This window comes from Xenopus laevis, chromosome 1L, assembly GCF_017654675.1.
Source record: "Xenopus laevis strain J_2021 chromosome 1L, Xenopus_laevis_v10.1, whole genome shotgun sequence".
Classification (NCBI taxonomy): domain Eukaryota; kingdom Metazoa; phylum Chordata; class Amphibia; order Anura; family Pipidae; genus Xenopus; species Xenopus laevis.
Window position 1 is genome coordinate 78,996,895 of NC_054371.1, and position 72,089 is coordinate 79,068,983.

The 72,089-nt window shown below is 39.0% G+C and overlaps 2 protein-coding genes across 2 annotated transcripts; one reads left to right on the forward strand and one right to left on the reverse strand.

Moving 5' to 3' along the window:
* Positions 1–256: 256 nt before the first annotated feature.
* Positions 257–38,152, forward strand: mttp.1.L (microsomal triglyceride transfer protein, gene 1 L homeolog). Its single transcript, XM_018251998.2, has 18 exons — positions 257–431; positions 10,119–10,306; positions 11,285–11,428; positions 14,898–15,005; positions 16,467–16,583; positions 18,122–18,261; positions 19,762–19,912; positions 20,574–20,731; positions 21,175–21,343; positions 23,056–23,163; positions 24,312–24,524; positions 25,738–25,949; positions 26,921–27,018; positions 30,638–30,759; positions 32,388–32,615; positions 33,065–33,189; positions 34,602–34,772; positions 36,852–38,152. The coding sequence occupies exons 1-18, from the start codon at positions 368–370 to the stop codon at positions 37,018–37,020; spliced, it is 2,685 nt and encodes an 894-aa protein (XP_018107487.1). The 5' UTR covers positions 257–367; the 3' UTR covers positions 37,021–38,152.
* Positions 38,153–58,110: 19,958 nt separating this feature from the next.
* On the reverse strand, positions 58,111–67,455 carry LOC108710833 (uncharacterized protein C4orf54). Its single transcript, XM_018252009.2, has 2 exons — positions 62,424–67,455; positions 58,111–60,289 (listed from the first exon to the last, which is right to left on the reverse strand). The coding sequence occupies exon 1, from the start codon at positions 66,986–66,988 to the stop codon at positions 62,432–62,434; it is 4,557 nt and encodes a 1,518-aa protein (XP_018107498.1). The 5' UTR covers positions 66,989–67,455; the 3' UTR covers positions 58,111–60,289; positions 62,424–62,431.
* Between the last annotated feature and the right edge of the window lie 4,634 nt (positions 67,456–72,089).

The following is a 72,089-nucleotide window of genomic DNA, read 5'->3' on the forward strand; positions in this document are numbered from 1 at the left end:
TCTAAAAGCTGCCTAAAAGTTGATCCCTGGCAGGATTGAATTTCACCACTTACATGTGTGAAGGCCAGAATGTTTTTTCTTAAGAGACAATACACAAAAATAAATAATGGGGGTTTCTGTCTTAAGAAAAAAAAAAGTTGATTTTTAGCCTAATCATTAACTAAAAGAACTTTAGTCAAGCTAACCTGGGCATGGAGTTTGGAATCTGACCTTTACTACATCTAGATAAACATTATTTCTGTACCTGAAGCTCCCTTCACGTTTGTGCCTCAATCTGAACAGGTCACTCATTCATTTAGCTTTGAATTAGTTATAATATTTTCTGCTGGCTGAAACAAACCGCACCATTAGCTGAGGAACCAGAATAATGATACCGCTGACCTTGTTATTTTTTGTTTGTATATTTTCCACATTTTCTGCTTCGATTCAAGGTAAGAATGGAATAGCTCCTTTTATACTGGGGAAAATGTTTAGTGAAATGGTAGTAGAGATATGTAGATAGGTATCACTGTCGTATTTCGAATCATTATTATGTATAGTCCGTGCAGAATATGAGAGTAGAAATCAAGTTGCCTTGAATCATATAACATATCATATTCTATATTTACATGGGCTATAGATAACTGGCAGAAGCTAGTGTGCTATTTCATTTCAGCCTCAGGACAGCCTCCTGTTGTTCTTCCTGTAACTCACATATGTTCTGCAGTTTATTTAATATTAAATCTGAATACTATTACCAGAGGATGCCAGATTTGCAGTATTAGATGGGAACACTATAGAAAGGGTGCTGTAATGTTGTGAAATTATCTACAAAACATTCAGATTTTCTGGTTTCCGGAGTCGGCTGAAACCTTTAGAGCAAACAAACAATATGATGATTCCGAAAGCAGAGACTAAACAGACACAATCACTTCCTTAAGTGCCGAAGTTTTTATCCCTTGTTTAATATAAATATATATAAACAATTAAAAATCGAAAGTATCTAAATATAATAAATTGTATTCATTGTGGAAGGCAGCCTGACAGACTTTAAACACAGTAGTTAGGTTTATTTTATCTGTATTTGCCCTCTTTACCTCCTTTATTTATCAGTATTTATACATAATTTGTATGTTTCATGGCTATACCCTTCTATTGCACAGTGGTGTGGAATATATTAGTGCTTTGGAATATGTAATCATGATAATAAACACTTCAGCTATAATTCAGACCTTAAGAAATCTATTCAGGCAATCTGAAACAAGTTATTGTAGTTTATTGTGAGAGAAGAGATGTTTACCAAGAGGACCATGTCATTTATTTTGGAGCCTGTACAGCAATGCCATTTTCCAAGTATATTTATGAAGTAAGAGAAAAGAAAATGAAAACTTTCATTGTGGTGCAAGGGTTAGCAATTGTCTGTGTGGGTTTCCTTCGAATACTCTGGTTTCTTCCTAAAACATACATGCGGGCAGGACTAGATGGGCAAGCTGTGGGTTCTGGCAAATGCCAGAGGGGCTGCTGTAAGATGCCATAGACAGTCACTATTTAGTGGGCTGGTGGGAGGCTGTTTACGCCTCTGTGTACTTGAAATTCCAGGGTCTATTTTGAATCCAAGTTCAGGCCTGCATGCAGGTTATTTGGTTCCTATTTTTGTAGGATTGTAGCTGGCCATATACTTTGCTCATTTGGCAAGATTGCTAAATGAATGGATATTTCCCCAATATGCCAACCTTAAGGTGATTAATATCAGGCTAATTGAATTGCTTAGCCTGACAAATTATCATAACAATGATAAATGCAAGTGCCAACAAGCTGCCAGAAGGACCAACTCAACTCCTTTTATCACCCCGTGTATGGTCACCATTAGACTGTAAGCTCTATTAGAACAGTGAATGATGTATAATCTCTTTAAAGTGCTGCAGAATATGTTGGCATTTTATAAAAAGATAATTATATTTTAAACAATATTTGCATAAAACGTTAAAAGCAGCTGTATGCAGGCCAACCAAGCTCAGGGGCCAACTAGGTGGATACTGTATAAAGGAACCATACACAGCATGGTCACCTAAACATTGTTCTACATTGGAAACAAATCGTCTTCACTTTCTTCTTTGCCTATGCAACATAAACATATGTTTTCTTATATGGTACAGATGAGATTCATCAGAGTTCATCAAGTAACCATACATGCACCAACAATTGTGCAATCTGCAAGTGTATGGACAGCTTCAGATTAGCATACAAACAAAGCTTTTGTGCAGGCTTCACTATTTCACCAAGTTTTACAATTATAGATGCATGTCTCGCAACAGTGGACAGAACAAAAAACAAAACTTCCTGGGCGCTTCAGAAATAGTTATTAAGGGTTGTATTTAAGAACCACTGATCAGAGTCATTTCAAATCTGTTTTTTAAAAAGCTAAGTGTCTGCAATTTCTTGTCACCCGGTCTCAATGACCTTTGAGACTTTCCTTTTCTTAGCCTTCTTGATTATCAATAAGCAGTGCAGATTACTTTCTATCTTACTTTGGTATTCTAATAACTTGCAGTACATCCACCTTTGGCTCACTAAATCAGCTGCACGTTTCATTCAAATAATTAAAAAAAACAGAAGAAATAAAAATTGTATATTTAGTATCCAGTCTAGTCTAAAACTGAGCTGCGGTTCTGAGATTTATATAGATTTAATGATGAGTAACTTCTACTAACCATTGTTCTCCCGGGGCTAATCTGGATATTTTTGAGCATTGATTTATTATAGAATTCTATAACATAAACATTATTGATGTTTATGTGCCATAAAGAGTTTAAACATTTGTTAGATATTTAAAGCAGAGTATGTCCATAACTGCACAATAAAAAAGTGCTGCTCTGATTTTTGGTCAAAAAACACATTTTCAGGTTAAAAAAAACTTGAATCAATTTAGTTTTTTTTAAAAAATATATATACATATATACATATACATATATATTCTAGATTTTTGTATACCCGACCCTGGAAATAGCTTGAATCCGAAAATACACCACCTAAAGCCTGTGGAGGTTCTGAAGAAGTCATTGAAGGTGTTCCATTGAACCATTTGAAGAGGTTAACAACCTGCTTGAGTTTTTTCCAGAAGGTTTTGTCAGAAAACTCAAACGATTTGAGCAATTCCAGTTTTTTTTTTGTTGAAAACTCAATCAATTCGAGTTTTCGGGTTGCAGGACTCAAACTCGATCTTTGGTTTTTCACATCTGAGTTTTTTTCAAGTAAGATGCCAGTGGGGTTTCGAGTTAAAAAAACTCGAACACTCGACCTTTGATAAATAACCCCCATGGTATCAGTCTCAGCTACATTTCAACTGTTGAAGCCAAAGCATGTTTAGAACAGGCATAACTATGCTATGGCACTTGTTGAACTACTTTGGTTCAGAGTTCATAGAATCTCATTGCTTTGCCTAATCTGAATTAGGTCATAGAAGTCACTCATTTGTAGACTGGCATGATGAAGTCTCTGGCATAGCCATCAAGTTGTTGCTCAATGCGCATATGCATGGTAATTTTCATTTAAAGGAGGACTTGCCCTTTAAACCAATAACCCTACAGACATTGCCAAATAAGATGTTACCAATAAAACTGCTGATTTCAACATTATGAAATCAAATTTCGTATTAACTTAGTTACAGAGGTCGATTTTTTTTTCAGTTGCCACATTTTTGAAAAGATATGCTAGGATGTCCCAATCAGGAGAATGTCCAAATTATGCATTATCAGCTGTTTCGTAGTTCTGCTTTATTACTTTGCTACTTCTGACATAATACATTATTGTGTTAGCCAATAACATTCTAGTTCTAAGCAGCTGCAGTCCATTTACTGAATTCAGGGCCGGAACTAGGGGTAGGTAACTCTTCTCTCGCCTACCCCTGGTCCGGACCCTTGTTCAAGGCCAGCGTGCCTCTGTGCACACTCTGTGTGTGCTCTACTCTCACCCCCCCTCCACAAATTGTTGTATCGGGCATCCATGCGCAAACTCACAGGCGCGTATGTGCATACTCGCAGATGTGTGCGCGCTCGCGGACACACGCGCATGCGCACTCAATGTCGTGCTGACCAGGGGGCGAAGTAGCCGGCCGGGTTGCCTTGGGTGACAGGCTGGCCTGGCCCGGCCCTGACTGAATTAAATTAGAGAGTTTAGTAACTGATACATAGTCAAGCTCCATGTAGTAACTTTTTACAAAAATTTCTGAAGGAGGGAAATTTGTTCTTTGTAGACTGTTGCACATATGTTCTCCTGGTGCTTGCATGGGTTTCCTCCAGGTACAGTGGTTTGCTCCCACACTCCAAAAGAATAAAAGTTCAAGTAGCTGTTTATTGCCATTTGTACTAAAAGTACATAGGAATTTCTTGTGCAACATAGGGCAGTAAGATACATCTGTATTTTTATACAGAATTTGTATATAGAATTACATTGCAGCAAGTGCAATGTAATACAGAAATGAGAAGTATAATAGTAATGCAGTGAGTACAAATATACTGTATGTTGGACCAGTGAGTTCATGAGGTTAGATAAGTCCTAGTTGTTGTTTCTCTTCTATTCATTGGTCCTGGAAAGAAGCTGTTAAATAGTCTTTTACTCCTGGTTTATATGCTTTCAGGCCTTCTGTGCCTAAGTGTATAATTGGGCTTGTGCCGGATGAATACTCCTTGTCCCGGATGACTTGGGTCACTTGTAATGGCTTTGATTTTGTTCTTACATCTGGCCATGTCTCAATCAGACAGTGACCAAAGTTTAGTGGTGATGAAACGTTCAGCAGTTTTTACCACTCTCTGGAGAGAGATTGTTTGCTGCTGTGTGATGCTGCCATACCACACTACGGTATGCTATGTTGCCAGTTAGAATGCTTTCAATTGTGGCTCTATAAAAGGTGATTTGCAAAGGCCTGTTGACTCCACACTGCTTCAATCTCCTAAGGAAATGAAGACGTTAATGAGCTTTTTGGATTATGGCCTTGGTGTTTTCAGTCCAATTTTAAAGAATTTGCAACATGCAGAACTAGAAATTTGATGCTTTCAACCTGCAGTATTTTGACATTTTCAATGAAATATATGATCATCTTTTTTATTTTGCAGTGTTAAGAACCAGGTCATGTTCTGTGCAGGTTAATTGGCTCATTAAAAAACTGACCATAGTTTGTAAATGTGATAAGGACCTCAGTTATATTGTAATCTGGCCTGTTTTTTCACTGAACCTTTTTACTATTCTTATATCTTGTGGATACCCAACTTTGGACTTTGCTATGTAACTGCATGTCCTGACCTCTGGCCTGTTAAATAGCTGTGTGACCTTTAATTGTGACATTAGTTGTCATTTTTTCTATCTTGCCATCCAGTGACAGTGTGTAACTTCTCTGTCCCACCTACTATCCTGTGCCACTGACAAGATTCCCTGTACAAGATATTATCATGCTATTAATGTAAGTATACAAGAGGAACTGTAACCCCCATCAATGCTAAAGGCACCCAAGTAAAACATTCCCTTGTATAGCTGAGGCTTTTCTTTCCCTGGTAACTCAAAACACGTAGTTACAAATTCTGCTCTCCCACCACAAACAACATGTTGAGTCTTGAGAGGAGCATCACATTATGTGTCTTTTACTTCTGTTATATGTTCATTTATTCTGATTCTCTCTTCATTTTTATAGACTTCTTGAGCAAATAATATCAATCATTGTCTTCCTTTCGGAACCTCCATCTAATTAACATATGTTCCATTACTATTTGTGATATTGTCCTAATGGTAATTGGTATTCATCTGATATTTACATAGTTACATACTTAAATTGGTTTGTAAAAAGACAAAGTCTATCAAGTTCAACCCCTCCAAATGAAAACATACATACATACATACACCCCTTCATACTTTCACATAAATGATATATACCCATATCTATACTAATCATGTCCCCTCGCAAGCGCCTTTTTTCCAGTGAAAACAACCCCAAACTGGACAGTCTAACCTCATAATTTAAGTCTTCCATCCCTCTAATCAGTTTAGTTGCACGTCTCTGCACTCTCTCCAGCTCATTCATATCCTTCTTAAGGACTGGAGTCCAAAACTGCACTGCATACTCCAGATGAGGCCTTACCAGGGACCTATAAAGAGGCATAATTATGTTTTCATCCCTTGAGTTAATGCCCTTTTTTATGCAAGACAGAACTTTATTTGCTTTAGTCGCCACAGAATGACACTTCCCAGAATTAGACAACTTGTTATCTTTAAGGAAACTCCCAACACACTAGCATTTAGTGTATAACTGACTGTATTTGATGGCAAATTACATTTCCTAAGATTACTATATTTAAGGGGTTGTTCCCACTGGTCATATGCAAAATATTTTCCATTTGTACCTACTTTCAACTCACCATGAAATTCTGCAAGGGGATTCTTATAATACTTGAGTAGATGAATATTTGTACCCTTTTGCTTATACTTAAAAGCTTCCATAAAATAAAGCTCACAACTCTAAATTGTCTCTGCTCTTCTGTTGACCACGTCCCAAATCACTTGGAATTCTGTTAGAAACCTGTGTATCTTTTAAGAAATGCCTGTATTATTTATACATAATACAAAGCCTGTTAGCAAATGTATATTGCAATATAAATTGCACAACTGACATTATAACAACCTATGTATTTTTTCCAAATACAATAGAATCCCCATTTTACGTTTTTCAGGGGACCAGAAAAAAATGGTGTAAATCCAGGAAAATGTAAAATCAGGGTAATGTATTATGTATAATGTAAAGGTGGGACCACAAAACAACAATGTAAAATGAGGGAAGACTTTAAATCAGGGGATGTAAAATTGAGGTTTAACTGTGTACTGTTAAAAAAGCCTGAAGAATTAATTGGTTGATATAGGAAAAAATACATTTTCTTTATTTTATGCTAATAAAATTACATTTATTAAATGAAAGAATCTGTCATTAAAATATCTATGTCCTTCCAAAGTGCTGAAGCTCAATTCACAGCCTCCTTCAGTTTCCATACCCACTATTGCAGCTGTTGTAATCCTGTGACAGGCTCTCCTGTATGGACAGGCAGCAGCCTCATGGAGCAGTTGGTGTTTATTGTGGGAGGCAGGTCAATGCCAACGTCAAAGTGAATTGCCATACTTGTTCAGTCTTTGCAGCTTTAATTTGAATGACATCTTATATAAAATAAGTCTATTATTACAGATTCATCACAGGAAGGTCTTCATGACTCCAACCCACTTAAACTCCTAATGTGTTACTGTACTTGGTTTGATATGACTGGTTTCTCTTAATTTAAGTCTGACTTAATTTTCTCTATATAAGAAAGTCTCAATCATGACCGGAGCAGCTGATTTTTCCTGGTGTTACTGCAATTGCTTTTGTCTCAAACTGACATATAGCCATTTGTAACTTACAATAACAATATATTTGTATCTGTTTTACATTATATGTTACCACATAAATGTATTGTTTGATTTGGAATACATTATAGCTAGAGATGTTTCTTAAATATATAGAAGATGCCATGCCTTCCTTACTACAAAATAATCATTTTTATTAGGCTTCTCTTTCTTTTCTATGGTTGGTGATTGTAGAGCTTAATGGTTTGGTATTATATATAAACCAATCAGGGCCAGATTTACATAGCGGGCGCCCCTAGGCCCACCGTCGTTCATCGCCCCCATCCCCTCCTTTTTATTTGCTCAAATTTTCATTATTGGGACCGGAGCATTGGGGATTGGTGCACTGGAAATTTAAAAAACGATGGCATCTCCTGTGCATCCCAAGAGTTTCTGAATTAATGTGGGTGTGGTTGAGCTTCATGCCACCCCCTAAAATCCTGTCGCCCTAGGCCCGGGCCTTGGTGGCCTCTCCACAAATCCGGGCCTGGAACCAATTAAAGACAAGCAAAAAGGTTTTTTTTATTAATAGAACAGAAACCAAAGTGTTGAGAGAAATCTATTGTGATGAAGAAGGGACAATATGACACACCTTATTGTTGGATGACACTTTATTTGTTTAATATTAACATATCTGTTAATGAAATGTATCTATACTTAATTGTCCCCATATGCTGATTTATATACAACTATTAATATAGTACTAATATAGACTAATAGATTAGCAAACCTAGGGCTTGTGTCTGCCCACATTTGTTGCTGTCTGGCATTTTTTCTGAGCAGAAAATGTTGCATGTACATGGTATGTAGTATTGCTTGGACTAACCCACCACTCTGCTCACAACGTTTCTAAAAAATGTGCAAATGGAGAAAATAGTCAGTAACACCCATATACCAGCCTAAGATACAGTATGATTCTGACAAATTCTAACACTCATGTACAAAAGGCATAAAGGTGAAAAAAGGCAAAAAAAAATCTGCCTATGTAATATTATTGAGCATCCCTCTTTGAATATTTGTATTCCAATAATAGAAAGGAAAAAGAAAAGGGGCTAATGTGCTTAGAAAAATGTTTCAACTGCAATGGAATCTCTATAGACTTTACATTTTTGGCAATCAAGCATGGAGCCTGTTGTTTGAATGATGCTCAAGCTAGTGGACGATCCAAAGAAAACACTGTTTACTGTGATTATTAACGTGTTTCACAGTCACAAACCCTTTAGGCTGATATTATATAATAGAAGCAGGGGATGCTGTGCAACATTTGGGGACTCTTATTTATTTAGCATTGGGAAGTTGCCCATTTCTTTGGAAATAAATATCTGTCTGGTCTTTTCTATACTCACCACAGCTCATCAGTTGCCAGTTAAAACAATGTAGCACAAACCAAAGCCAAGACTCAAAGGCTAATGTCACCTGGCATTTTTACATGGAGAATCAGCTCTTAGGGTTGCCAGGGAATAACAAACCCTAATTTGTAAATTCAAATGTCAGATACATTTAAAAGAAATGGGAAGGTGTATTGTATTGCTTTTAAAGGAGGGTAAGGCACAGGTCAATGCTATATACCCTGCAGATGTGTCAGAAATGAAAAGAATGCTACAATCACAAACATTACTTTCTTTTGCCTGGCATAGCCATACATATTAACACTTCACCAACCTAAGATTGATGATCTATTACAATAAAAAGTATACCTGCTATGCATTGGGTTTCTGATGATCTCTGTAGGAGACAACAAAGAATGAGAGAAACACACATGATTTATTATATCTCAAATCTTCACTGTCAACAAACCAAGGGAAGTATTTTTAATATAGAAAAGAAGAATGTGGGAGGCAGGTGCCAGAAATGCATGTCTTGCATATCAGCCACACACACTGACATCTGCTTATGTATGCCCCGCAAAGTACACCAGTATACAGTGACAAGATTTAATTATAGACTGGACATGCTTTTGTGATTGGTGGACAGTAAACATTTCTTCTAAAACTCTTCAGCATGTGTAAAGGACTGCTTCACATTTCTAGTATAAGTTTTTGCAGAAATACCAACATATACACAGTCAAAAGTCTATGCTCATATGGGGAAATACTTTAATGTAGGTTCAAAATTCTGTGCCTCAAATGTTTCTATATGTGCTGCTTTTCAATAAGTTGTCCTTCTAAATTCATAATGACATAGCTGAAACTGTCATTTCTAAAGGAAACCAGTGTTTTTCTGTTCACTCGCTGAAATAACTACTTGCTACATCCAATTAAAATACTTACAACACTGCATCCCCTAACCTTTCATTGCTCTTTAATGTGCAAAGCATCTAAATATTCTTGCCATGAAGCCTATACATAACTTAAAATATACTGCAACTGCCCGCATCCCTATTGCATATATAGCAGAGGTGCTAGATGAGCTGACCTTGAGATCATAAATGGAACATTCTCAGATTCTCAAATTATTTTGAGATTCAACCACTGATTTATTTCACGCAACCTAGCAGACTGGGTATGCAGTCTGCCAGTTTTAGTCTAGACAGCACCAAATATCAGCACCTTATATGAACTGTAGAGACATAAAAATGTAAATCTATAGCCAATCTTGCACAAATTGCAAGGGATTAAGTCAGATATGAGTTTTCAGTTCTCCATATTGTTGGAAAAAAATATTTTTTACTCTTTGTTTTTATTATTATATTGTTTTAATCACATTTTCCCTTTAAAATATAGTGCAGACGACAGGGCCAATACTTAACAATGACAAGACCTACAAGTATTTCTATACAACAGAAGTTCTAATTGACCGACCTAGAGGATCAGCCCAGGAAAGTGTAGGCTACAAGATTTCTTCTGATGTAGATGTCAGCCTGGTATGGCGAAATCCAAATAACAAAGATGACCAGCTTGTCAGAATTGAGGTATGTTTAATGTCATGTAATGACACACTGTGAAGGATGACTTTGGAATTATTTGTGAGTGATACTTTGCATTTCTATTCATGAAATGTAGATGAAATTCAACAGCCAGCATCCATCTCTTCCAATATTTCTCTTCCATTTCTCCATATGTAAGAATGAAACAACTTTTACAATAATAAATAAAAGAGTTAAAATATTAGTTTAAACTGGTATATTTGGCAAAGTCACAAAAAACAGCCAATGTTTAGAAGTGGGCAAAATCAGGATGAATGTGATTGTTTGACCCCATCCCAACAATGACGTTCATGTAAACCCTTAAGAAAAGCCACCAAATAACTATCAGTTATTTAACATTAGGTCATTTTTATAAACCAAGATTGATAGTGGGCCTTCCTAATTGTTAAAGCTTACTGGCAAAAGCAAACTCAACCACAGATTTAAGAGTCAGTAGCCTGGCTACCCAGGGGGAAATGGGCCAAGGCAGAAGAAATTATCATCATCATTGCACGTGGCTGCTGAAGAAGAGAATTAGATGAATCATTACTGTTTAATGACATTACTGTTTTGCAAATTCCCTTTTAGATAGGGGGTTTTAAATAATTATTTGTGCCATCCTGACCATGTTTGGTCAGATTTTCCTTCAACTGGCAAATGGACTCTCATGAATGATTCTCATGCTTGTACCCTCTGTACTTTGGGAAGACTGTCTAAGAGTATATTTATTTGGCCCATTTAGGGAAACCTACTGCCCCCATCTCCACATCCCTAACTGTGTGTAAGCTTGGGGTAGAGTGATGGAGAGCAATTAAACTAAACATATTTATTTCCGATTTTATAGCTCTTCATTTATAAGGCAGCCTGTTCAACTATATGGTACTGGGAAACATATTATACTGGTGATACAAATGTGTTTGAGTAACATACATGCATTATTATCTTTGTATAATCACTAAAGTATTTTTTACTTTATGTTCTTAGATGAAAAATATTAAAGTTGAAAGTGTAACTGAGCGTCCACAGGACAAGAATATTTTTACTGGCACTAGCGCTGCTAAGATACTTGGTGACAATTATATGAAGAGTCTTCAGAGGCCATATCTAGTACAGTGGAGCTTTGGGAAGGTAAGTAGGATCCATGCAGACCAAATATTAGTAAAATAGGTATGGTATATTCCCTGGTTGCATGGCCAATAATTCATCTGCTGCATCCTACTAATAATCAAATATATTATCACAGTGAAAGAGCTGTCACTAAGGGTGACACAAATGTCAATTAGCCGAGGACCTTTTGGTGTGACCTCTGCCTTCCTAAATACAGAATATATTTATCATCCATATAGACCAGTTTCATTCAATGTGCTTGATTAAAAGTGTTTTGCATTATATGACATTGTTTCAAACTGGATACTTTTCAGTTGATATGGTAATATCCCCAAACATGCACACTACCTGGCCCCATGTTTTACTAGTAATTAATTCAAGTGCATACAAACACAAACCTCCATATGTAATAAAAAGCACCAGGCACAATAACCTATAGCAAAGATGTTTGCTTTTAAACAGGTGACCAATAGATTCTACCTGCTGATTGGTTGCTATGGGTTACTGCTCCTGGGCAAACTTAGTGCCTTGTATTACATATAGGGGAGAAGCTTTCAGTTTGCTAGTTTAGCAATAGTGATTAAATGTTATTTGTTGTTTAGCAGACATGTTAAGATTCCTGCTGAATGTAAAAAAATGGAAATCAATTAATGCACAAGTGGCGAATAAATCTATAGAACATAAGGAATTGAAATGTTATTAGTGCTGCTGACTTCTGCGAAATGACTGAATTTTATGCCACAGAAAGTGCCCAGGCTCCTGGAAGCCAATTGTGCATAGCAGTTTAGGATTACATTTCCTAATTTCACTACTGTATATAGAAGACACTAGGGCTCATGTATGTCCACAGATGCAGTGGGCAAGTTGTGCTTTTCAGTATATATTTCGCACTCAGCACAGACCAGTTCTTTCTGCCTTCCGCTCCTATTGACAGCGCTGTGTGCAGTGGCGAAACAACCGAGGGTGGGGGGGGGGTGATCTCACCAAGGTCCGTACCCCCTAGGGGCCCATCAGATGCTTGTTGCGGCAATGGGAATCCAGAGCCAAAATTTCATTCATGGGGGGGCCTGATGCTCTAGTTACGTTACTGGCTGTGTGGACCCTGGAACTCGGTGCTCTGAATCAATAGAAGCAGCACACTTTCACCCAATGATCGGGCACAGCTGTAATTTGCACAGCAAACACTGGAATTGATGTCAGGCAGACTGAGAAAATATTTGGCACTATTGCACCTGATTTGCTACAGAACTCATGCACAGTTGAGCTCATTTTGACGATTCAGACCCAATGTCCTGGACACAACATGAAATGCACTTGTGTCAGATGCCCACATTGCACCCACAATTTTCTGGGGAAAATGGTGTATTTTGGAAAAAAAACACGGCAATAGCCTCTGGCACTTTGCTCTGTGCTTCAAGGTTAGCGAATGAGTCTTATTATGTGGGCCCATCTGCTGAAGTGACATATTTACAACATTTTATTAAAATAATATAGAAAAAAGCATACCTGGTTACATTGATGCATTTAGTGCAGTATGATTTTTAATATACCCTTATTTGAGAAACAAAACAAGTACTCAACAAAGTGCTGTCTTATCAGCAATTCTGTCATTAAATGGTTGACATTTAGTCAAACATCATATGCGTGCTTGCTATTGTCCAACAACAGCCTTGTGTATTTTGACCTTTGGCACATTTGTGTACCTTACACTTGCGAATAACACTTTGGGGATATGAACAATTTGTTGGTGTGTGCAAAACGGGCAGTGATTGTCTTCTTATGTTAACTGCTCCATATTACAAGGTCTCAGTCCTTAAGAGGTTTTTTATCATATGCATATTAGTGCACATAATGCTATAATGTGTATTTGTGTAAAACCCTGAGTGTGCTCTATATATAAAGCTTCTGCCTGCCTAACACATGCAATGTTTTGCAGTACATACCTTTGTACATACTGTATAGATTGTACCTCTGATTTTGACTAGTTCATTTTACTCTTGAAGTACAAGTACAATGAAGTCCAAGTATTCACATTCTACCAGTGATTTCACCAAGATTATTTTTACCATGCTGCCCCTAAATGGATTCTTATTATAGAGTAGATTATCTATTAGATTAAAGTGTTAAAATTGTTTTCCTTGCTTTGTCATGAGGTTATAGCACTCAAGAGCATCGTTACAGAGTAAAACTGATCAATATTTGTCATATTCAGCAACCCATCAATAATTGTAAAATGAATAAGATACAGCCTTTATCAGCAGGATTCGGATTCGGCCTGAATCCAAGTGCCTGGCCAAATATGAATCAAAAAAAATGATGTAATTTTTTGTCACACAAACAAGGAAGTAAAAAATTTTTTTTACCCACACTCTGTGCACGCAGTTATCTTTCCCTTTTTTTCTGAAATTTACATATGCAAATTAGGGTTCAGATTTGGTTCAGTATGCGGCCCAATCTTTCACAAAGGATTCAGGATTTGCCCGAATCCTAAAATAGTGGATTTGGTGCATCCCTATTAGAAGCTAATCTTGTTTCTAACTGCAAATGGTTGGATGCAGGTCTCAAACTGTGATACTGGGCCCCTTTGCATATACATATGTTAGGACAGTGCTTCCCACATTCTGGGGTTGGGCTGGTCCCCTAGAGGGCTTGTAGATTGTTTGTTTGGGGGAGTACTCTTTATGAAGGCCATTTAGGTTGACAATTGGGAATAATGGCCTTTGCTCTCCTAAAAACACCATTAGGGTGAGCCTTAGCTTGGACCCTCAGCTAAGCTTGAACTGTTTTTTTGGAACATTACAATGATCTATCTCTTTCAATTTCAGATGCTAAATGTTTTTTTGTTTTTTGTTCTCTTTTTTCCAACAAATCACATGTTCAGATAGAAATGCAACATACTGAAAGTCAGCAGGAACAAAGTCCCATATCTGGGAGAATCCCATGATATCAGATACTGAACTGTTTAAAGGCACACCATTCACATACTTTTTCTTTTTAAAAAATTTTAAAACCCTTTTAAGTGCACCTATCATGTTGGGCACTGTGCCCTGCTCGCACCATACGTCATTCTATAATTATATATCAAAATGACAGTCCTAGATTTTCTTTACTTAGAGCCTATACAGTTATCTTCCTTTTCTAGCAAATAGGGCTTTTAAAGGACTGCGAGGGTCTATGAAAAGTACACATTGCAAGTCAGCCTGCCCAGATGCTTAATACATTTTTTTGCACAAAAGCTGACTATACATAAGCTATAATACATGAAAAGACTCTCACATTGCCTTCAATTGTTCTGTGCAATTGGGTATCATGCACATATGAAGCCCTGTACATTCTGTCTGGTCAAAGCAGGTGTTTTCTGTGCAAGTATACATCATGGCACAATTTACACATATTTTAGTTTGTAAGTCTGTTCCACAGTATAATAAATGAGCCTTGTTGTGTTTATTGTTAACATTTTCTTACTTTAGTTGTTGGTGTGTTTTCACAGGTGAAAAGCTTTTTCTCATACCAAGATGAACCCACTGTCCTTCTAAATTTGAAGCGAGGTCTGGCCAGCCTGTTCCAGATACAGCTTAACCCTGGCTCTGTCAGTGAGGTAATGCCATCTGTAATATAAGGTGTAGGCAGTAAGCTCAAGTGGTAGCTTGTTTGCACAGCATGAAATTGGTTGAGTAATCAATGACTTCTGTGAAATGGAAGGGCTGTGGGTGTCTCACAAATACAAAAAAAGGAAGAGGATTATGTTATGTTTTGGGTGGTGGGCAGCAAATAAATTGTGAGGATTGGAAATATGTAAATGTTGAGCTGCATCTGTTCTGTCAATAATCTTCTTGCCTTGTCCAAAACAACATATTTCCAAAGTAATACATAAATGGGTTATTTTTTTTAAATATATGCCATATCTGCTCATGGCCAAGGTGTGGTACAATGTAGGCTGTATGGCATGTCAACCATTAAATGAGTACAGGTATAGGATCTGTTATCCAGAAACCCTTTATCCAGAAAGCTACGAATTATGAAAAGGCCATTTCTCATAGACTCCATTTTATCCAAATAATCCAGATTTTAAAAAATGATTTCAATTTTCTGTGTAATAATAAAACAGTACCTTGTACTTGATCCCAGCTAAGATATAATTAATCCCTATTGGAAGCAAAACAGCCTATTGGGTTTATTTAATGTTTACATGATTTATAGTAGACTTAAGATATAAAGATCCAAATTACGAAAAGATCCATTATCCGGAAAGCCCCAGGTCCCGAGTATTCTGGATAACAGGTCCCATACCTGTACAATATTTTGTATTCAGACAGCTATAAGAGAGGGTATAGCAAGTACAAGTGAACTGACAGTTACGGGGCTTTGACAAATTCCAGAAACTACAACTACAACGAAACGTAATTGATATTAAAGGGTAAGTAAACCTTTGTAAAATGTAACATTCTCAGGGTGCTTTTCTAAGCACTTTTCCAATTTATATTCATTATTTATTCAAGTAAACTGCATTAGTGTAACTGTATAGTCAAAGAGAATAAAGACAAAGAATTGTTCTGATGCTCAGGAAAGAGATCAGACGCCTAAAATGCCCTTTCTCATTTCTTTTCTGAGCAGAGCAACATTAGAACACTTCTATGTTTTCCGTCTCTTTGAATATATAGCTACCAGAACTGACCAACAGGTCTAGCTGTTGTTATAAAATTCATTATACTGGTAGTTAATAAAAACTTCAATAGCTCTGAAACTGAAATAAATGTAAATTGCAAAATTACTTAGAAAAGCACCCTGAGCAATTTTACATTTTTTAAAGGTTTACATATCCTATTAGCTATGTTTGTAGTGGAATGCAGTCAGGACCTCAGATATTAAAATATTTTCCAGGACCATAACTAATATCAATAAAATCACTAGGCCTTACTCAACAGTGCAAGTGTTTAAAAAGTGGTCCAGAAACAAGACTCTATTTGTATGAAAATATATTTTCTGTTTTATTGATACTTCACATACATCATATGAGTACTGTGAACTGATATTTCCTATTGTGCTATATTAATATCAGGTTGATGTTTCTGGGAACTGCAAGGTTAATTATCAAACACGGCAGAACCAGGTGACTAAAGTAAAAGATATTGCAAGCTGCAAGATATCAAAAACAGGCTTCTCGACCTCCAACAAGGTAACAAATAGACAAATCTTATAAATATTATTAGGTAATTGTGTGCTGTTATTATGCTTATTTGTGGCATTAATAGGGGAATGATGAGTAAAATGTAAAGGTATAAATGTATCTACCCAGAGCCTCATGTATGTAGGCATATACAGTCAGCTATATATGTTTTTATATAGTTGTATAATGTCGCTCTATTGTGGTTAAATGAATTGCAAATGATTGCAAGCATCAAGATACAGATGCTAACAGTATTCCTTTATCTCACAAAACAGTTTCTCTTCTGCCGGAAGATTATTCTCTTATCATAGCCAAAGTGGCTAGGCTCATCAATCCTGTTATTAAAGGTTCAATAGAAAAAGGAAACTTCAGATTCAAATTTCAAATATTTCTGAACAGATTTCAGACATGATAAGCAATTTGATGAGATTACAACTACAGTTCTCTCAAATGTATAATGAAACAAATGAATCTCATACCAGGACAGAGCTTTTAAAGAAACAGGCCCAAGATTTAAGAACGAAACTTGATGGTCTGGAGAATAGATCTGTAAGGAACAATCTCAGATTTATATGGCAACTTTGCCAGCGTTTGGCACCCTGGACGCAACTTTGCATGTTATTGAATTAGCGTTGTCTGAGTGAATTTTGCCTGGCGAAGTCTTGTGCTGCCTGTGAAGTCGTCGCTGGTGAATTTTCGCCACTTAGTAAATTTGCCCCCTGATCTGGTTCATATGGGTGTATGGACTCTTGGCTATTTTTTTTTTATTTTACATTACCCCCAGTTTCTTCTTTCCCCTTTTTGCCCTGTTATTAATTTTTCATATACTGCTGACCTTCACATGAGGGTAACTTCACAAAAGTTGAGAACAGACAGGACGCTGAAGCAGAATTACTGCTGATATGCTCTTTTATTTTCCACACAACATGTTTCGGACAGCATATGTCCTTTTTCAAGTGAGGGTCATGAGGGTCTAATAGCAAAGGTTGTAGCCCTTCATAAAACTGTCCCACTGTGCCCCCAAATTCTCTTATGGTTAATTACCGATACCTGCACCTGTTACCTGCTCATCTTGTTGTAATTTTACTTGTGAAGCTTAATGTTATTATGACTATGACATTGCATTGTATTCAAAGATCAGAAGGCAACACATACTGCTGTTTAGTTGTTCTGTGTTTGGGCACAATATTGTGCAATTTTGCTTTAAGCATGCAACCCCAATGTTGCAGGACTACAGCTCCTAGCATGCTAAATCATTGGTTGGTTTTTGGTGAAGTCTGTAGCAAAACAAAATTAAGGTAAAGTTTGATTGAGCAAATACATCTTCTTTAACAAAGCCTTATAATGTGTGTGGTGGAGATATTAAGGGTAGGACACATCTCTGTAGAAGTTATGGCTGTTGAGTAATTTATCAACAATACATTGGATCAAACTGTTGCAAAATTTTATTTTATTTGTTGCAAAAATGTGTACCATGCCAGATTTTTCAGACTTTTAACTCTAGTCTCTATTACCCACAGTTGCATATTTACATTTATGTTTTTCAGGTGATTGGCATTTCTAATAAAGGAACATCCAGTACAATTTATATATTTGATGATAATCTCATTAAATCGGCGTTAGCTGAAGAGAATCATGTGTTGACTCTTAACGCATATAATGCAGTAGCAGCAAAGATTGTGTGCAAGTAAGTGTAATCCAACAAACCCCTGCAGTGTGCAGTAGTGTCATGTACACTTGACTATATCTAAATATATCTACCTCTAATTAGTTTTCCTCAGTGGTGCCCATAAAAAAGTATAACACTATATATTAAACTGAAAAAAGAAAACTGTCACATACATAGGGACTATGGAAGTAATACCTCCTATACCCTGTACTTTGCACGCATAGAGGGTTGTGTGCCAAGTAACTTTGTGTATATCATATAGATGCATGCTATTTTGCACACATTTTTGTTCTTTTTTTCCATAATTGAACCCTTATAAATGTTACTGGTATATGGCTGCCACTAAACTGTGAACAGGGCAACAAACTCCCAGAAGGTGGGTGCTGTAGCCTGGTGCTAATGTAGAATAGTGTGATCACAGTAGGTAACTATACAAGTCCTTCAGCTTTCTGACCTCAAGTATCTTACATTCAGATTCTTTTCATAGATACGTTACATTAGGTTGGTCATCAACTTATATTTGCAGATTTAGCATTTGTTTGTACTGATATATAAATAAACTATAGCTTTAGACTTTACGAGGCATAAAGAAGCTTTTCAAGTATCACTTACATATGAAGAATATAGTACAGGTATGGGATCTGTTATCCAAATTGCTCGGGACCTGGGGTTTTCCGGATAACGGATCTTTCTGTAATTTGGGTCTTCGTGCCTTTAGTCTACTAGAAATTTATTTAAACATGAAATAAACCCAATAGGCTGTTTTGCTTCCAATAAGGATTAATTATATCTTAGTTTGGATCAAGTACAAGCTACGGGTTTATTATTACCGAGAAAAAATTTGGATTATTTGGATAAAATGGAGTCTATGGGAGACAGCCATTCCGTAATTCGGAGCTTTCTGGATATCGGGTTTCCGGATAAGGTATCCTATACCTGTACCAGCATTATTAACTATACCATTTACATACCCTTTCATTTGTTATAGAAAGAAAAAAAAAACATGTAGCACTGAACCCGATGGCTTATGCTTTTATTATTTTCCTGTTATTTATTTTTTTAAAGGAGAAGGAAAGCTACGGAGGCATTTTATTGCCAATAGATTAGCTGCAATAGTGCAAGCTAGAATGCTATATTTATTCTGTAGAATGTTTTACCATACCTGAGTAAAAAGCTCTAGAAGCTCTCTGTTTGTTTAGGATAGGAGCTGCAGTATTAACATGGTGTGACATCACTTCCTGCCTGAGTCTCTCCCTGTTCTGGGCTCATATTACAGTAGAGAAGGGAGGGGGGTGGGGAAGAGGAGCAAACTGAGCATGCTCTTGCCCAGGGCAATGAGGTTTAAGCTGAAGTCAGGAAGTCTGATACAGAAGCCCATGTGTACACAATAGAAGGAAAGAAATGCAGTGTTTCTTTTGACAGGGGACTATTTACTGGTATATTTAGATGGTATATTTAGATGGACCTTTCTGATAAGGCTTACTTAGTTTTAACCTTTCCTTCTCCTTTAACATACAGGCAAAAACTGGAACTAAAGTCTACACAAGCTGGACCCAAGGAAACCCCAGGCAAGCAGATTAGCACTGTGATTAAGGCAGAAGATGCAAAATATGTACAGCTCCCATTGGCGGCTGATCAGATGAAATCAAACTGCAAGGGTTGTCTTTCTGTAAGTTAACAAGCTCTATTCTACTTTAGTTTTCACAAATATACATTTTTTGCATGTAGAATATAGAACAAGAATCATCATAAATAAGCCATAACTAGTGATGGTCGAATTTGCGAAACGGCACTGGCGTCTCGTTTTTGACGCCGGTGTCCGTTTTTTCAACGCCGGCGTCCGTTTGTGGGACGCTGGCGTCCGTTTTTTGGATGCCGGTGCACATTCGCCAGCGAATTTTCACGGCCATTTTGTGAATTCACCCATCATTAGCCGTAACGATAACAGGAAACAACAATCGTCGGCTTTATCTTGTTTACAATACGTCAGAAATGTATATGAAATTTATATGAAATGTATACATCCTTAATGTTTTTCTTCAGAAAAACCACATCTGAAAGTCCAGCAACACCAAATAAATAAACACATACATACATTAAATAAAAAAAGCTTAAATTTATTGCCAAATTGTTTGGAATATTGAGCTATTAGATATGCCCAGATTTCTTATCTTGCCTATGGGATGCTGGCTCTGGTGGTTGGATTTCTCATGTTCATATAGCAGTTGGGGGCAAGATCAAGATCTTCACCCCCTGGAAGTTGGGTTGGGGTTGAGAAAGGCAATGTAATAAACCTTCTTTTAGCATTCATGTTAATGTTTATTTTGTAGCTTGCACAGCACTGGCAGGCCACTCGTGAGCATTTTGAGCCTCAGAATCTTTCAAAAGCCAATGCAGCCCGCAACTTCCTCTCTCTAATTCAAAGTCTCCGCAGAGCAAAAACATCTGACATTTTGAAGCTCCTTAAGTCAGAAAAGGAAGATGTTCTGTAAGTATTATTAATTGCACTGTATGTTAAATGGCTAAGAACAATCACGAAGATTGTTTCAGTACAATGCATTGGGGGCAAAGTCTTCTACTAAATGTAAAAACAAAACACATACATATCTAGACTGTCTATATTTTTAACTTGTGATAAAATTCAGTCTGTGAAATGCAATAAAAAAAATAATAAAAAAAGCATTTATAAATTTGTTTTTTAAATTCCATATAAATGCCGAAGCTCAACATTTCAGGGGGGTAACCTACCCTGCATCACCGAGAAATGTTGAGCTTCATCACAAGTCAATAAAATTGGCCAAATGCTTTTAATACAGGTGAGTGCTGCTCCAGATGTTCAAGATAATGTAAAACTGAGCACACTCAAGCACAGATGTGCATGCTTGGGGATATTAAAGAATAATGAATAACGTGTCCATATCATCCCAATAGTCCACAGCTGGTTGATGCTGTAACGTTTGCTCAGACGTCGGAATCCTTGGAGGCCATGCTAGAGTTTCTTGACTTCACCAATGGGAGCAGACCATTGCTGCAAGAGAGATTCTTGTACGCTTGCGGATTAGCCTCACATCCAGATGAGCAAATGCTTAAAGCTCTTATCGTAAGTTTCCTGTATTACTGTATTACTCTTTCGATTTTTAATATTCATATAATCTTTTTTTTAGAATATTTGCTGATTATAGCCAGGGGGAATTGTCTTGGTCTCCTAGTACCATTTTATGTTCTCAAACAGGCAACCTGCCAATAACCATCGTGGAAAGAGCAGATTTGTAAATATGGCCCTCTTGCTCATGTTTCACTAAGTCAGAGGTCCTCAGTGTGACCTTATGACTCCTCTTCCCCCATAAGAGTTAGTTATAATGATATCCTTACATAAGCAAACACGGATCAGTCAGTGGCTAAGTCATGTGAACTCTCCACCTGTGCTCATTTAAGGCATTCATTTATACCTTCCCTTTCCGAAAAAAATGCAAAACTGAAAATGAAAATCCCTCCATTAGAAACTCAGATATGTATCCTAAAAATATATGTCTTGGGAAAGAACCGTATTCACCATTTGTGATTTGCCTTATCACTACAGTGTAAAAATAAGAGAAATCTTTGGGATCTGTTATCCTGTTATCCTGTTATCCAGAAACCCATCATCAAGAAAGATCCGAATTATAAGAAGGCCTTCTCTCATGGGGCAGATTCACTAAATGGCGAAGTGGCTAACGATAGCAAATTTTCGCCAGAAATCCAATCTGCAGGGACATCATCAATTCACTAACAGGCGCAGACGACAATTTGCTAGCGAATGGGACCATCGCTAGCTTTCATTTGCACTCTATCACCAGGCGACTTTTCGCTCAGACGAATGGTGTTAATCCGCAAATTTACTAAAGTGCTGAATGTTAACTGTTTTGCCAGAGTTGACTTCACCACCTCAGACCAGGCAAACTGCTAAAATTAAGCTAGATCTTCCTCAATCTTATGTCAATTACACTATATCCTGTCTGCCGAAAATGCATTAAAGTTTAAAAAACACTGGTGACTTTTCCTTTTTTTAAGCGGGATTGCCTGCAAAAGTCCTCACTTAAACTTTTTTTGGCTTAACATTTTCCCCCTGACATTTGAGAACATATGAAACAAATGGAGCATTCGTTTTCCAGTGGGCTCATGTGTAGGGCATTACAGTTTTTCTTTATTAAAGTTCCTTGGACATTTGTAATAAAAAGTGGCCACTTCAAGCATTTGCACCAAAATCTCTAATAAAGACGTCCATACAACTTTAATGTACCCTCAAATTGACCTAAGCGTAAGATCACTAGCAAATTTTTACTAGGCACAAACGAACGGTATCGCATCTTTGCTATGAAATGCTCGCACTGCCAAAGTAGCTGTCACTTGCGACAAATTCGCCCTTTAGTGGATCTGCTCCATAGACTCCATTTTGATCAAATAATTAAAAAAAAAAATCTCTGTAATAATAAAACAGTACCTTGTACTTCATCCTAACTAAGATATAATTAACCCTAATAGAAGGCAAAGATATCGGGTTAATATCACTTCAATGATTTTTTTGCAGACTTAAGGTACAGAGATCCAAATTATGATTAGACCCCTTGTCTAGAAATCCTTTATGGATAACAGGTCCCATACCTGTTTTATCTCCTTCTATGGATGAGTGTAGAATCAGTGCCATAATACTGACAGCTTAGGGCTTGGATATAAATCTTGTACTGTTTCAAACATCCTAGTGAATCACAAAGAAACTGAAATGTGGCCTTACATATTTATGGTACACTAACTTGTTTCTTTTAATCCTACCAGGCCAAGTCCAAGGGGACAATTGCAAACCAGGAGATCAGGGAAACTGTCGTTATAATTATTGGTGCGCTGATCAAGAGGCTTTGCCAGAGTGGAATGTGTGATTTTCCGGTAAATATTACACGGTTTTGTATCATGGCATAATTCTATTTAGTACTTGTCCTAGGATTTTTAACCCCTTTATTCATTCACAAGAATACTTTAATGAATTTAGGTGAACGCGGCATCAATAGAAAATGGCATCAGCTGCTAAAGTAGGGAGATGCATCTGGCACCCTCCCATTGTGGCGAAAAATATAAAGAAAGTAAAAAAGTAAAAAAGTATAAAAAGGGAACAATTTGTTTGAATAGTAAAACACTGCCATTCTCTATATGTATTGCCTTGATATCTGAAGCGGTATATTTCCCAAAGTCCCATAGAAAGAGTCGATGTAGAGCAATAGTAAGCAGAACCCACATACACATATTTATTTAGATAAAATGTGGAATTGTATTATTTAATTTGCTGTATTTATAAATATGTTGGCAGTAAGTATACTGACATGACTTTCTCTGTCTCATGTTGCCAATCTGCCATGTGGTTTAGCATAAAGAAACTGCTTATTAAATACGTAACTTGACATTGATAGCAGGCCAAACTCAGTTAATTATCCATTAGTCGTTAAGATTTTAGAAGCTGCCATGCTGCATTCTAACACCCTTCCAAAGTATTAAACTGCAATGGAAAATTGCAAGGAGTTGAATAATGAACCTGATAACGTTCCCAAGCTAGAATGAGTGCTCTGAAAGCTTTGTGACACTAGGTGAAAAATTATGATTCTTAGGGTGTAAATATAGAGTGGTAAATATACTAAATTGTTCTGGAAGAAAATTAACAATGCTTTTAAACAATCATGTCTTAATTCTTAATCCTCCCCAGCATTTACGTTGGGAATTAACAATTCAAAGGGTTGTTAGCATTCAGTGCTGCTGATAAGATATTACACCCCACAGAACAGAATGGTGTCCAACTGCTCAAACACATTCTGATGAACTGACACATTAGTCTGCTATGATAAATGTGTTACTTCCATAAATCACTTTCCTGACTGCAATAATAAATATGAAAACATATGAACTGTTGTAAATCCTTTAGGACATCTCAACTTTGCTTCTATATATTGGGCCCATGTTGTTCTTAATAATTCCAAAAACTGAAATTAAAAGCATTATGTTGTTGTAATCTTAAATTTAATGACGGTTGCTTATTTTCATTACAGTCAATTTTGCAAGCAAAAAAGTTGATCTTAGAAGGTTTGGAAAAGGCAGAAAAGCCTGCGGATATCAAGACTCATCTGTTGGCTCTAAAAAATGCTATCTTACCGGAAGGAGTTCCTTTGCTGCTAAAATACGCAGAATCTGGGGAGGGACCTGTCAGTAGTATTGCAATCAGTGCTCTTCAGAAATACGATACAAGTTTAATCACTGACGAGGTAACTAACAATTTCCTGGCAATTGAGTGCACAGGCACCCAGTAACACAACGCAAGAATGGGACCTGTTATCCAGAATCCTCAGGACCCAGGGTTTCTTTCTGTAATTTGGATCTTCATCCCTTAAGCCTACTAAAAAATAAGTTAAACATTAATCAAACCCAATAGGATTTATGTACTTCCTAATTATAACTTAGTTTAGATCAAGTACAAGGTACTGTTTTATTATTACAGGAGAAAAAGGAAATCATTTAAAAAAAATAGAATTATTTGCTTATAATGGAGTCTATGGAAGACAGACTTCCTGTAATTTGAAAACAGGTTTTCCGGATAACGGATCCCATACCTGTACGAAACACCATTGTTAAAGATTACTTGTTGAAAAGTGTCCTGGATTGATAATAAAATAACACCTTTTGGTCAATAAATTCTGAAAGTGATCTAAAATGGTCAATATTAACAGACACTTATAGAATATATAGGGTAACTGAAGTCAATAAGCGACAACTAGTGATGGGTGAATTTATTCGCCAGGCGCGAATTTGCGCGTTTCGCCGCCAGCGAATAAATTCGCGAAACGCCCGCAAAAATTCGCCGGCGGCAAAAAAAATTTTCGAAAAAAACCGGACGCTGGCATCAAAAACGGACAGCGGCGTAAAAAAAGGGGGCCAGCGTCAAAAACGGGCGCCGGCATCAAAAACGAGACGCCATTTTGCGAATTTCGCGCGAAATTCGCGAATTTTTCGGCGAAGAGAAACGGCGCAAATTCGCCCATCACTAGCGACAACATTTTTTTTGACGTGCGTCAATATTTTACACACGCAACTTTTATTCTCCCTCCAAATGCATTAAAGCCAATGGGCATTTTTCGTTCTGTGACTTTTTTTGACTTGGTGACTTTTTGTCCAAATGCATTAACTTCAATGGGCGTTTTTTTCTCAAGTTATTTCTCACTCAAAATGCATTAAGATCAATGGGTGTTTTTAATTGTAGTGGCTTTTTTTTTCACATCAAATTTTTGACGCATCTTTGTGAAAAAAATTTGCATATGGGGAAATTTCTATGCAGATCCATGCCTGCCAAAAATATTTGCTCATCCCTAGTCACAGTCTATCTTTATTCTTCTTTATTCTAGCTGCAAATAATGAATTCAACATAATAAAGGAAATGTCTCTGTCTCCTCACTGCCAACATGCTGTTTTTCTTTTAACTAGGTAAAAAAAGCAATGAACCGGATCTATCATCAAAATTATAAAATCCATGAAAAAACAGTACGAACGGCTGCTGCTGATATAATACTAAACAATAATCCTTCCTTCATGGATGTAAAAAACCTGCTGCTTTCTATTGGGGAACTACCGCTGGAAATGAACAAATACATGCTCTCTGTGTTCCAGGACATCCTGCAGTTTGAGATGCCAGCCAGGTACAGTATATCTAGTTCTAATATGGGTAAAGAATGCTCAGGTCCTGAATTAGTGGCCTGAATATAATGCAGTGTTATAAAGCCTTTAAAGAATTATTCATTGGCTTTTGGGCAGGAACCAAAATTATTTTTGCTATACTCTTTGCCTAATGGCAAAGAGTTAGAAATTAAAAGTTGGAAATTAAAACCCAGACAGCTCTATACGGTCTCATTTATTACGCCCACTTCTCTATCCTGCAGGTGCAGAACACCAGATTATTAGTAGCATCCTTTTATTTATATAGTGTAACACATTCTTTAGAGTTTTACAGAGATTATGCAGATTATACATCTTTCATATCAGGCCCTGCCCCAGTAAAGTTTACAGTCTAAGTCCCTATGATGCAAACACACACCATGGTTAGTTTTATCAGGAACATATCTTTCGTTCCTCCCTGTAGGTTTTTGGCATATTGGAGGAAACTGAAGTACGAGGTAAACCATGTAGACACATATAAATGTATAACATATAATTAAACGTAGGATGCCAGTGTAAAGACAGTAGTACTTGCCATTGTGTCATCACACTTATGTGTGATATTATACACAAGGTTTTTCACCAAATGGACACAAAAACAATGCACCAAAGGTTGTATACTGTGATCACACTTACTGCGAATTATATAGATATAGAAAGTGGTACACTTGAAGAATAAGGTCTGTTTGGAAAAACTGTGAAAATGCATCTAGTAGGCAGGAAAGGATATTATTTTTAATATGGCAGGTGTCTTTTGTTAATACAAATAGTGATACACATTCATTAATAATCCTTAATTTACTGTATATTATAATTCAAAACAATGAAGCCTCCACAGAGAGGTTACTAGTTTTGTTTGTATGCAAATAAATGCATTTTTAGAAAACTTTTGTGCAAATTCATCATTTTCTTTTGCTAATAAAAATTGATTGCATTATTTTATTATGTTTTACAGTAAGGTCATACGTCAAGTTCTAAAAGATATGAGTGTTCACAACTATGACCGCTTTGCAAAGACTGGATCCTCTTCGGCTTTCTCTGGCTACGTGAATCGTATGTATTGTTAATGATGAAATCAGCATTTCAGCTTTTCAATGTAGCATAACAAACATAACAAATGCAACTTGCAAACAAGTAACACTGACGGATGGAAAGGAGAATGGGAGTAATGATATCGTAAGTTTCCCGTCAGTCTGTCAGGGGCAATGATAGAGAAGAACTCTGGACCAGAGAGGAAGCACTCCTCCAGTCACACTCCAGTCCAATTCACGGTAGTCACAGGACAGAGAATAAGCATGGTAAATGAGTAATAGAGTGGCGAGCTCCTTCCAGAAGATGTTGCCACTCCTTGAGAGCAAGTTTAAATGCCAAAAGTTCACTATTCCCAATGTCCTAATTTTGCTCGGCAGGGGAGAACTTTTTTGAAAGATGCGCATGGGTGTAATTTCCCATCTGCAATTTGAATCTGAGAGAGAATGGCTCCGGCCGCAATATCAGAAGCATCAACTTCAATGAAGAAGGGTTGCCGGGGATCAGGATACCTGAAGATCGAAGTATATGCATAGCAATCTTTTAAGGATTGAAAGGCTTCCTGGGCATGAGGGGGGCCAAGACTTAGGTTTTCCTCCCTTATGAATGAGAGCCAGGATAGGAGTGATATGGGAGGAGAAGACCTTGATGAATTGGCAGAGTAGAGAATCCAACAAACCTTTGTATGGCTTTGGTACATGTGGGGAAAGGCCAGTTCTAAATTGACGTGACTTTAGAGGGGTTCATCTCGAATCTCTCTTGAGAGATTGGGGATTTTGGACACCTCGAACACACACTTCTCCAATATGGCAAAAAGGAAGTTTTCTCTCAGACGAGAGAATACCTTTTTCACCTTGGGTTCACCTTTCCAAGTCTTTTTTGGAGAAGATTAAGATGTTGTCTAAGTACACGACTACAGATTGCCCCAGACAATCTCTGAAGATGTCGTTCACAAATTCTTGGAAGACGGCAGGGGCATTGCAGAGGCCGAAGAGCATTACCAGGTATTCATAATGCCCATCTCTGGTGTTGAATGCCGTCTTCCACTCATCACTCTCACGTATGTGGATTAAATTGTATGCCCCACGAAGATCCAGCTTAGTAAAGATCTTTGCCCCTCTGAGTTGGACGAAGAGCTCTGAGATAAGAGGCAGAAGGAATCGGTTCTTAACCATGATCTTGTTGAGGCCCCTGTAATCGATACAAGGACATAATCTCTCTTGCTCAGAGAGATGTACCTTGCGAATTTACATTGGATCCTCAGGAGGAGTAACAAACTAACAGGTGGTTGTGGCGGAGAGCTCAGAAAAAAGGGTCTCTGAAAACGGGGTGCCAAGACCAGTTGAGTTTTTCTTCCACTGTCTTTTTCCACTTTTCTCTCCCTGATACGTGTGTCGATCTTAATGGTTAGGGCAATAAGCTCTTCAAGCTGCTGAGGAAGGTCTCTGGAAACCATATTGTCCTTTAATCTGTTGGATAACCCTTGATAGAAGGCTGCAACATAAGCTTCATTATTCTCTGAAGCCAGGGTCCGCAGCTCAATGGCATACTGGCTTGCCATATGGTTCCCTTCGTGGATCTGCATAAGCCTGGAGGATGCTGTGGCTACCCAAGCAGGGGCATCAAAAACTGTGCAGAAAGATTCCAGGAACATTCTGACATCATTAGTCAAGGATGAGTTTTTCTTCCAGAGAGGATTTGCCCATTCCAGTGCCTTACCCTCCAACAACGTGATAATGTATCCCACTTTGGCTCGCTCTGATGCAAAATGAGAAGATTGGAGTTTGAATTGTATTAGGTACTGGTTCACAAACCCCCTGCAAGCCTGAGGGTCACCACTGTAGTGAGAAGGAGGAGGAGCGCGGGGTTCTTTGTAGAAGGATGCAGTAGGTGGAGTGACCGCTGCCACAGGAGGGACACTGGGAGTAGAAGCAGCCATAGGAAGACGAAATAGCAAAGCCTCAAAAACTTGTCCAACACGGGCTTGCTGTGCTTCATTTACCTCTATGTGAGAAGCCATGTTGCGGAGGGTCTTTTCCAATTTTGACGGAGCTTCCTTAGGTGGGTCCATGGCCTGATTATACTGTCAGGGGCCTTGTGGCTCCAATAGCGGAGAAGTCTGAACCAGGGAGGAAGCACTTCGATTACAGTCCAATTCTCGGTAGCCAGAGGACATATAATAAGCGTGGTCAGGATTCAGGCAAGGGTTCAAAGGAAGGCAGCTCAGAATCATAGTCAGAGTTCAGGCAAAGGGTTAAGAGTCCAGGAATCAAGTATATTTGAATTAAGAGCACACAGGAATGCCAAGGTGACCGCGGCGTCCTTAAATTACAAATTTACGCACCATTTTTGGCGCGCTGACGTAAGGCGCCCAGCGCGCCAGCATTAGTGCACGATGTTGGGCTTCGCTATCATGGACATGGAATGCTCTGCTCAATAACAGAGAGCTCCTGAAAGCACTCCTGGCAGTACCCATTCCCCCAGGGAGGGGAGCACTGGACCACCCTGTCTTGGCTTCTGAGGAAATTGGTTGTAGAATTCCCGCACTTAACAAGGAGCATGGACATCAGAGCGCTCCTGACAGAGTCCAAGTAATACTCACAGCATGAAACCTGGAGCTGGAGAACCACCCCCTCTCCACCTTTTTCCTATTCTAACTTTCTCCTTGTCTAAATGTATTCTCAATCTTGTTTATTACAAGTTTTACATCCCAATTTTTGAATGGCCATCATGCAAGAATAATCTATGATGAAACATCACTTTCTGCATATTTGTCATTTAACAAGCATATTGCATACACCCTCCTTTTACAGTCAACTTTTGAGGAAATGGGGCTATGTACACATTGGGCATAAGATACAGATATGCCTGAATCCCATTGTGTACAAAAATGGGAAAAAGTTAACAGTAGGGATGGGCGAATTTTTTCGCCTTGTTTTGCCGAAAAAATTACTCCCATAGACTTGTATGGCGATTAATTTATTAATCTGCCCTGTAGCATCAGTTTACATTACAGGCAAACCAAATTTTCTGCTTTATAATGTGCGGCAACCCCTAAGCTTAGCTTCTCAACAGTTGCTCACAGCCCAATGAGCATGTGAGTGTCGCAGATACTTTAGATGGTGACCCCCTGTGACAAGTTTGAAGTCCTGGATCATTGGTGTTATTGAGAAGATGAAACTTTAGGCTGGTGCAATAAAGTAATTATATAAAATATGGCATTTTTAGCCATATTATTTTTTAGGGTTTAATTCTCCTTTAAAAAGGTATGGGGAGGGAACAAGGAGGGATTTTATGGTAGAAGAGAAAGAGGCAGCTTCAGGGGTACAGTTCTAACGTATGTGGGAAGGTAAATATTCTGTAATCACAGACTTGCATTTTCCTAAATCCATGTTCATGGAGTACATTAAAGGCTAAAGCTCACCCAATAGGGGTTTGAAGTACAGCCAAGACAGGTGCTGCTCATATCCCAATAGTAAGGGAGGGATTGAAACCCCAGTATATATGAAATTATAGACATTTTTGATAATTAGCATGATGAGTATTACATGTAATTGCTTTTCAAGCAAAGTTTGGTACACTTTTATTGTGGGAAGGTGCGAAGCGTTTACTTTTAATCATGGTTCTGTTTTATATATTGAAGGTGGACTAGATTCATCATCAACCTATAGTCTGGACATTCTCTACTCTGGATCTGGCATTCTAAGAAGAAGTAATATTGATTTATTTTTGTACTCTAAAAACACTGAGCTGCATGCCATTCAGGTAAACCTATTATCTTTCTTATATAGCCAATTTTTGTACCAAGCCTGTAGGATGGGGATGGGGAATGAAAGAAGAAACCTGTTTTTTCAATGCATTTCTAACATACAAGCTTACATAGGGATACTCTATTGTACTAAGCTAATATCATATGCTGAGCTAGTTTATGTGAACTGTGAGATGTGGAACAGGTGGTAGCATTAGACTTCGGCACAAAAAATGGTAAGTAAAAGCTGACATATTGTGGGACATTCACTAAGATTCGTTATTGCGCCAGCGTCCGCTTCGCCGCACTTCGCCAGACGTATTTTCGCCAGCGCTACGCAAATTCACTAAAATCCGAAGTTGCACTCAGGGGAAGCGTAAGGTTGTGAAGTTGCGCTAGCATTAATTCGCCAAGCAAAGCAAAGTTACGCTAGCGATGCTTAATTTGCATACGGCGCCAAATTCAAATTTCAATGGAGGAATATGTAGCAGCACTACACAAGCCTGGGAAACCTTCAAAACAGCAAATAAAATGTTTATTTTGCCCTATACATGTGCCCACTGTATAGTTAAGGTGCCATGAGTTAGGAAATGTAGGGGGGAAGGAGGGGAGCCCCAAAAAATTTTTCGATCTTTTTCAGCCTATCACCCATAAAAAATGAAAAAACTCCAGGGTTTTTTGGGACTTAGAAAAATTTTTAACATTTTTTGAAGCAATCCCTATCTACTCTATTGCACTTCGCCTGGTCTGAGGTGGAAGTCTGGCGTAAAAGGTAGTGTTCAGAATAATTCGCGCGTTAGTGAATTTGCGTAGTTACGTCCGTTGCGCAAATTCGCCTGGTGTAAGGGTGCGAAGTAACACTAGCAAATTTACGCCAACATCTGTTAGTGAATCGGCAAATTAACGAAAATGGGCTACGCTGGCGCATTCACGCTAGCGTTAGGTGCTTCGTCGTTTAGTGAATTTGCCCCATTGATGGAACCGACGCTAATGTCATTGGCAGGTTGATTCCTACACATTTTAGTTTTATTGCCATTCTATGGGTGGAAGGATGGGTTCAACTGGCAATAGCCTCATAATTTCCAGGTGACAAGCAGGTGTCATTGCAACTGATATATGTTAATGTGTCTCACCAGACTTAAATAAATCACTCTCTGGAAAAGTGACATGACTCTAGTCCATGGGGCAGATTCCCTAAAGGGCGTAGTGACTGACGCTAGCAAAAATTTCGGAACTTTGGCAATTTCCTAATGGAAACCAGCCACAGCTCCTCTTCAGTTTCTTCTGTTCCAGTCAGCCATATTGAATGTGTCCTGTGGTACACTATCTGTCCTTTCAGCCCAGGACCCAATGGGTTGGAATGTACAAGATAAGCCTGTGTATGGCAACCTTAAAAAAGATCACATGGTGAGACAAGCCAGAAGCAAGAAGCCATGCAAGCCAAGGGAGCTAAATTATCAATAACACGGAAAAATAATAGGAGGAATGACATAGAAAGAGAGAGAGCATTAATCCCTCGCTAATGTTGCAGTTCTTGCAAAGTTGAAGCCTACAGAGGGTCCAAGACATTATTATTAAAATATTATTATTAAAAAGACCCCTTTTGTCATTAAAACAAACGTTAATAAACATTTCTTATTTACAGGTTGTAATTGAAGCTCAAGGTCTTGAGTCCTTAATAGCTGCAACTGCTGATGAAGGTGAGGAAGAACTGGAATCCTTTGCTGGAATGTCAGCCATCTTGTTTGACGTTCAACTACGGCCTGTTACATTTTTCCAAGGATACAGTGATCTAATGTCAAAAATGTTCTCGGCAACCGGTGACCCTATAAGTGTAGTGAAAGGACTTGTGCTTCTGACTGATCATTCTGAGGTAATTGCAATATATCTTGAAAATGATTAGCTAGGAAAAAGGGCACATAATGAACACAACTGACAACTCTTGAGCCATTGGTTAATACAGTATAATACATTCTAGTTCACAGTTTCTAAACCAGACAAAGTTTTCTCAATGAAATACACTGTAATGGTCCCTAGGTGTTGCGCTATTTGTCTCCAGTTCCATTGAATAAGGCATCCACCTGGGAAGAACAGAAGCCGGGAATCCTAACAAAAATGTCCATGTTTAACTTCTGTCACCACAAGTAGCTCCAGAATCCTTCATTTAGCCAGATTTGCAATATAACATTTTCTAATATTATAAAACATTTCGAATTTCTTGGGAATTTAAAATGTATTCTAATTGTGCAGTAATAACATTAAAACTGGATACCATTTTTCTCCTTGAAGGTTGGTAACAACACTGTATCATTTCCATCCTAGACTATTCAGTTGCAATCTGGGCTTAAAGCCAATGCAGAGTTCCAGGGTGGATTGTCCATTGATATCTCCGGTGGAATGGATTTCAGTTTGTGGTACAGAGAATCCAAAACCAGTGTTAATAACCGGTAGGGTATCAAGCTACACAATAATAATTTGCCTGCAAAATTGTTACTTAATCCTTGACTGGGGTGTCATGCAAAATGCAATGTTCTAATTTACATTTTCATTACATTATCTCATACTTTGGTCTATAGATAGATAGGTAGATAGATATATTATATATTCTGTATTTTGCAAGCCTTCTTTCCCCACTGAATTAATGCTAGGTTATTAATAAAGTTGGTTTCAAGCATGGTTTTTTTTTTATAGACAGGCCAAAAAAATTGTGGCCTGGTTGAAAATGCAATTAATACATACCTTTCTCCACTTCATAGTGTCTTACTTAATTAAAAGAAAGGGTCGCATGCAATTGGTTTGACACATACCTCAATGAAATTAATTGTAAGAGCCTATGGTTAGTATATTTAAAGGAATTGTTCAATATAAAAAATAAAAACTGGGTAAATAGATAGCCCATGCAAAATAAAAAATGTTTCTATTATAGTTAGTTAGCCAAAAATTTAATCTATAAAGGCTGGAATGACTTGATGTCTAACATAATAGCCAGAATTCTACTTCCTGCTTTTCAGCTCTCTTGGTTTCCACTGATTGGTTACCAGGCAGTAACCAATGAGAGACTTGAGGGGCGGGGGGGACAAGGGTCATAACTGTTATCTTTTGAATCTGAGCTGAATGCTAAGGATCAATTGCAAACTCACTGAATAGTTTTGTCACATGTGCCCCCCCCCCTTTAAGTCGCTGACTAACTCAGAGTTAAAGAGCTGGAAAGCAGGAAGTAGTATTCTGGTTATTATGTTACACATCCAGGCACTCCAGCCTTTATAGATCACATTTTTGCCTAACTAACTATATTAGAAACATTTTTTATTTTGCACAGTCAATCTATTTATCCAGTTTTTATTTTTACACTGAACTGTTCCTTTAAACCTCTTGCTTTATATTCACCAGCACCCCCAACCATATGCCTACTTTCTATATACTTGCTATAAGTTAACCCCTTCCTTCCACTCCATTTTTTACACACAAGATCAGTAACTTTTTCACTGGGAAAAACAAGCTAGTAAATATAATACAAGAAGGCTAAAATTAGGAGAGCATGGTACGTCAAGGTTCATTTGCAGTAAATCGCTCCTATACTAGCGCTGTGCACTAATTAGCCAGTTGTGCCTACTTTGAAACATAAATTGCAAGGTGTGGCTTTTTTAAGTAAGAAAATTGGGGTCTCCAGTGTGCTGAAGAATATCATGAAAATGCATAAAAATGCAATGGGGGAGTATCAGTTACATGTGCATAATTCCATAACAATATATTATAAGTTGTCCTCGAGCTGCAGTTTAACATTAATATGTTTTATAATAATTTTAATGTAACCATATAAAGGTATAAATACAATAAATTATATTTTTTGTTTCCACAGAGGGGCTGTGGTGATTACTGGCAATATAACAGTTGATACAGGATTTGTAAATGCTGGGATGGAAACCCGCTTTGAATCAGAGTCATCCTTTGATTTTGTTACAACTGTAAAATTTTCATCGTATCCATTTTTGGTTTGCATGCAGATGGATAAAGGAGCAATTCCATTAAGGTAACATGGGATACTGCTATTAAAACAAATACCTCATTGGGGGTGGACTCACCAAAACATATCCAAATGCACATGCCATAAACCTTCAGCCTACAAAAGGTTTAAAGACTACTATCCCCATGATTGCATCAGCTGGCACAAACCAGACCAATAAAACAGTGGTGCAATTAAAAATATTATAATTATAAAACAGACCATATGTATTGACTCGCTTTATCATCAGGGCAATAGTTTCATAAGACCCAATGGAAAGTCAATTTTTCTTTCTGTAAATGAGAGACCATAAGAGGCCTATGAACGATCTAGGCTGGGATTGCACAGTTACACACCATGGCCATGCAGTTCAAGGAGAGCAATCGGCCTATAGCACAACATATTTGGGTCCTTATGCCAACGTATTTTTGGTGCAAAAAAATATACACTCAAAATTGCCCTCTGCTGCGTCTGATAGAGTTAAAGGAAAACTATACCCCCAAAATGAATACTTGAGCAACAGATAGTTTATATCAAATAAGTGACATATTAAAGAATCTTATCAAACTGAAATATATATTTAAGTCAATTTTGCTCTTTTACATCTCTTACCTTGAACCACCATTTTGTGATGGTCTGTGTGCTGCCTCAGAAATCATCTGACAAGAAATACTACAGGGGGCTTCCCTTATTTTTTAAAATGGCAGTTTTCTATTTATGATTACCCAATGGCACATACTACTAGAAAAGTATATTATTATGAAAATGGTTTGTTTACATGAAGCAGGGTTTTACATATGAACTGTTTTATGCCATATCTTTTTATAGAGACCTACATTGTTTGAGGGTATAGTTTTCCTTTAAATAACAAAAGGGAGAAACATTTTAGAATAAAGTAAATAAAGGGTGGAGAGAAAGGACAGATGAGAGAGTAAAAGAGCAAACAATTAAAGGAACAGTAACATCAAAAAATTAAAGTGTTTTAAATTAATAAAAATATAATGCAGTGTTGCCCTGCACTGGTAAAACTGCTGTGTTTGCTTCAGAAACACCACTATTGTTTATATAAATAAGCTGCTGTGTAGCAATGGGGGCAGCCATTCAAGGAGAAAAGGCTCAGGTTACACAGCAGAGAGCAGATAATCTCTGTAGAACATAATGGTGTTCTCTGTTATCCACTATTTAACCTGTGCCATATAGCCCTTTTTTCAATTTCCGCCATTGCTACTCAGCAGCTTGTTTATATGAACTAAAGTAGTGTTTCTGAAGCAAACACATCAGTTTTACCAATGCAGGGTAACAGTACATGATATTTTCAAACATAGAGAGTAGTGCTACACAATCAATCTCACCTCTTTTTGAGGCGTCGGGTGCCGGCTGTGACTCTGTCTGCCCAGGTCCAGTTCAAATTCCAATACAAATTTCAGCAGCACTCCGGTATAGTGAAAAATAATTTATTTTTGCAAATGAAGCAACATTTCGGGCGTAACCAGCCCTTTATCAAGCTTGATAAAGGGCTGGTTACGCCCGAAACATTGCTTCATTTGCACAAATAAATTATTTTTCCCTATACCGGAGTGCTGCTGAAATTTGTATTGGAATTAGTACATGATATTTTCATTACTTTAAAACACTTAAATTTCTTGGTGTTAATGTTCCTTTAAAGGACCAGTAACATCAATTTTTTTTTAATTCAATAGTATACGACAAAAAAAACAAAAAACACAAAGACAAATGAAACTTTGAAATCGCTAAGTCTTTTTAAGAAATAACTTACCGAAACTCAGCTTGCGCTCCTCTTCAAAAAAGGCGATCCGGCGATCCATCGTGCGGCACTCGATTTCTCCTCCCTGCCTTCCTTATAGGAGATAGCAAGGGAGGAGAAATTGAGCACCGCACAATAGATCGTCGCCCTGTCGCCTTTTTTGAAGAGGAGCGCAAGCAGAATTTTAGTAAGTTATTTCTTAATAAAGACTTCTGATAAAATTTCATTTGTTTTTTTTCGTTGTATACTAACGAATTTTTTTAAAAAAGATTTGTTTTTTATAGTGGCAGTTTCTTTCTCAGAGAAATCTACTAACACTGCCACCACATTTATCTCTATAGACAATACCTCACAAAGTATGAGAGCTTACCTCGTGGAAAAACATATATCTCTCGGAAAGGAAGAGTCCAGATGGTTGCAGGTTCCGAACTCCCGCTTCACCAAGAGAACTCCAACATGTGTAGGCAGGTGACCGCAGATCAGGATAGTTCCACAGACAGCTGGTTCTGAAATCCTCAGAAATCATTTCCTAGTACTGAATCGGTGGCTCCACGGTGGACAGTTGTGTCTGTACTGTATGTTATTTGTGCATACATGAAGTTTACATATTTAGATGTATTTAAGTCTTTGTAAAATGTTCTAAAATAAAGAAGTTTGCAGATAGTGTACTAGTATTGTAATACATATGTTTTGTAAGACTTTCTACCGCATGCAGCAAGTGCAAGTATAGCAGGGTTGCCACTTGCAATCACATATCCACAGCCCATAGTAATAATCCTTTCCTTTTATAACCTTATTTGATATGCAGTAGGAATCTCATTCAAGCCTATGCTACAAACTATAGTTCTGTTTTAAGTTGGCAGCAGGAGGACTGGTTCAATGTTCTTGCTAAGCTGTACAGCTGGCCCCATACACACGAGAGATCATTTTTGCTCTAACAGCTAAAAAGATGTTTAAGGGAACTTTGATGGATAGGATGTTTTTTTCTTGGCTTTAAGTCTAAGCCAAAAACTGTTTAAAAAATGTGAATAAATATGTTTTTAATATTAACATTATTCTCAGATTTAGGACCTTTTGCCAGTGCCCTGTCTGAATGCTGAGATATAGACTTATAGGGGTGACATAGCCGTACAGGGGCCCCCGTGAGGCCCAAATAATAGGCAATTTCAACATATATTGGTAAAATAGGGCAACCTCTGGATATGTTGGGGGCCCTTAAATGAATTTGCTGTGGGGGCCATTAACATCAAATTACACCACTGGATCAGTGTTTTGTTTTTAGCTTCCCTGTTTTTACCTTACCTTACCTACCTCCCTCTTTCTCATCCTGCAATAAGATAATGAGCTCTGCATTAACAAGGCTCTTGTTTTTGTTCCAGCTACAGAAATTTTGTGAACCCATGCTGCTTTATGCACACTTGGCAGAGACAGGCAGATCTCAGGTCAGAAATGAGCATGAGCATTTCTGAGCAGAGGTCCAGCAGTTGCTTTGACATCTTCTTCAAGCGTATTTCCCATAGATCTCAATGGGAAGTGGCGAAAGGCAGATAGAGATGTTGTGATTCCCACCATTTTCCCCCTGTATCCAGCATTGAATTTGGTTTGAGGTTGGATTCGTTTTTAGAAGGCGAATTTCCTGATTCTGACTTTTTGCAGTTTTGGGCTATAATAAATCTCTCAAAATTTTCCCATTAAAAAAATAAGTTTTCGCACAAAAAACCTTGACCAGAAAAAAATAAATTTTTAGCAAATAACCCCCTTAATGTACGGAGATCCAAATTACACAACGACCCCTTATCAGGAAAACCCCAGGTCCTGGATAACAGGTCCCACACCTGTATTAGGGAGTAGTATCCCTCCAAAAGGTAGTATATTTCCTGTGGTTGTATAGCTGTTGTATAGCTAAAGATCCCATATACAAGCACTGTAAGAAGGGTGTAATGAAAATCACAACATTCTGAGCCTCCTGGTCCTGCAGTTTTGAAGAGTTTTACATTTCTCTTTAGAATGACTGATTATGGGAGCTCTAGCTGATTTATCTGACTCCTTTAAAAGCCAAAAGTTACTGGAACAACAGGTTGCAGACATAGGCACTGGCAGCGATATTAAAGGTAGAAAGCTTCTCTGTTGACACATCATGCTCTGCTGTGGATTTATGCCAACTATTGCTTATGTAAATGTGTATCATATGGCATGTATGATGGATGAGTACACATATCTAAATGTCTACAACTAATTATAACATCTGCAGGGCAACCAAAACTTGAAAATAAAACTCTTTCAAATAACATTGCATGACCTTTTTTTTTAGTAAATAACATAAAATGTCTGATTCAAGCATATATATATATATATATATATATATATATATATATATATATATATATATATATATATATATATATATATATATAATGTATAATATATATTTACACACATGCACATAATATACATACACATATATAATGTATATATCATTTTTATATACTGTATAGTAAGTATCGGAAAAGACTGTTACTAGTCCAAAGGATCCAGATACTTTTTCTAAAACTCCATGATGGAACACTCACTTCCAAATTCTAGCCCAAGAACAATTTGTTGGCAGCATGGATTTTATATTGGTGACTAGAGCAAACAAGTTAAACCATGGGCAATGTCAAGTTGTTCCTGGAGCAGTGTAAAGGTCACCACCATTGACTGGGGAGATCCTAGCCCTAAAGCCACCAGAGGCTATGCTGCACTTATCTTTACATAGCCACATTGCATAGAGAGTGCATTTGCACTCTCTGTGCTAGAAAAAACTCATTTCTAGTTTATTTACTGGAAATGCGTCTCTTAAAGTTAGCAGGAGTGTTTTTTGCTACCCCTGGTATCTTGTGGCATACCTCATGGCAGAAATGCCCCTGACCATTGGACACTGACAGGATAAAGCTACCTGTCTGAATGCTCAAACCACCTACAGGTTTGGTAAAACAAAAAATAATGGTCTGGTACCATCTTTCCACTGGTCTGGTCTGGTTAACGTTAGAATATACAATGTCATTGTGACAATGATATGCTTCCTATTTTTTGCAACCATTGTGGAGGCTCTTTCCTGTTCCAGTACACTAATGCCCCATGCACAATATGAAGTCAGTACAGAATGTGTTTGCTACTATGGGAGTGTAAGGACTTGTCTGGCCTGTGCAGATATCTAAACTCAACACAATGGAACCGGTAAGATTAATTGCAATTCTGAATGTGACCCAGGCCTGATCCCCAAAACCAGTACTCAACTGCAGTAATGCTCGTCTGGCTAACTGGAAGCAAATCCCTCCACCAATCTTCCAAAATGTAGCAGGAAGCAATCCCAGAAGAACAGAGACAGCTATAGCGGCAAAGGGGGGACCAACTGCATATTAATGCACTTATTTTCAGAATGAGCTATTGGACAGGCAGGTGTCTGGATACTTCTTATTACAGGGGGGGGGGGTTCAAATCTGTACAGAAGGCAAAAAGACCACCTTAAACGAAGTTGCACTGGATAGAAGACTGGGCACACAAAAAAAGCAAGGCAGACAAATGCAGTATATTTATGTGATGGGATGTTGACACAAAGTTCTGATTTCTGCTAAACCTCTTAAAGGGGACCTGTCACCCAGACATAAAAAGCCCTTTTCCAATTAAACATGAAGCCCACATTCTTTTTTATTAAAACATACTGTGCTACGCAATATGTTGGCGCTATATAAATACATATTAATAATAATAATAATAATAATAATCCATATCTGTTATCAAAAGTAGTTAAAAACCTTAGCTGTCAATCATATATTGACTGCCCCATCAGACAATTGCTTTCACTTTCCATTCTGCAGTTCCTAGATGTCACTGCACTCCCTGCATTCCCCCTCCCTCCTTACCATCTAATTGTGTAGGTAGTGTATGGGCATTTTCATTTCCTATTCTGGCAAAAAAAATTGATAGTCCAAAACAGTTACAACAAAGAGTGAAAGGAGGTTTTATTTTACTGGTAATTCAGTTGTCCTGATTGCACTGTTTATCCCAATAAAGTACAGAAAGCATAGATTTTTCCTGATTAAAGCAATAGACAAAAAGTGTGTTCCAACAGAAACACAAGGGGGTGTGCTGCTCCTTAATTAATTGAAACATGGAATGGATATTTATCCAAATGCAAAGGCACCAAAGCTGAGTCACTGCCAGCCATGACTAATGATTGAACATTTGGCCTGAGACACTATAAATAAAATTTAAATGTTAACAGGCATTATCTTGACAGCTGGAAAAGTGATAGAAGAGGAGTATACAGTATGTCTTTTTTTAAATGCCTACTTGTATATATGACGTGATATTTGCCAGTATTGTTCCAAAGTGCCGGGCACATGTATTAAGATGCTGAAAATATTTAAATCTAAAAACACAGAGGGGCAAATTCACTAAGGCGCGAAGCGCCGCACGCTAGCGGTTTTTTGCTAGCGTTCAGCATTTTCGCTACTGCGCAAATTCACTAACGAACGCTGGCGTAGTTTCGCTAGTGTTACTTCGCAACCTTACGCCTGGCGAATTTTCGCTAGCGACTAAACTACGCAAATTCACTAACTTGCGCAGTGTAGCGAACGCTACCTTTTACGCTAGACTTCCTTCGCCACCTCAGACCTGGCGAAGCGCAATAGAGTAGAGTAGATAGGGATTGTTTCAAAAAAAGTCAAAAATTTTTCTAAGTCCCAAAAAACGCTGGCGTGTTTTCTACATGACGGGTGATAGGCTGAAAAAGATCGAAAATTTTTTGGGGCTCCCCTTCCTCCCCCCTACATTTCCTGACTCATGGCAACTTACCTAGACAGTGGGCACATGTGTAGGGCAAAATAAAATTTTTATTGGCTGATTTGAAGGTTTTCTAGGCATTTGTAGTGCAGATACGTGTTCCTCCATTGAAATTTGAATTTCGCGCCGTATGCAAATTAGCCTTCGCTAGCGCAACTTTGCTTTATATAGCGAAACAACGCTAGCGCAACTTCGCAAACTTACGCTACCCCTGTGCGCAACTTCGCATTTTAGTGAATTTGCGGAGCGCTGGCGAAAATTCGCCTGGCGAAGTGCGGCGAAGAGCGGCGAAGTTGCGCCTGGCGCAACTTCGATTCTTAGTGAATTTGCCCCAGAATGATTACTTTGCTATCAACATGGATGGAAGCTTAGTAAATATACCAGGTAGTGCATAAGTCTAGTGCTGTATTCAGAATGAGGCACAACATATACTAGGTGCAGAAAAGGCCGCCTCTCATTTATCAAGAATCAGGGTAACTATATTACACATGAACCTGATTACTAATACTTGACAATAACTTTGTAAGTGAGTGCGTTGTCTATAAAATGTGTGGTTCCAACATACAATAGTCATGAAGTCAGTTAAACTTTTTTTGGGAATAGTTTGTGCAGCAGCTGAACAGAAAAAGAATGTTGCATATTTAACAGCTGTGAGTTCTGTGCTAAAGACTCCCATGACTACAGAGCAACAAAACTATTAATCTGTCAAAAATAATGAGTGCTGCATGTATGTGCTCTGGTCTATGTTTCTGTGTGTGCAATTAACTCAATATTTTGTTCCTGGAAACTCTACACTCTAAATAATGGAAACAGAGAGATACTGTGATTTTATTCTGTTCAATACAGCAATATATTTCCGTTCTGATTTTTTTAAGTATAGTAAAGGGTGTTGATATTAAAATACATGAAGAAGGGGCACAAGGGACAAAAATAATGCTAAATAGTGAAGGTCTCAGACTGGATTGGCCAGCATGGTTGGGTTCAAGTCAGCAGAATCCAAGCACAAATTATGGGTAGCAGTTAACGACAACAAACTTTATTTTAAACTGTAATTTGTAAAGCAATACGTTTATTTTATTAGTTGTAATATTGTAGGCAGCCATCCCAGGTCATTGTGCCTTTCCACAATAGTACGACTTTCAGTTAAGCTTCTTGTTTCTCAACTTGGGTGAGCTGAACTTGGATTTTTACTGAGTGCTGTTCTCATATCAACCACTTGGTGGGCATGGAGTCATTTTTAGCTATGAAAGTGTCAGGGAGCTGTTATCTTCTTAGCTTCCCATTGTTCTGATGATAGTCTGCTGGGGGTATTACTTCACCTTGCAGAGTAGGAGTAAAGAGTGATTGACGTTTATGAGTAACATGGCTTGTGGCCCCTGAGAAACGTCTAGCTCCATGTCAGATTTCAAAGTTAAATATAAAGAAAATCTCTTTGCTCTTTTGCAAAATGGATTTCAATGCAGACTACTGCTGGAGGAGCATTATTAACTGATGCATTATGTTAATAAAAAAAGTGTTTTACAATAACACAAACATTCCTTTAAACATTTAACCAGAATTACCAATTTCACGCACAAAAAAACATTTTTTGGTTACAAATGAATAATACATGCTTATAGGGTTTTTACAGTATATATTGATCTAAGCACGATAATGTCCACTTTTAGTTTATTACATTCTATGTAGTCCTAATAGTAACATTGCCTAGCTGTTATGAAGGAACAATTGCCTGCTGGCACTTCAGCCAAACCAGCATTATATCAGTGTTTTCTCAAGTAAAATGTAATTGCTTGTTAGATAGTTATTTAAATATTCATTATTTGGATAGTTGTTTAATCTTAAGATCTTATGAATGGGTCTTTTCCAGCAGGGCAAAAGTTAAGGTTTCTCCTTTGTGAATAAACTTTTGTATAAAACTAGGAGCAGATAAATTACTGCATGTAAATAAAGGAAGTTGCTGGAGGAAGTTGGAACAGAGAAATTAGTTACAAATAAATGAGTAGAATGCACAAAAAAGACAGACGATGAGTTATTTTTGCTGTGGAACAATGCATGAAAGGAAATATCTTGCCTCTTACTTAAGAGAGAGTTCCTTTTTGTGAGTGTGAGGCAAATTCCATTTTTATAACAGATATATGCCTGCAAATATCAGGAAGTCAATGTCAGGTAGCTCCCAACTCGGTCTGATGAAGCTGAATCTGCATCTTCAATCTGCCAATGGATATTTATGTTGACATTTATGCTGAAGGGAAAACAGCGAATCAATTGGGCAAATTAATGATGCAAAGGGCAAATTGCAAAACATAGGAGCAATAATAGCCATAATTTCTTTGTCCACAAGGCACCATTTTCCAAGCATGGCTGCTTAATTGCATTTACAACCATTTCTTGTGCCTGATGGTAAATGTTGCACAAGTGGACATTTGTCATTCTGGATAACAGGACCCATACCTGCAGTACACAAGTATACTTCACCTAAAACTCTTGCATCTGCATTACTTTACAAAATGTAAACCACCCATAAAGCTCAAAAACATTTAGACCAATAAAAATGTAACCAAGCTGTGTGAAAGGCACATGATTTGAGAGGGTTTGTGAGGAAGCCCATGAAGGATCAGATGAGATGATTTCACATGTGGGTGAAAGTAAAGACAATGGAGGAAGAAAGCATTCTGAGAAAATGAGAATATAATCCAGACACATGCAGTGAATGAGATGAGGAAAGTAATATAATAAGCTCTCTGTGGGAGAGAAAAAAAGTGCCAGGGTAGGCCTGAAATTATTTAAAAAATGTTTTAGTGTAGGGTTAGTTTAGAGAAGCAGAGGAAATGCCAAACTGAATGAACTTTTTTTACTTATGAAATAATGGGTGGGTACTTAAGAAACAAAAAAGAAATGTGTGATGTTTATTAGTGATGAGCAAAACTGTCCTGTTTCGCTTTATCTAAAAAAGTTTTTTGGGTTACTTTTTTTTAACCTCCTGAAGGTCCTGCTGCATGGCGTTCACCTGCATTCATGGCTGTTGTGGGGTAGCATGCCCATGGCAACCACCACGCCCTCTCACACCTTTCATCCCTCTCCCACCCTTCCTCCCTCTCTCCCTTCCACCTACACTATATATAATAAAGAAAGAAAAGGGGGAGTTTGGAGATTTGGGGAAAGGGAGGGATAAATAAATAAAACACTTAAGTAAATTAGCCTAGCAGTAGTGTGCACCCACAAGGGATACACACAGACAGACAAAGACAAACAAATGTAACCCTAAAAAGCAAAAGAGAGAAATCAGTAAACTGAAAACCAATACTATGATGCATGCATGTAGGGGCACATTGTTTGTTTTTTAGCACAAAGCTGACTTTGTGGTGAATGTTTGGAGTTGTTGGCAAAATGCAAAATTAGGAATAAAACCATACATGGCAAAAAAAATTGCTCATCGCTAGTGTTTATCAGCGAGAGAGCAATAACTTTTAAACATTACAGAAATGGATGCATTGGACCTAGTATAGTTTCTAGAATGAAACAACATCTGGAAATCCAGATTCAGTGGATAGTGTTGATTTCTAGGTATGCAATGTAATAAAATAAAATAAAAACATTGTCTTATACCTTTGCACTTTTTATTTAAATGCACTAACATTTCAATCAGTGCAGCCGTATTGGGCCATTTATTAGAGATGCCCCTGATGTTGCACATGAGCTGCTAACCTTATATTAGCTCAGCCTACTGGATAACCACAGATTGTCTCATGAATTATTTTGTTTAATGTGAATAAACCTGAAAGCTTACCTTTTGCCCTTACCTTTTTGCATACCTGTGCTTTTTTCATACCACTAATTATACCTTCACATCTCTTGGGCCCTGCCACGGGGCCCTTCATTGGAGTATCCCCTTGATGTGGGCCTGCTTGCATCCTCTAACTTTTTATGAATTCAAATGTAAGTCCTGAGTGTGTGATGGCATCAAATCTGGGCATTATTAGAATTGCAAGTGTGCAAGTGCAATTATTGCTAAAATAGACCTTTATTAACTAAATACGACTGTGGAAGAAATATATATAAATGTTATGCATATGAACAGAATCAATATAGGGCTGACTAAGCTTAGTAACCGTCAAAGACTGAATGGGCAAGTATTTATGGGCCAGGGGTGACAAACATCAATATACTCTCTGTAATCTCAATCAATCAGCTTCCTTAAAAATAAGAACATTTTTCCCTCTGAGGCTGTTAATTCTGTATTTTTGCCAAGTATTAATGCATGATTTTGGAAACTGTCCTGGTATGTTACCCTATTAGACCTAATCTTCCAGCTGCACATGAAGTCGTAAATCTTGTACACAGTAGTTTTTGGTTTCACTTGGCAGTGCCAAATAGGGGTATCACAATCCAAAAATAAATGTGTGCTCCTACGGTAACAAGATCCCACATTTGTACAAACAAAAGCAAAAAGCTGCAGAGACATCTGTCTTCAACGCTACATTCTCATGATCTCTTTCACTGCCACAGTCCTCCTTTAGTCACTTTCCCTTCTCACTATCTCTTAAAAACTCACAAACATACCATGGTTATTGTTTCTATAGATAGAGTGATAAACTAAACAGGGGTCAATAAAATCATAAACACAAATAAATACAAAATAAAGTTACATTGAAGTACTAAGAGGATGGAGATTCCTGCCCCATAGAGTTTACAGTTTGAGTAGAGTATAAATCATGAAAATAATGTTGCACTGTATAAAAAAAAACACAATAATAATGGCCCAGATTTGCCCATCACTACTTATATCCCAGTCCTGTACTTAATTGTCATCCAATAGCCATATTATACATTTGGGAACTCTTTGACATTCCCTTTGTTCTCTGTGTATCTGCTTACACATACATGTAGGCAATGTATACAGGTATAAAATGTGTAAAGATAAGAGTAAAGCGGAAGCACTTGTCATTGGTATTTCATGTGGCAGGGAAAATATTACAAATTTAAATCCTTTTAGGTACAGGGAAAAAACAAAATGGTTCAGTTTTAGTACAAAAACATTGAATCTAGTGTCTCAAATGCAGTTATGGCCCCCTATGAAAAAATGATTCCAAAATCAACAGATAGATCTCAGTAAGTCTCTGGTAGACACCAATATTACATACATGAATAACACCTGAATTATCTAATACAGAGGCCACAACCAACCTGGTGGCTGCATCGTGAATTCAGGTGGAAGGGCTTCTACATCCACAGAAAATGTCACATTATTTTGCATTCAGACAGATTGATAGCCAACAGTCACACCTAGCTATCCATGAAAGAAAGAAAGAAAGAAAGAAAGAAAGAAAGAAAGAAAGAAAGAAAGAAAGAAAGAAAGAAAGAAAGAAAGAAAGAGTTAGCTAGCAGCTTACAGACAGAGGTCTACACATTGGGCCCAATCAAAAGTCTTCTGAGTTGAAAGATCCCACCAGGCTGCAGTTTGACTACAACACTCAACAATTCTCCTTATAAAGGAGAGCTTTTTAAAATAACGCATCATTGGGTAATACACGTCCATCTTTAAAGGGGTTGTTCACCTTCCAAAGTCTTTTTTTTTAGTTTAGTTCTTTTCAGATTGATCACAAGAAATAAAGGCTTTTTTTCAGTTGCTTTCCATGTTTTTTACTGTTTTTCCAGTATTGAAGTTTAAAGTTGAATGTTCCTGTCTCTGGTGTTGTCAGTCTGTCAGCTCAGCAATCCATGTGCAGATTCTGAACAGTTACAATTGGCTACATTAGTTGATTACATTACAATACTCAGCAGCATCTGGGGGAATATCAGCAACTATTGTATCAATCATAACAGCCGGGCCAAAGATGTGTATTAACTAACATATCAATTTAGAACAGTTATAGCAGGGGTCCCCAACCACGGGGCCGTGGCCCAGAACCGGGCCGCCAAGCCTAGCCCGCAATTAATGCCGGCGCGCAGAATTGAATGCCCCCTCCTGACCCCCCGACCCATTGTGTTTCTTGCTTCAGCTTTTATGCAGTTGTTCTGCCTTTTTTTTGCATATTTGTTCCTTTTTTATGCAAGTGTTGTTGCTTATTTCTTGCTCTGGTTTGCAAAGAATGGAGAGTTCATTTCTCTCTTCCTCTGTTATACAGGTGGTTGAGGCATAGATTACTTCTTCATTGATGTGGGGTTGTGGAATTTCTTCAGATTCCACATTGCTGGCCTGTTTCCTCTTTAGTCTCTTAAAAATATCACACTTTGAAAAACATCCACAATATAAATATATTTGTGTTTTTATATATCATCTTCATTTTCTGCACCAGAAACATTTTTCATGGGAGAACTTCCATTGTTGATTTTCTTGATTTTCCATTAAATGCGTTGATAAAAAGGTTGAGGTCGTTGAAATAGGCAAAGTTTTCCATCAGAGGGCATCAGAGAATTAATAATAAAGAATTTTAGTTCTAAATGGCAGTATTTCCCAATATTGCATCATTGCCTGCACCATATCTGAATTTAATGTCAAAGTTGGCTGGAAAACATGAATAAAATGATGATACTATTATATGAATAATGTTCATACTTGTATGTTTCCAGGGTGATCCTGGGGCTGCTTCCATCTGAGGCAACAGCCCTGATGCTGCCCCCATAACCACTCCACTTTGGAGTTGGAGAAGGTCTAACGGGGGCTGCATTGTTAGTGCAATGAGTGCTTAAAGCTTTAGAGTTGGAGCAGGTCAAAGGGGGGCTTCATTTTTAGTGTAATGAGTGCTACAGTGCTCTTTGCACTAGCTGAGCCGAATTTCCATTTTAAAAAGCGGAAATTCGGCTCTTAAAGTTACCAGAGGTGGCCTTTTGCTCCCAGATTTTGTAAATGTCCCTTTTATCTGCTTGGTCTCAGTGATGAACTCATTGCACATGGGTAGAATGAATAGGAATAGGAAATCCTTTTGTAGCCAAAGCATCTGTCTGCATATATATATATGATATAGTAAGGCTTGGGTATATGGATCGCTAGCTACTTTAAGAATCACATATTGGGCTGACCAAAGATAACATTTTGTTTGTATGTACCTTCCAAATATGGAGTCAAATAGATTCACATGGTTAGAGTAGTGGTCGTAAAATGGACCAGTCTTTATGAACAATTTACATGCCCTGATATGATATTTGTGTCTGGTATAGTAGTTACAGAGCCACTGTAATCGTAATAGGTTATATATTTGTAAGAACATTGAAGTTTTGAGTTTTCCAATACAAAATTCTGGTTCCTTAAAGGAGAACTCCACAAAAACATAACAAGCCTTTTGAAAAGTAAACATAATTTCAAGCAACTTTGCAATATACATCAGTTAAAAACTATGCAGACGTTTCATGATTTTTAATGTTTTGGAACAGCTACCTAAGCCTAGCCCCCTGCTCTCCTGCTGATCTGTCTGACTACTTTACTGAGCTGGCTGACTACTGTTACTTTAAATCAGCAGCCATCTGTCCTCAGCCTGCATCCTCCAAACCCCACAATTCCCTGCACACATGATTTCAATAAGAAACAGAATATCATAGTGCAATGTATTGTGGGTTATGTAGTTCCTGCATGCTGTCTGTAAGCTGTGGAGAAGTTGTTACAATTTGTAACATCAGTGTTTAGTCCCTCCTTCCCTGCCAGGATTTCAAATGATGCACAAAGAGAAGAACTGTTAAACAGCTGGATTTCAGCATAGAAAATGGCATTTATTCATACTTTTTGAAGAATCAGGTAAATGTGATGGTTATATTAGGGGTTTCTTTGTTATGTGGGCCTCTTTATGGAATTTTGGTTTGGAAACCGGAGTTTTCCTTTAAGTATACCACCTACATGGAATAGGGCAAAGGAGTGAACATAATGTTCTGAAGCATTATGCTGCTGGTCATGCCATGTACATAAGTCATCTAGGGTGTGAGGTACAGAAAGAAAAGAAATAGTATGGGTACAGACCTAACAATGCAAGTTTGGGCTTCACGATAATCTTTAGTGCAAACTCTGTTTTCACAGGAGAAATTAACTTCTAGAACAGAGTATTATACTTTTTTTTAAACAGAGCTCTCACCTCTCCAATAGACCTTAATGCACTGGGGGGGCACCAGGCCAGTTGGCTGTATTCACTAGGGGGTTTAGGGAGGGCTCATTACAGAGATAAAGACTGGTATATATTCTCCATGGATTAAGTCTATGATATTAAAGAATGAGGTTTAATCAGTCTCCGAAAGTGAAGATTCGCAAGCACATGAACATTGGTGTCATGACCCATAATTATTTGTATAATCCAGGATTAGGTTTTAAGATTTGTTCTTTGACATGAAAATATTATAGCCGTGATGTTTGATATTATAGGATTTGAAGCCAGATAAATTAAGAGTGATGAGGTTCACAAAGTGAAGTGTGAATCCGATTGGCTGGGCACCCCAGTGCATCCTTGGGAGTGAGGGTGTGCCTGACTTGGGAGCCAAATGTATGGGGTCTCCCAGAGAGCTGAACAGAGCCAGCACGAGTAGCTGTAAGAATGTCATTACAGGGAAGCTATTAAATCTGTGGAATCTGTGGAGGTACAGATTGAGCCCAGCCTGTCCCCTGCCAAGATGCTAGAAACTCAGAAGGAGAAAGGTGCCACTGGTGAGATTTATCCTGCTGCAGAGCTGCCTGTAATCTCCAGTGTGATTGCCTCTGAGAGCACCCTGGTGAGTGAGCCACCCAAGGCAGGATACTGGCACAGATACAAGCGTGGGGCCCCAAAGTGAAGACGAGTCTTGTGTATTTACCTGCTACGTGGGAGCTGCTGCTAAATTCCAATGGGAGAGGTACTTTTGGGAAATGGTAGCACTACCTGGGGAATAAGAGCTCTGGGGAAGGGATATTTCATTTGAAATGTGTGGTTATTAACCCCTTCTGTTGGATTGGGACTTTGATATTAAAAAGGACTGTGTTGGAGCAAGTACCTAATAGTGATTTAGGTAGTGTCCCACGTGTCCCCAGTGTAGGAGTGCATGGTGTATTCATTTGCCCAAGTTTTACTGCAGTTTATATAATGGAATTAATGACATCTCTCTTTTTCAAGGTTCATAGAATCAATTGGTACATTGGTATGCAGATAGTTGCCAATAAACACAGGGCAGGACATTGATCAATAGAAACACAGAAGTACAGAATGTATTGCACTAGCACTGACACTGGCAAAGTGTTTCTTTAACTAACATTTTGGGGGGGCATTTACTAAAACTCAACTTTTTCTCATTCTAATAAAGAAAAAAATCAGACCAAACTCCAAAAACTGAATCCCGTTAATTTACCAGTGCGGAAAAATGTTGGCTTTATGGAATTGTTGGCGTGATAACTCAAATGTATCCGTTTATTGAACGAAAAACCAGTGCATATCACAATGTCAAGAAACATCTTCAGGGACATCTGCCATTGACTTCTACATGACCTCGACAGGTTTTAGCGGGAGTATTTTCGGATTTGGATTTTTATCAACTTTCAGCTATAATAAATCTCTAAAAATTCAAGGTTTTTTTTCTCTAAAAATTTGAGTTTTCCCCTTTAAAAACTTGACCAGAAAAAAAACGAGGATTAATAAATAGGCCCCTTTGTGTTCAGTACAGGACGATCTGACATAAAATGCAAAACAGCCAGCAAAACGACACTTGTAGCAGGACGATGTGAGATTTAAGTGTGAAAGCCAATGCTAAGATTATAACTGTGTACAAGCAAAGTCTTCAACGGGAACTTATGCTCTTCAGCTTAGTCTGCTATAATAGGGAGCAGATGGCTATTTGTAAAGGGCATCATGCCTCTTGCACCTGTGATGCCTCTAAAAACAGATTGCAGTAAGAACTCTGTCTCTATCTCATAGACTAGGATAATTCAAGTCAGAAAACAAACTCAGTTCAGTTTGTAAACAGAGAATCTGCAGAGGCGTTTCTCAAAATATTCATAAACAAACAGGCATATATAGCATCATATATAGCTATTTATTGAATACCACATTAATTTCCCTGTATTGCCCTAAGGAATTAAATGGAGAGCAATAAATAAAAGCTAGTGTTTAAAAATAGAATATCAAAAATAAGTTGCAAAAAACATAGCATTGTTGTTCACCCTAATGAGATTAAGGAGCTCACTGGTGCCACTTACTTGTCCTGTACCATCGGTAGCGCAGAGTTGGATGTAAAGGACTATTATGCCATATCAATCATGTTATTGCTTCCACAAATTTGTAAATAAGGACTGGGGTGATAGAGTGAGAAGCAGAACCAGCTGACTCAAGGCTACTGGGGAATAGTCTTCCGAAAACAATGGTGGAGCATCAGAACAATAACTATTCACAAGTTAATGTGTTATTTTATAGATAAGGCACCAATATCAGGCCAGTGGCAATGGCATCTAAGAATTCTGATTTCTGTTTCTGTATCCACTTATAACAAGTCAGTCGTAGTTCTGTGAGCAGTAGAGCGGATGGATGACTTGAATGCCTTCCATTCAAGGTTATGTATACGGATGCGTGGAAGCATGAATGGAAGGCATTTACACCATGGATATTCGGTGACCACTACGTGGCTCAATTTTAGCTTCTGTAAATGTAAATTGGAACATTAAACTTATTAATTACATTAGACAAATCGAAAGGGAGGATTCTAGAAAACCATAGAGCACAGTCCCATATTTGATTTACTGGAATGTCTTTTATATTCAGTGCTTATATTTTTAATTCATTCAATCTTTCTCAATATTTCCTGATTAATGAATTAATTGGAGCAGATACAAATGAGGGCTATGCCACAAAGCAATTAAAGTGTTTATAACCATAATAACAGGCCACATGTAGCTGTACAAGGTTCCCTTCATCTGAGTGTCACCAGAGCAAGCATGGTCCTTAGTTTTATTTCCCCATCCATGCCTGGTAGGTGGGAGAGGACCCTCCTCTTGCTTGCCCCTCTCCTGAGTACCTTTTGGTACTGGCAATATAAACAATGATACTCTCAACCTGTGCACATTGCCTGTGGAAGACACCCTTTGCCATGCTCAAATGTAAGGAAATGGGCACAGTTGCCTATTACTACCTACACCAGTTCTAAGCCCTAATGTTCACTTTCCTGCAACTGCAATGAAGGGCCCAAATCAGATTGGTGTACTTTACATACTCCATTGGAAGTTATGGATATAGGGAGCTAAGTTTCATTTAGGGATGCACCAAAGCCATTATTTGGTATTTGGACGAATCTAAATCCTAATTTGCATATGCAAATTATGACCAGGAAGGGCAAAAGGTGAAAAAAACTTTTTTTACTTCCTTGTTTTGTGACAAAAAGTTACGTAATTTCCCTTTCCACCCCTAATTTGCATATGCAAATCAGGATTCAGATTGGGTTTGGACAGGCACAAGGATTCGGCCAATGAAATTGAATACAAATAATAATTCTGCAGATTAAATTATTGATATTGTAAAAACCTTCTTTCAGAGATGTCACTAAAACCTTTCCTGATCATTGCCTAGTATAGTAAGAAATACAGCTCCAGACTCTGACCTGCCTGTGTAAGGGTGATTCTCCAACTCTTTACCAGCATATGAAGATGCTATTGTTGCACTCTTAGAACTAAATCTCATTACTATAACCATTTTGTTGTTTTAGATTACTGCAAATTGCTCCTTTGATAAATACTGTAACTGAATGGAGTTACTGTACCCCCTACAGTAAAAAGTAAAGTATTCATTAACATCCTTACTGTATACAGTACAGATTTCCCACCTTGGTGTTTAAAGACTTCTTAGATGTATAGAAATGAGACCTGTTACTAAATGGCTTGGGACCTGGGGTTTTCCAGATAAGGAGTCTTTCCGTAGTTTGGATCTTCATACTTTGTCTACTAAAAAAATCAATTTAACATTGCATAAACCCAATAGGATCGCTTTGCCTCCAGTAAGTACTTGGGATCAAGTACAAGGCACTGTTTTATTATTAAAGTATATGGGAGTTTCTGGATAATGTTTCTGGATAATGGATCCTATACCTGTATTAAGATTTATTTTCTTGGAGACAAAGAAACACTGTTTTTCTTTACCAGGCGTCCCTAGCGTTTTTTACCCATGAGTTGCATTAAAGGGATACTGTCATGTGAAAACATGTTTTTTTCAAAACGCATCAGTTAATAGTACTACTCCTGCAGAATTCTGCACTGAAATCTATTTCTAAGAGCAAACAGATTTTTTTATATTCAATTTTGAAATCTGACATGGGGCTAGACATTTTGTCAATTTCCCAGCTGCCCCTGATCATGTGACTTGTGCCTGCACTTTAGGAGAGAAATGCTTTCTGGCAGGCTGCTGTTTTTCCTTCTCAATGTAACTGAATGTGTCTCAGTGGGACATGGGTTTTTACTATTGAGTGTTGTTCTTAGATCTACCAGGCAGCTGTTATCTTGTGTTAGGGAGCTGTTATCTGGTTACCTTCCCATTGTTCTTTTGTTTGGCTGCTGGAGGGGAAAAGGGAGGGGGGTGATATCACTCCAACTTGCAGTACAGCAGTAAAGAGTGATTGAAGTTTATCAGAGCACAAGTCACATGACTTGGGGCAGCTGGGAACTTGACAATATGTCTAGCCCCATGTCAGATTTCAAAATTGAATATAAAAAAAATTGTTTGCTCTTTTGAGAAATGGATTTCAGTGCAGAATTCTGCTGGAACAGCACTATTAACTGATTCATTTTGAAAAAAAAAATTTTTTTCCCATGACAGTATCCCTTTAATGTAAAGAGAGTTGGGGAGCAACACAAGTTCATGTGGGATGCCAAATAAAAAATATGATTGACTATTTGGTAGCCCTATGTGGATTGGCAGTGTATAGTAGGCTCTGTTTGGCAGTACATCTGTTTTTTATACAACCAAAACTTGCCTCCAAGCCTGGAATTGAAATATAAGCACCTGCTTTGAAGCCACTAGGCGCAACATCCAAGGGGTTAGTGAGCAACATGTTACCCACAAACCACTGATTGGTGACCACTGCTCTATGCCCTGTAGTGGATATGCCCTGTTACTTTTATTATAATATAAAGTGCACAATGGACCTTGTAATTGTACATAAAATGCATTTAATAATTGCAGCAGAAAAAAAGACTGCCAAGGCCAAACATACGTTTTTCCAGACTTTTATTAAAAATACATTTTCAATCATAATCGCTTCAGACACTATACAAACCTCTTTATAACAAAAAACTATTTTAGTATTCAAAGTTTCGAGCATTATAGATCAACAGTTCTTCCTCTCGTTGCTTTCAACAGTGTGATTACTGTTCAGCTCATGTATCTTTTAACACAAACATTACAGGCATTACTGCTCCGACACACAATCCTTTCAGAACACGACTATGTAATGCGATAGCACTTTTCTGCAAAACTTTCCCAGTCCACCTGACAACATACTTTTCTTTTCAGTCTGACCTCCAATATGTTTCCATGCTGTACCACAGTGAGCGATGTACCCCGATACATGGTTTGCCTTGTAACATAACAGAAAGTGCGGCATAATTTACAAAAAATTCACACACATATCTTATTCACACACGCTTATCTGAAGATGTTATATTTGACTTTTTCTCTGGATGTGACATCATATGTCAAGATGATATTTTTATGCATTCCAAAGCACCCTAATTTGGGGAGCATAGCAAAATATACATTCATGTTGAAGCGTTGTCCTAAAAATGAAGATTGAAAAAATACGAGCAAACTTTTTTTTATTTTGTGCAAACCCTTAAGTCCTCATCTATCAGCAGAAAGAAAAGCCTCCTTAAAGCAGGTCTTTAACTTGATATCCACAGTTAAAATGCATCCCCTAATAGCTGTGTAATGAAAGATATCGCATTGCAGAGTGCAAATGTTTGTTCTAATTATTAAAACATTTTTCTTATTACAACCTTCTAACATTCTCCCTCCCCATGAAGTTTATTTAAGATAAAATAACCTCTATGTGCCTATGATATCAAATTAGTTCCTTTGAAATTGAGATTTTTCCAGTCCCAACTATTATTTTATGTCTATATTATAGTAGTGTTTGCTAGCACTGCAATGGCTAGTATAATTGTTTCCAGTGTGTTACAGAAAATACATTGGATCATTGGTATTGGTTTTCTTTCCCTGAACTACTACTAAGTACTCTCTTTTCAGTTTATGGAATCCACAGTGAACTGACAATGCAAACTCTATATAATCTAATATGGCGTACTGTATGTTAGATATTAATATGTGGCCAAGTGGTACTGTATAACAAAGCGATTTAGGCAGGCTAACTCACACTGATGGTACTGTATATATATTAGGTGGTGCATAGTTGAGCCTGTAGCAGACCTGTATATTTTAGGCAACAGCAAAAGAACAGATTTGCAGTTATGTAGGGTTAAAGCATTTGTAAATGTAGTTTGACTGGTCTGGGTACCATAAGCCTTTCTTGAACAGTATACCAATGATATATATCAAGAGTATTCATGATCAAATCCTGGCTATAAAAAGGCTGCTTCTGATCCTTTTTGCTAAACTGCTACTTTTCATTCCCTAAACTCGAAAATATATTTAGCAATATATACCCCCAAGTTTGAACAGAAGCAACCTCTATGTGGCATAAAATCATACCCACAATACTATCATAAAGCAGTAAAATGTCAATCACACTCCAGATTAATCCAGTGTTATGTAGCGCATGGGACTACCCGTAAACCCTGAGATGTTTATATTCTGTAAACTGTAACATGGAACAAATGGCTGAGCACCAAGTACGAAAAAATATATGTAAAAAAAGGTTAGTGGCCCAGTGCACTGCGCTGGAATAATGGGATTTCCTACAGCACCGTGTCCCAGCTAGTGTATTTAGTTTGAAAAAAATAAACACAGATATAACAGAATCCATCCTGCGTTTACCATAGAAACGGGTGTCTACTGCCTAGCATAATTACTAGCATAATTACAGAATGAAAATGTATTTGAAAATGGCAACTCTCTGAAACAAAGAAACTCACAAATTAGCTTCCATGGTGTGATCCTTAACACTTTTTACACCGGCAGATTATGAATTTAATACTGACATTATGAAAAATAAAATGTGGTGTGATAGAAGAAAAATCACAAAATATTATCACCAGGTCCAGTAGCATACACACCATTTAGATCCGGCAGCAACCAATCAAATGTTTGCTTTCAAACAGATCCCCAGTAAATGCTACCTGCTAATTAAACCTGTTACAAACTTGCCTGCTTTTATTGCATTACTCCCAAAACCTGTTGTACTGAGTAAGTAAATGTGTCGGCTGACTTTCTGCCATATTATGGCCTTGCAGCTTTTCCCAGTTACATCTTAAGTGCACTTAGTGCCCACAAATTGCTTTCAGTGCCACAGTATGTACTATAAAAGGCACCGTAAGTGGGGGGTGGTGACCGCTGGCCAACACGTTACGGCATGTGTCACTATGCTGGACGCCATAACTGATCTGTGTTAATGCTTACTGCTGTCATGACTACAACAGCACATATGCAGCCGGGAGGCCTATCTGCTACCATGTGGATGGATTAGAAACAAACACTTGGCTAACACTTTCAAAACAGCAGCTGCTGCCTCAGTAAGTACCAGTACTAAGAACAGGAGGTCTGGAAAGCCAGTAAATACAAGCTAAGTCTTAGAACATAGCATTTAGCTTAGTAAATAGCCTGGTTGGTACAATAAGCTACTCAGAACGTAAAGGTTATTGTACTGACCATTTATATGTAGTCTTACTTTATTTGTCAAATGGATTAGGCCCAAACTGCATGGATCACTCTGTCATAGTATGTCCAATCACAGTACTATTCACATAAACTGAGGATATTTTGTTACCCTGGCTGACTAAGCAGTATAGATACTCGCACTCATATATGCCAATTAAAATGATACTCTGTGCAGAATAAAATTAAAATTGACAATTATGTAAATATTGGGCATATATTCCCTTTATTGGGCTACATAAGTAAAAAAAATGTAAATATATATATATATTTTTTTTTTGACTTCCAGATCTTGATCTAAGAACAAGTCTATGATCGTGAAAAAGGGAAATGCTTTGAGGAACAGAGATGTATTTGGACAGACAAGGGTTAAGTGGGTATAAACAAGGGCACTAGTCCAATATTTTTTTTGGAAAAAAAGTGACATTTTGAACGATTCATTTATTTGGTAGCCATGAGGGCTACTTGACATACTGTATGTTTTCTCGTTTAACTGGAAGTTATTGTGAATGTCTTTCTCAGTTTTCATCATTTTACTAAATAAGAGGTTCCTAAACTGTGTGAACTGAAAGCAGCAGAATGGGGGGCTATCTTGAAAGCCAATTAAAAAGAGAAATTGGGGTGAAAGACATTTGCTGTTTTAGATATTTTCAGTCTCAGTCCTCCCAAGAGACCTGCTTATATTAAATAGTTACAATTGTATCTTTGCTTATCTTAAATAGTTACAATTGTATCTTTGCTTATCAAAGTAAAGGTGCTCTGTGTTCTGGGCTTTCTGCCAAGAGCCTCTTATTTAATTAAATTTAAGTATCTTTATTTTCTGGCTTTTCAGTGCAGGAGATCAAAGAAAAACTGGAGACATTTCAGTAACAATCTGCGACTAATCGGGGCTGTCCTGCAAAAAACGGGACAGTTGGGACGTATGAACTTGAGTTAAAAGAAAGGGAATTCCTTACAAGATGTTGGACCTCAAAGGGGAGTTGAAACCAAAAAAAATCTTAAAATCACAATTCTAGAATAATGGAAGAGTTATATGGAAGGGGTCATACTAAAGTAATGTTTATTAATGTTAAGCACTGTGCTAGTATTGCTACAGACTGAAATCATACCAGGGTCAAATAATTTCAGAAAGAACCATGTAACTTTATAATACCTTATAATACTGAAAAATATGTTGGGAGAGTAAGTTGGGGAGATAGAAGTGGGGCATAATTTAGGATACAGAACGCTATGTGGGGAAAATAATACAGCACCCCTATGCATTGATACTAACTAGCTAAAGGTATTACGGTTTTTCTTTTAGGGCTCATTTGCAAAGGGTGGCATGGTGCAGAGTGAAAAAGACTGTAGCAAATCACACCTATTCCCTCCTTTGTAGCAGCAAGTGCTTTCAATTATCTTCAATATGCAATGCAGAAATGTATTTTGAATAATGCACTGGCAAGCAGTACTTGATGTACAAGAGTGGGAAGCAAGATTTGCCTGGCAGGGAACCTTTTCACCATTGACTAGTACCAAGATCTTAATGCATAGTCATCTAATGTCCACAGTTTTGTGACCCTTAACATTATTGCACATTAACTGAGACTGTATGAAATGAGCATTTTTCTTTACCACATTGAGCTTAAATGGATTATGTAATAAAAGGTGCAATGTCTGCTACAGGTCTATTCAAATAGAGCTTCCAATCAGCAGGTAGCATTTATTGATCACCTGTTTCAAATCAAGCATCTTATTGTTTGCTATGCATTACTGCACCTGGGTAATCTCTGTACCTTTTATTACATATGAACCAAACAGTGGGTTAAAAAGAAATCAGAGATTTACTATCCCAAGGGAAAATATTGAAAAATCATGAACTTTAGAAATTCTACGATTTCTATTATAACAATGATGGTTCCTGAGTAGTACTTCATTTTAATGGTATTGCTTGGTAACATCAAACATTCTTTTTTATCAGCAATACTTTTTATACTTCCAGAGCAGTATGTCAGTTTGAACAAATATGAATCACAAATAAGCAGATAAACATTGCAAAATAAATTGCGCTTACAATTAAGTCAGGGTTATCGCCATTTGTAAATAAAGTAGGCTTTTGTAAAATTCAGCTTAAGCTTGATGATGGCTGAAAATGTCAGTCCTTTACTGAGTTAGACAAACCTGCTGGAACATAAATACCTCTAAAATGCATTGCATGCGCTAGGTATATCATGTTCCTACAAACAGCTCTGTAAGGGGGCTACACAGACATCACCAGTCTACATTTTCATTTCTTTAGCAGATTTCTCCACAGGATCTTATCTGAATGACAGTCACCAACCAAAGTGCTTGAAGTAACTAACAAAATAATATTTTCTTAAATCGATTAACAATAAAAAAAAAACTTAAATACAACTGCTTCTGCAAACTACTTAGCAAACATATGCATTTTGTAACATTATAAGGCACTTATATTTCTAGAAATATATATCTTGAGACTTTGTCACTTTAAGTAATACCTGACTGCCATGCTCATTGCATACAAATGTAAATGTTAAAATGTGAGTCTTCAACAACCCAAAAATGCACACAATTGTTTTTTTTATGCAAGATTGAGCATGACAGAGCCCGAATATTTAGCATGCAAAGGCACGTGTGTCATTAAGGCAGAGAATCCATATACAATTATCATAATTAAGGCCTACAATTAATATTTGAAATAGCAGCAAAAGTTGTGCTGAGATACTTATATCTTAGAAAGAGGTCTCTGTAGTCTCTGTCTTCCAGAACAGCCAAAGCTAATACAAACCTACGTCACTTGTTTAAATTCTCACAAACTCTAAAGCAGCATGTGAAAAGCACCTACACCATTGTAGGCAAATATTCCTAATAAAGATTCATAGAACTGTTTTTCTTCTTGCAATATTCCCACTTGACTTTCAGTAAGTCGAGGCAAAGAGAAATACAAAAAGTACATGCCTGTGAAGGCTGTAACATATATTAGTCAAATATACTAATCTCTATGAACCCAAACTCACACACACATATGGCTGTCCAAGTGCTGAATTTGTTGACTTTTCTGCTGTGTGTTTTGGGCCACACCAAGGACATGTACTAGTATTCACTAGGAGGCATCTGCCATGCATTTCAAGCTTAGTGTGAGTTTCACGACTTCTTGTGCTTCACAAAAACTTGTCTAGTCATCGACACAGAAGAAATAATTTCTGGAAAACAAAAGGTGGAGAGAACTTGTTAGTTAGTTTGCCAGGTGTATTTTGTTCTATTTTTCCTAACTTCCACCGGAGGGGTGCTGATGGATCACTAAGGCTGGGGTACACTTTCTATACACACTGGCCAGTCAGGAGAGACTACTGTGCAATTTTGGCCACGGATGTGGTCAAACAGACCATTGCTTGTACAATACACAGAAATGAGTACAACTATACTCTCACACTCTAATGGAGGCATCTAGATTTACACAATGGATTAAGAAAAGGCTGGCAGTAGCAGAGATTGAGTAGTTAAGTAACTTTTTGACTCATGTTAAAAGTGTTCATGCAGTTCAGGGAAGAAATGACCAAACGGTATAAATTGTTGTGTGATCTGCAGCCAGCTTTAAGTATGTGTTTGGAAGCCTGGTGTATGCACCCATGGAATTCTCATAACAAGAGGAGGGACTGTATTTGCACCAAGATCAGAGGCAGCAGTTCTTGTCCAGTGTACGCCTACATCCAGTGGGTACTTTAATGTGTCTTTCTGGAGAGTGGTCCGAAGGACCCTAAATGATATCTAATTTGAAAACCGCATCATTGTTTCCAGTTTTTATAGGGTTCATTTGCAAATAGTAACATCAATGACTGGGGACACTGTCCTAGTTCCCCAGAATGACCCCATCTAGTGTAGTTGTTGCCAGAAAAGAGCTAGCTACAAAATGCAAAGTTCAGCAACACTCAGTTACTATTCCATCACTGGAAAGAAGTAGGAAGGCACATAAGTAGCAGGAAATAGGATCCATCTATGTAATGGAATGTGGCTTTACTGATCTTTTTTTGCAACGCTGCTCTCATTCATTTAACATTATATACTTTGTGCTTTTCTTGTGGAGCAATTTAGAAAAACATTATCAATTTTTATGTTGTCAAGTGTTGTTTTTAACTTCCAGCTATTAGCAATAAGGGAGAATTGTATCTTTAAGAGGCAGTTAACACCAGGGAAGGACTACTACCATAATTTATACTTTATATATACTTTTTTAATTCCTGTAGTCAACATTAAAAAAATGTATTGAATACACCTTTTATATAGTCTATACACATGTATCACTAACATGCTGCTCTTTTAATCCTCTTTTTTTCCCTCTTTTTATGCTCTTTTTTTCCAGCATCCCTTCTTGCTGGGCAGCTGCAGTGCCAGGGTTGAGGGGCAGTGCTAAGACCTCATGTGATGGTGTTTACATCCGTGTCACAGCCTATTGGAATTTTGCACTTTCCCCAGTCCAATGTCACAGCTGCGTGTTCAGTACTGTATAAGAAGGGACACTGGAGCCCTGCACTTTGAGAAATGGGGGCTTTCAGCACAAATTATTTGGGCAAAGGGGCACTGCAACCTCCCATTTACTGGGAAACAGGGAGTTTCAGTGGCAGTTCCTTTTCTACCAGGTGGAAAATGCACCTGCTGAGAATACAGTATGTGCCATGTTTCATCACTAAGGTAGTATAAAAAAATGTGCAAAGTTTGGACCAGGTATAATAAACTAAAGCAGCCAGGTAGCATTTAGTGGGCACTTGTTTGAAAGGAGACATTTACTATGGGTTTCAAGACCTGGTGCAAACGTTACTGCAATGTGATGCTTTTAAAGTGATGCTGGGATATTATGCATTTCCTTTAACATGAAAACCCTCAGATCAATTTCCTTTAGTTGTGCCCGTCAGAAAGCCTAAGGCTGCCCATCTTACAACATGAGGTGCCAAACTGGCGCAAACATCAGTGTATATGATATTATCTGAAACACTGTGCAAACATTAAAGTAGCTTTGAGAACACTAAACATGAACAGTTGTCAATTTGGAGCAGTTTTACCCTAAGCCCCAGCAGCAGTAAAGGAGGCCATGTTTGTCTGCCATCATATGTACAAGCCCCATAGATTTAGAAGAGTAATAATTGCACTAGGTTTCAAAGCCCAATAATGTATCTGGTACAGTAAGAAATAAAAGCATAAACAGTAATGTGCCTATACCATACTAGTAGAACCCTAGATCTTGCCTTACCAATATAACTTACAATAGCACATTTTATATACAGATGCTGAAAATGTGCAGAGAATAAAATCCTTTACTGTAAAAGCATTAAAAATAATTACCTTGGCTTTCATCTGTGTTCCACAACAAATCTCATAGTGGTGCCATCGAAAGATGGAGGGGCCACAATCCGGGGTCCTGGCTGAGACAAGATGCTGATGACCTGTTTGCTCTCTGGGCAGCCTAGGGAGCCCCTTCTGATATTCGCTGCTTGTCCAGTTACTGCATTAGCTGCTGCAGACCCAGTGGCCAGGTAATAGGGGCATTCATTCATGTTCAGCTCCCCTGACTGGGCAGTCTCCACACCCAGCACCTCAAAGCTGTGCTCACTACCCTGGTGAGAGAACTGACTCTGAAGAGGGGTGGCAGGTAGCATAGCAGTTGTTGCAGTGGGTAAAAACCCAGGGTAAAACATATAAGCAGCTCCATATGCACCAGGACTGAGAGCTAGGGGTGGCATGTGGACAGGCACAGGAGTGGCAGGGGGTGCTGGCACCGGGACTTCCACATACTGTCCAGTTTCAGGATCAAAGAGTCTCTTTTTAACTGGCTGCACAGGGGTATCCACAAGGTAATATTGCCCTGTGGCTAAATCCACCAGCATTTTGCGTTGGGTCTGCTGGGGGTAGATCTCAACTGGGGTGGCTGCAGGTAAGGGTGGTGAATAAAACACAGGGGCTTGAGAACTGGGCATGGCCACTGGCACAGGTGGAATGGCATGATGGTAGATAGTGGCTAAAGGGATAGAGTCTGGGGACTGAGGCTCTACTCCTGTAGAATGTGTTCTGTTGGGCTGGACCCCCTCTTTGACCTTGCTGCGCCAGTCACTGACTGTTTTCATTGGACTCTTGGGACTGGCAGGATGGCTCTTGGCACTAAAGGGAGGCAGGCTGCACATGGAGGCTGGATCGCGGCTGTGAGTTGCTGCATTCTCTCTGGAGGATGTTGAAGTGTCGCGGACAATGGCTGCAACTGGTGGCTTTCCCACAGCAGCTTCACTTGCTGCTTTGACTGGGATTGTGAGGTAGTTCTCAAAGTCTGTACTGGCCTTGCGAGGTTGCGGAGGCTGTGGGGCAACAGTCGGCTCTGGTTCCGCTTTCTTCCAGGCCTCTTGTAAGGAGCGAGGCTGGATTCTCAGGGAAGTGGGAGGCTGTGGACGGGCGTTCCTGCTGTTTAGCGCTGACTCTAGGCTCTGTTGTCTTTTTGCGGCACTAACTGTAAAAACGCTGCGATTGTTGCCTGCAATCCCGGTATCTGGGCTTTTCTGCTGCTCCACACTTTTGGGTTCCCCAATCTTGGATACTTGGAAGGTTTTAATTGGGGCCTTGGTCTCTGCCGCCGGGGGCTTAGAAGGGCTCTTGCCTGAGCTGGGATAGGAGTTTCTGCGGACTAGGGGCTCGGGTGCACGGCCAAACGGCCGAGGTACTGCCTTCTTAGTCTCCTCGGGTGCCACAGGCTTGTCATCCACTGTCTGAGACTCTGACTTAACCTCCGGCTCCTCGCAACTGAGGAGCGACAAGACGTGGCTGCCGGTGAGAGGCTCTGGTTGGTCTTTGCGCTTCCACTCTTTTTTATCAAACACATACAGCTGCTCCATTGTCTTCACTGCTGCAGTCAGCTTATCTATGGCTGCACGGGATTTGGGCGTTTGTGGCTCGACTTTCACTTCTGGCTGCTCTCGAGGCTTCTCCTGCTTCCACTTGGATGCCTTGGAGACAATCTTCACTACAGGCATCCTGGGACCAGTCTTGTTGGGAGCTATAGTGGCCACAGGGAGCCTGCCTGATGCCCGGTGTACCAAAATGGTGTCTGCAGATGATAGCGCTTTGTCACCCTCCCTTGTGTCTGCTGAGTCTTCCCCATTTTCTTTATTGTTCATGGCCTGGCAGGTGATCACTATGGGGGACAGAGAGGAGGACACCTTGGAGGCCACCGATAGCTTGGCCTTGGGGTCGGGGGTGCTGTGCCCTGACATCCCGTTGCCCTTGTCATTGCCCTCCCCAGTGTCATGGTGATAGGAGCTCTTAAGCAGCTTTCTGACATCTCTGACCTGGTGAATGGCTCCCTGACTCTTGGGCTTGTTCTCCCTGACGTCCCTCACCAGGAACTGGGGCATCTTCTCCAGCACCTCAGTCCTGCAGGGGGCCACCTGACTCTTCAGCTCCTCCGCTGCTTTGGACAGATTGGCAGCAGTGGATGCGAGGTTTGGAGTCAGCAGTTTGGCAATACTGAATGGGTTCTCCTTGTTGTCACCAGACAGTGGTAGGTTGAGTTTAATCTCCTGGGGTTTGGGGGTTAGCATGGGGGTCATCCTACAAACAGCCGCCTCCAGCACCTCCAATTTCTCCGTCTTAAAATCATGCTCGTTGCGACTGAAGCAACTCTGGTGGGCATAGGTAGATACTGAGTACTTGGTAGCTTGCTTCTCTGCCTGATTCTGTTTGGGGGTGTGCTGGATGCCTGGCACATACAAGCGGGACATTTTAGTGGATTGACTGCCCGGCAGCTCCCCTAAATCTGCCCTCCAGTCCCTCTCCAACGGGATCTTGATCCTCCGAGCTTTGGCCACTTTCTCTTCTATTTTCTTTTCCATCTTTTCTATCTCCTTCTCCTTCCAGGACCTGAAGGCACTGTTTTGGCTGCGGAGGAGCATGCCTTTCATCGCTTCTGAGGCACTTTTCTTCGACTCTTCTTCCCTCTGATGGTCTATCGAGGACAGCTGCTTGGCTACATTGCCCTCTGCAGGTGTCAAGTCTTTGGGGGTCACTGACTTTGAATCAAAAAACTCTCCAAGTTCTTCGCTGCTGACCAAGGTAAAATCTGAACTGGCTTCGGAAAACCTGGAGTTCTGCCTCTGGATCCCCTTCTCTCGGGCTCCTTCTGTCTCTTTGGAGGGAGTACAGACTCCTTTATAAGAAGTGTCAGTGATCTCGCCTCTTTCCATTTTAAACTCCTGTTCCAGCTGCATCTTCTTTGAGATGACATTTTTAAGAAGGCTGGAAGCAAACTTGGATTTGTGCGTTCCGTCCATGGTTTCTGCTGCAGCACTGTGCGACTGTCTGCTCCCCTCCTGCTCAGCCGGCTCTCTTGGCAGCGACTCTGTAACCCCATCCGCTTGAGCTGAGGCTGGAGCCTGTTCAGGGGGCTTGTTGGCTCTGTCACTCCCAGAAGCCGTCGTGGTCACGTTGCTGCTGAAGTTTAGAGTCTCAGTGAGAGTCACGACCCTGGATCCAGACTGAATGCGCTGAGATGAGCCACTGCCCCCGCTCGCCCCCTTGGTCTCCAACTCGCTGAGCACCAGCTCAAACGCCTTGGTGTGCGATTTATTCGCCTGCACGAACACTTGCTCCTTGGGCGCATTCTTGTTGAATTTGCTGAGGCCGAAGCTGGAGGCAGAAGTAGCCGAGTGCTGGTGGATGCTCTTCTCTGCCTTCTGGGACAATACAGCGCCCCCCTTGAAGTCCAAGTAAGTGGACCAGCTGTTGATGCCGATGTTCTGGTCGGACAAGGAGGTGGTGGATTCGCTGGAGCTGAAGTTAATCGCCTCGAAGTAGGGATAAGCCAGGCTGCGGAATGCTCGGGCGGTCAGGTTTCGCACCTCCTTGTCCGCATCGTCCAACTCGCTGACAGCGCTGGAAGCTCCGCTGGAGATGTCAGCATGGACGCCGCTACGAGCCTGTAGTCGGGCAGGAACAGCCACAAATCGGTGCGCATCGGCCGCCTGGGGTAAAGCCGGGAACTGATGATGGAGCTGCCGGAAAGCGGACTTGCAGTCCGGGGCTGAGGACACGCAGTAGCTCATGTCTGTGTCATGCTTGGCGCCGGCAGGGGCGGTGTTTGTCTGTCCTTGCACATTGCCCCCCTCATTTATAGTGTTGGATGCACTTCTGATTGATAGGAGGATCCCGGCTTTGGAGCGAGCAGCCTCCCCAGTGTTCAGCGCTTTGTTGTCTAAGGTGCTGCTGCAGATGCTCGGGGAGGTGTCGCTGTCGGACTGGCTGCTGCTGCTGATCAGCTCGGCGCTGCACACACTGTCCGTGGGGTTGGGGTCGCTGGTGGTGGTGCTCATATAATAGTCCTCGTCTGTCGGGCTGCCCCCTTGGCTGTCAAACGACGCGTACTCCAGGAAGGCGCAGGGGGCGCTATCGACCGCTTGACTCCACGCGGAGGAGGGGGCCAAGCCAAAATCTGGGTAGTCGGGCTCCTGGTCGGCCTCGCACAGCTGGATCTCGTGGGTAGTAATGTAGTGCGCTTCGTCGTTGGCACAGGCGATTTGGGGGGCGCAGACTGGCGACGAGGGGTTACTGGTGCCGGCCAGGGAAGAGGGGTAAGACAAGCTGTACTCTGCCTGCTCCTCATGTTCTCCAACATCTGGGAGCTGGACAGGTGTTTGGCTACGTGGGCGATCTCCATGGCTGCTCTCCTCCCGATTACTCCCATCGACTTGCTTACTGTCGGTCCCGTCTCCAGGCACAGGGTCGGTCAGCGACTGCGACACTTTCGGCGTTGCTGCGCTCACTCTCTTCTCAGCCTGTATGGCAATCTCCACGTACCCAGGTTTCGGCCGTGCCGCTTCCTTTAGCCGCCAGACTGGGCTCTCCCTGCGCGCTGGCACTGCTTGTTGCATGGCTGCTGCTACTGCTACTGCTGCTTGTGACTGCCAGGCGCCAAACTGTCAGTCTGAGTGGCACCGGCTGAGCGCAGTAGCGGTCCCGGCCTCTACTCCCCAGAAATGAAGGCGATGCAGATGGGAAATTCTTCTTTTCCTCAATGGGATTCACACGTCACCCTGGGAGCGTTTTAAGTGACATTGACCGCCAGTGCTTCTGAACAAGGGGGGCTGACACGTGCTTTGATTTCCTACATTTCCCTTTGTAGTCGCTGCTAGCATTGTCTTCCACTGGCTCAGGGGCACGATTAGAGCTCAGTCTGCCCCCACTCACTTCATTTTTCCATCTGAACATGTCCTGTCCTCACACAAAGTATGGGACTCCCACGGCAGAAATTGTTGGGGGGCCTGGGGCTGCATTGTAGGGTCGTGAGATCATATGGACAGATCGTTTTCCTATATATAAATACCACCGCCTCCAACACTTTCCAGCTCTTGGGCAGCTGATTGTGTATGTTTCTCAATGGCAAATCTGACAAGGTCCTTCCCTTGGCTTTTGCTTTGTTTGTGTAGTCTGAAAGTCATGGCAGGAAGATTTATTTAGATGCTGTGGAATATATAGTATCTCTGACGCACGAGGCAATGGTAGTGGCAAAAATATCTTTTCTGGACTTTGTCTAGTGGTCTGTCAGTGCCTGATTGCTGGGGACACTGTCCCTATGCCTAGAAATCATATTCCTGACCCTTACACAAGAAGCTGTTTGGGGTGGGGGTATTTATTTGTATTACAATAGGTCCAGAAACAAAACACTAAGGGGGTTATTTACTAAACTCTGAATGCAAAAATGTGTGATTATTTTTTTATAAAATCGGACTTTTAAAAAATCACAAATTTTTCAGAATTTATTAAACCCAGAGGATGGAAAATCCGGCATCTCGGACCTGTCGAGGTTGCATATAAGTCAATGGGAGAAGTCCCAATGATTTTATGATGTGCGCTGGGTTTTTGGAAAAACCGCGAAGTTTTCAGGCAAAATTCAGTTTTCTTGTGAAAAATCACAAAAAATAGTGAAAATCGGATGAAAAATCACAAAAAAACCCAGTGAAAATCAGATTTTTTCCTGCAAAAATATTTTGGGGAAAGTGTATTAATAAATAAGCCCAAGCGGATTTGGTCGGAGTTTTTTTCAGAAAATATTGAGATAAATTCGCAATTTGATAAATAACCTAATAGTAAAAAGTCCCAGACACACAAGTGTTAGAGAACCCACCAGCTACTAAATAGGCAACATTTCTCAATTTTGGATTCCTAGAATACATGGGTTTTTCATGAACACAGAGGTCACAAATCTGAGTTCAAATTAGTTTACAATTTTTTTAACCTTATTTTAATACCGCTGTTACTGTATTTGTGGGGATCATTAACCTTAACAGCACAATGAACCATTTTCGAGTCCTGACCCACAGGTTAAGAAACTGTGCAGGGTGAAAACTGCAGAGGACACGCGCGAACTAGACAAACTAGACAAACTTCTGGTTGACAAAGAAGAGGTACAAAAGGAACCCTCCAGACCTCTATGACAGCTAGAAGGAGCTTTAGGAGGCAGTAGCAAGTTCATCCATGGGCAGGTGAGGATTGCTTTAATATATACAGGAATTGGGATCCATTACAACTGTAATAGGTTACAGTTAGTTCAGAACATGAATGCATCTCAAGGTAAGCTTTGGCAATTCAGGGTGATTCTGGTTGCAGCTGACCCATCTTCCATAAGGCTTTCAAAACCTGGACCACTACAAATGTTGTTATTCCATTATACTGAATAGGTATCTGTGGGTCAGCCAATTCTGCTTTGTTACTGACAGCAAAATCACCTGATAAAATAGTATTTAAAATACAAAAAACAAAATGATCCCGATTGCTAGTTTCTTTATACAGGTATGAGACCTTTTTATACAGAATGTTTGGAACCTGGGGTTTTCCAGATATGGGATATTTCTGTCATATGGATCAGTATACCTTAAAGGGATACTGTCATGATAAAACATGTTTTTTTCAAAATGGATCAGTTAATAGTGCTACTCCAGCAAAATTATGCACTGAAATCCAATTCACAAAAGAGCAAACAGATTTTCTATATTCAATTTTGAAATCTGACATGGGGCTAGACATATTGTCAGTTTCCCAGCTGCCCCCAGTCATGTGACTTGTGCCAGCACTTTTGGATGGAACTACTTTCTGGCAGGCTGTTATCTCTCCTACTCAATGTAACTGAATGTGTCTCAGTGGGACTTGGCTTTTACTATTAAGTGTTGTTCTTAGATAGGGTTGCCACTAGTGTTGCCACCCGGCCGGTATTTTACCAGCCTAGCCGGTAAAATACCTGCCAAGGCCGGGGCCGGTATTACAAATTTACCGGCAATGTAGCTGCCGGTAAATTTGTAATATGATCAAAACTTACCTTTTTTTTGCCTCTTCTAGCGTTCGTGGGTCTCCGTTGTGTGGCCCCGCCCCTTTTGACGTCACGCCCGCCCATTTTGATGTCACACCCCGCCCATTTGAGGCCCCGCCCCCAGCAGCCGGTAAAAACTTTTATAAAAGGTGGCAACCCTATTCTTAGATCTACCAGGGAGCTGTTATCTTGTGTTAGAGAGCTGTTATCTCTTACCTTCCCATTGTTCTTTTGTTTGGCTGCTGGGGGGGGAGGGGGGGGAGGGGGTGATATCACTCCAACTTGCAGTACAGCAGTAAAGAGTGACTGAAGTTTATCAGAGCACAAGTCACATGACTGGGGGCAGCTAAGACTCTGACAATATGTCTAGCCCTATGTCAAAATTGAATATAAAAAAATCTATTTGCTCTTTTGAAAAATGAATTTCAGTGCAGAATTCTGCTGGAGCAGCACTATTAACTGATGCGTTTTGAAAAAAAAAACATGTTTTCCCATGACGGTATCCCTTTACGTAAAATAAACCTGATTGTTTTGCCAGCAATGTGGATATCCTGGGATCAAGTACAATGTACTGTTTTATTATTACATGGAAAAAGTAAATTATTTTTTATTTTTTTAAACTGGACTACATGGGAGCTTTCTGGAACTTTCTTCATATCAAAATCTTACCTGCTTTCACATAGGGGTCACTGACCCCATCTAAAAAAAACACATGCTCTTTAAAGCTACAAATGTATTGCTACTTTGTATTACTCATCTTTCTATTCAGGCCCACTCCTATTCATGTTTCAGTCTCTCATTTAAATCAATGCATGGTTGCTAGGGTAGTTTGAACCCTAGCAACCAGATTGCTGAAACTGCAAACTGGAGAGCTGCTGAATAAAAAGCTAAATTACTCAAAAACTACAAATAATAAAGCATTAAAACCAAATGCAGATGGTCTCAGAACATCACTCTCTACATCATACTAAAAGTAAATTTAAAGGTGACCAACCTCTTTCACTCTCCCATCTTGGTGCAGACTCCTACATCTTTCTTGATTGCCACAACAATTATGAGTCCTTCAGACAAAGGATTGAGGCCCATCAGAGGCCTGAATTAGTGTTTGGGGTTGCTTAAACTTGAGATTTGGAGTAAATGTTTATTCAGATTCTTGGAAGCTCCATTAGCTCCAGTGTCACTGGTAAAACATATTTTCTGATATAGGATTAAACTTTGTTAAAGGAACAGTAACAACAACAAAAAATAAAAGTTTTTTAAAGTTATACACTGGTAAAACTGGTGTGTTTGCTTCAGAAACACTACTATTGTTTATATAAATAAGCTGCTGTGTAACCATGGGGGCAGCTATTCAATGGAGAAAAGCCTCAAATTACACAGCAGATAAGCTCTGTAGAACATAATGTTATCTGTTATCCACTATTTAACCTGTTCCATATAGCCTTTTTTCAATTTCCGCCATTGCTACTCAGCAGCTTGTTTATATGAACTATAGTAGTGTTTCTGAAGCAAACACATCAGTTTTATCAGTGCAGGGTATATGATATTTTTTTGTGTGACTAATTTCCTAATATTGAAATCTTCATATGGCCCAGTAATGACCACAGTAATTTAGCAGGGAAGACATTTCCAGTATCTTCTTTTCTGCTGATTCACTGAACATGCTCTGTGTTGCTGTCACTTACTGAGCTTAGGGACCCACTCACAATATACTGAGTATATAGAATGTAAGTAGGGTTGCCACCTTTTATAAAAAAATTTACCGGCTGCTGGGGGCGGGGCCTCAAAGGGGTGGGACGTGACATCAAAAGGTGCAGGGCAGGATGTCAAAAGGGGCGGGCCACGCCACGGACGCTAGAAGAGGCAAAAGAAAAGGTAAGTTTACAGGGTATTGGGGGCGGGCCGAGGGGGTCTTTTTAAGGGTATTACAAATTTACCGGCAGTTACATTGCCGGTAAATTTGTAATACCGGCCCCGGCCTTGGCAGGTATTTTACCGGCTAGGCCAGTAAAATACCGGTCGGGTGGCAACCCTAAATGTAAGTCACAATACTCTGAAAATAATAATCTGAAATAACTAATTACACCTGTAGCTTCAGCTGATATCATATAGGAACCTGACTCTGCTTGATGATTTGCAACAACCCCTGCTTAGCTTCTCAACAGCTGCCCAGAGAACACTGAGCATGTGCAAAGCCACTTTTTGTAGCAAAATATATTATAGTCTATAGGTGACTTTTTTTCTCACTCCAATTGCATTAAAGGGGCTGATCACTTTACATTCTTAAGTATGACATATAATCTGAGACAATTTGCATTTGGTTTTTTTAGTAGTTGTGGGTTTTGAATTATTTAGCTTTTTATTCAGCAGCTGCCCAGTTTGCAGTTTCACCAATATCGTTGCTAGGATCCAAATTACCCTAGCAACCAGGCATTGATCTGAATAAAAGACTGAAATATGAATAGGAGAGGCCTGAATAGAAAGATGAGTAATAAAAAGTTGCAGTAGCAATACATTTGTAGCCTAACAGAGCGTTTGTTTTTTAGATGGGGTCAGTGAAAAGCTGGGAAAGAGTCAGAAGAAGAAGACAAATAATTAAAAACTATAAAAAAAAAAATAATGAAGACCAATCAAAAAGTTGCTTAAAATTGTCACTTCTATAACACACT

What these genes read in the sequence shown, in the direction of transcription:
- mttp.1.L (XM_018251998.2), top strand. Translation starts at nt 368, where the DNA reads ATGATACCGCTGACCTTGTTATTTTTTGTTTGTATATTTTCCACATTT. An exon ending in GCTTCTCGACCTCCAACAAG is followed by an intron (nt 16,584 to 18,121) that starts GTAACAAATAGA and finishes TATGTTTTTCAG; the next exon opens with GTGATTGGCATTTCTAATAA. An exon ending in AAATGCTTAAAGCTCTTATC is followed by an intron (nt 21,344 to 23,055) that starts GTAAGTTTCCTG and finishes TAATCCTACCAG; the next exon opens with GCCAAGTCCAAGGGGACAAT.
- LOC108710833 (XM_018252009.2), bottom strand. Translation starts at nt 66,988, where the DNA reads ATGCAACAAGCAGTGCCAGCGCGCAGGGAGAGCCCAGTCTGGCGGCTA.